The sequence below is a fragment of the Saccopteryx bilineata genome, chromosome 1 (assembly GCF_036850765.1).
Source record: "Saccopteryx bilineata isolate mSacBil1 chromosome 1, mSacBil1_pri_phased_curated, whole genome shotgun sequence".
In the NCBI taxonomy this organism is placed as follows: Eukaryota; Metazoa; Chordata; class Mammalia; order Chiroptera; family Emballonuridae; genus Saccopteryx; species Saccopteryx bilineata.
The window spans coordinates 312,445,505-312,507,333 of NC_089490.1; the positions used below are offsets into that span (position 1 = coordinate 312,445,505).

Below are 61,829 nucleotides of genomic sequence, written 5' to 3' on the forward strand. Positions count from 1 at the left end.
GGCAGAACCAGGGGCTCAGTTTAGATCTTTGGCACTGGCCACTGTGTCAACATTTTTGGTTCCCAGTCAATTTACTATGTGCTCTGTGACTTGTGGCTCTTTTAAAGCCTGTTCAACTTACTGTGTCTTATTATAGTGCTTTGGATTTTGTAATTTCTAGTTAACTTTTCTTGGTGTAAACTGGACTGACTGCTGAGTGACCCTGAGTTACCAGGGCTTGGTAACATCTGCTTAATAATTCTTAACCCTTGATTGTAGTTTATAGACTCCAATTGGACTCTGAACGGGAGAAGCCCGGGAGAGCTTCAGTGATGGGGAACTCCCTTAAAGGCTGTCAATCACCAGATGCCTTTGGTGATTCCAGAGCTTTTGAGGCAGGATTCTGATTTCCTAGTACTGTATTGGTATTTGCCCAGGATACCTTTTTCTGGAAGTTGCTGCTTCCACTGCTGCCATCTCCTGGCAGAGCTGCCTGCTACACTGAAAGGAATGTGGCTATGAGTTTACAGTATTTCTTTAGGCCCTCAACCTCCATTTCTCTAACATTTTATCCCTAACAACTTTTGTTTTCTAAATTCTCAGGCAAGGCTTGTTAACTGCCCCTCCCCACCCCTGTCTCCGTGGGTTAGATTAGAACTAATAAATACAAAGACACTGTCACAATAACATTTATATTCATTGGACTGAAAGAGCATTTAAAACTATGGAGGAACTTGTAATAAAGGGGATGCCTTAGGAATCGGTCAGAGACTCAAACCCCAAACAATTATTTTGATAGACATGGAAAATATTTTTTAACTTGAGATCATGGTCTACCTGTATCACCACCTCAATAATTTAACTTCACTGAGTTTCTTGTTTCAAATGATTTTTTAAAGCTATCTATTTTCATTATGGTGTGTTAAATTTCATGTAGAGTTCCATAATCAATGCTAATTAATTATTAATTCTTCATCTTGAGAATGTCAATAGGCTTCCTAGAGATGTTGAAAAGTAAATTCTAAGTCCCCTGAGCCATGATTTCAAATAGGTGGGAAAATGATAATAGCCAATTTCATTTCCAACACTGAAAGCTGGAACAACAGAAGAAAACAGGACAATTAATGCTGCTTGTCTTTTTAAAAGTTAATGCTATACCATCTATACTTTCAATTAAGATCTGAACACACTATCTTTATTGAAGGTTTAAAACTTATATTATGTAAATTTAAAACATTTTTGTTTTATTCAGTGACGGGAAGGAAGGCAGAGACAGACTCCTGCATGTGCCCTGACCGGGATCCACCTGGCAAGCCCACTAGGGGGTGATGCTTTGCCCATCTGAGGTGTTGCTCCATTGTTTAACAACTGAGCTCTTCTTAGAGCCTGAGGCAGAGACCATGGAGCCATCCTTAGTGCCCAGGGCCAACTCGCTCCAATTGAGCCATGGCTGCAGGAGATGGGGAGAGAGCAAGGGAGAGAAAGAGAGAAGCAAGAGGAGGATGGGTGGAGAAAGAGATGGGTGCTTCTCCTGTGTGCCCTGGCTGGGAATCAAACCCGGGACTTCCACACGCTGGAATGCTCTACCACTGAGCCAACCGGCCAGGGCCACATAAAACATTTTTCATGTTTGCCATGTCCATATTTGTCTTATAATGCTTGAAGAGACTTCAACAAAAAATTGACAATTTCTTTGCAGTGGTGTCCCTCAGCATAATGCATGCAATTGGAAAAGAGTAGGAACCTCAGGTTGGACTCCTGCCTCTGTCACTGTGTGTGTGATCTTGGAAAAGTTGCTTAACCTCTCAGAGCCTCAGATTCCATATTTGTAAAATTGAGAGCATAAAACTTAATCCTAGAGTTGTTTTTGTTAGGATTAATTAATAATGTATGTTAAATGTTTAGTACTTTAATACCTCACTAAAGAGTAGTTGTAGATATGTATATATGACTTGTAAATGGAGCCCTTTTAATCGTGTGAGAACACAGACATGAATGTGTATCACTCAAAAATATCTGCTACTGAAACAGCTTATATGCTTTGTCTTTCAGTCACAGTAGCTGTATCTATAAAATGGAATATGGACATGCCAATAATTTAGAATGCTTTTGAACATAATTTTATGCATTCTTTAATAATTTGATAATCTGAGCTCTGTATCACCTGGCTTCTTGGTCCTTTGTAGCTTATAAAATTAAAATGTTTTACCTAAAATAAAACCCCCAAATATATTAGAAATATAGCAGCTTGTTACTCTGGGCAAATTCGCAGAGTTCTATGTTGGTGAATAACACAGAGTATTTTTCTACAATGGTTGAACACTTGCAAAAGCAGGGCTGCTCCGGCCCCAGAGATTTTGAAACACACATTGTAATTTATCGGGGTTCAGAGGAACTATTACAATTTATAATTGCTTTTGGTTGGCTCATGCCCGCTGGGCTCTGGAACTTCATATTTTTAACAAGTTCTCCAGTGACTCTAATGCAGCATGTCTGAGGATCATCCTCTGAGAAACAGGCCGTAGTGCAGTGGCCTCTCATGGGCAGTCTGCACAACTTGGGTGTCTGGAAGAATATGATGGAAGTTCTATTTATAGTTTTATTTAAAGCATACTAATCTCTACTCACATTTAGTATACAGGAGGCTTCATCATGTCTGCATGTCTGATTGTCACATGTCACAGACTTCAGAGGAGCTCTAAAAGAAGAGTGGAGTGGGCATGGGCTGCCACGGGCAGCCTCCCTCCTTGGTTTCCAGCAAGCCATGTTTTTTGTGCCTGGTAATGCTTATATAACCAAAAAACTATTTTTGCAAAATGGATAAGTGGGTTAAAAAATTCTAAATTCTCTACAGTGAAGATGAATATAGAGAGCAATTAAAGTACAAGTAACAAATAGAAAATGACAAAATTGATGGTCCTAGTATCCTAATAGGAAGTCTTAGTTAGCCATAATGTAAGTAAAAGCTAAGGCCATATAATCAGATCTAACAAAAAAGTCTCCCCAAATTAAGGATGATCATGAAGATATAATGTAGATATTGGCATACAATACAGTTAGTGATGAAGCTTGCCTTCTTTGGACAAGTATTATATCTTTGTATTTTTGGATCTTTGAGAGATAAATGACAGTGTGAAGCCATCGAAGTAGACATTTTATTTTATTTAGCAAGTGAGAGACAGAAAGTAGACATTTTAAAATAAATTGTTTATAAATTTTAACAGATATTTTTCTTGTAGAGTTAAACAAGTTTTTAAAAATTGTTCCATTTTATCATAACCTTAAAAGGCCACAAATCCCACTCCTCTGGACATCTCAAAGATTTTCCTGCACCCTGAGTTGTTTATCTCTTTGTTCTCTTCTACTTCAAAGTATGTTGCAGGAAAAAAAATTATTGTGAAGTAGCATGCCTTCAACCTCAAGAATAAATAAACCATTTGGGGGGAGGGGCAGTTAATGCTTTACAGCTAAATCTTGTTTGGGAGCTGACCAAAACACAATCTTCAAAGCAGAAGTTTTTATATTTTGTGTTACAGAATTTAAGACTGGCCCCTTTTCTTTTTTATATATATAACCAAAGTTTTTTGGTTACTTTGTTCTAATTACTGCATGGGACTACTTTCACCATACAATTTGTAAAATTGCAACTTTTTCGTTGAATTTTTACCATTATAGCCTGAACAATGCACTGTGCCTTGAAACGTCACAGTGAACATCAAATGGTTTTACATAATACATTATTGCTGGTATTTCAAGAAGCCAGCAATCCAGGAAAGCAGCAGAGAAGACAAAAGTTTGAAAAAGATATTTGATACAAATTGATCATTTATCCAGGAGGGATGAAATACGTAGCAAAAAAAGTGGAAAGACTGAAATGAAAGTGTGTGTGTGTGTGTGTGTGTGTGTGTGTGTGTTGTAACCATAAACATGAAAAAAAGCAAAACTAATACACTTACTGCTGAGGAGAAGTGGGGAAAAAATAAGAAGGTAGCCAAAAACAAACATGATCTGAGGTGAGGAGAAGAGGAAGGGAAACTAGAAACCTCAGGAGTATAGGAATTGAATTTGAAACTGCAGTAAAACAGTATCACATTTTAGAACCATAGTAAAAATATAACAGTTTTCAAGGATTTTTGGGAACATTTCTGATCTTTTCTGATTGATGAATCTTGAAGTAAAAATGTAATAGCTATTAGAATCTACCTTTGAATGCTTTATTAGTTAGGAGAGTGCTTATAGCATCCCTTTCTCTCAGGTTTTGAGATAGATCATATTATGATAATTCAGCCAGATGGTGTTCAACCCCCTTATGAAACATTCTGTTAATTGTATACCCAATAACTATTCTAACTTTTTTTTGCTAATATAATCTTAATTTTATTTTTCTCTAGCTACAGTGTAGTCTATCAAAGTGTCTTGATCTCAGAGATAGGCCTCATCCCAGCCCTATGGTATTAATCATGACTGTCCTAAAGCAGTCACAGTAATTCTATTTCCTTTAGCTAGTGATTGCCCTGGAGTAAGCCTAGTGATTGCCCTGGAGTAAGCCTGTACAATAGTTTTCTATTGCTGCTGTAACAAATTAGCACAAGCTTATTATTTTACAGTTCTGTTCGTCAGTAGTTTGGGTTGGCTTGCTTGGTTTTTCAGCTTTGAGTTTCACCAGGATAGAATCTAGGTGTTGGCTGGCCAGGCTTTTATCAAGATGCTCTGGGAAGGATCTACTTCCAAGCTTATTCAGGTTGTTGGCAGTACACCCGTTCTTTGTGGCTCTAGGACTGAAGTTCCCATTTCCTTGTTGGCTATCAGCTGGAGCTGCCCCTAGCTCATAGCAGCATCTATCCAGTTCTTGCATATGGACTTTGAATAATGGTGTGTTGGATTCTTCACACTTGGAATCTTTCTGACTTTTCCTTGATCCCCTGTGTCTCTGGAAAACTTATTTTAAGGTCTGCAGACTAAATTGTATCTGCATATTCACAGGTTCCACAGATTAGAGTGTGGATATCTTTGGGGGTCAACTATTCTGCCTATGATGGTACACAATCCATGCGTAATCAAAGTAACAAGGGTGATGGGGTGACGGAGGGGAGGCATTGGGAGTTTCAGTTCTTGGATGAAAAGATGAAAACTCTGCTGCTTTTATCCAACTAGAGAAGCTAGTATGGGTACAAGATGTCTGGGATGGCAACAGACACTTTATAACCAGGAGACATCGAGAATGAAGATAATGTACCAGGGATGATGGAGCAGGAGATTGGAAAGCACCTGGGTTCTTGATGACTCATTTGAACAGCAGAACCAAGGCCAGTGATTACTTTTGCCTGATATTCTGTCTTTTATTTTTTAAGTTTTTTAAAAATTCATTTTAGAGAGGAGGGAAAGAGGGAGAGAGAGAGAGAGAGAGAGAGAGAGAGAGGAGAAGAAGCAGGAAGCATCAACTCCCATATGTGCCTTGACCAGACAAGTGCAGGGTTTTGAACCTCAGTGTTCCCAGGCTGACGCTTTATCCACTGCGCCACCAGAGGTCAGGCTGATATTCTGTCTTTTGAGGAAAAAAAATAACGATTAATTTATTTAAGCAATCAAATCAGTTTTCGTCACTGGCAACTGAAATCAATTGTAAATGATATGTCGCTCCTAGACTTAATTTCTGGAACTGTACTGTAGGACAGACCTCAACTTTTCCATGCTTTAAAATGTAGTGTTAGCTTATCTGATTAAATTCACTTATACTGTAATTCATAATAAATGTCTTCACTGGTGGTGCCAATCTCAGCTTCATCTTGAGAGTGTGCCCTGGACTGAGCTCACGAAGAGGGTCCGGGGGTCAACAAGCTATAGCCCATGAGTCAAATCATGCTGGCATAAGCCAAGGGAGCTAAGACAGCTTTGTACATTTTAAAAGGTTAGAAAACAAAACAAACAAATAAACAAAAACAGTACATGTGACCAGAGACCATGATTGGCCACAAAATGGAAAAAAATGTATTACAGTGGTCCCTTGTCTATAGCGGGGTTAGGTTCCAGAACCCCGCCCCCCGCGGTGGTGAAAATCTGCCAAGTAGCGACCTTATATTTATTTTATTATTTATATATATTTTAAGGCTTTATAAACTCTCCCCATATTCTAATAAATCTTTCCCACACTATTAACCTTTCCCACACTTATTTTAACGCAAAATTAAAATAATAAATATATAAAAATACCTATATACGTTTTAAAAGAATTGCTAAATCCTTTTAAATTCCACGATATAGCAAAAAATCTGAGATATAAAATTAGATATATACAATTTAAAAATCCGCGATACAATTAGACTGTGAAAAGTGAACCGCGATATGGCGAGGGATGACTGTATCTGGTTGTAATGCCAGTGGTCAAGGCCAGGCAGGTTTACATTGGATTTGGGCGGACCGCAGAGGAACTGCGAAGTTGGAAAGTGAAAAGCATTGGGCCATTCCTATTTATTAGATTCTTAATGGTGTGTGAGCAAACAGGCTGCAGAAAACCTCTTATCTCAGGGGCAGGAAAGCAAACAGGAAAACAGCCCCTCACAGAGACAGGCAAGCAATCTGCGCTGAGGGAAAGTACCTGTAGCCTTATGTAGGTTACACAGTTTGGCTCTGCCATGTGCTCACACACTAATCATGCAAAGTGCAGGCGAGCAAACCTAACACGGCTGTTCTCTCCACACTGTTTCTTCACTAGTGCCAACCCCTGCACTAGTCATATATAGGACTGAAGCTGAGACGAGGGTTTTACTAAGGAAAGGGTCACTAGGGCAGCATGTAATACCTTTGAAAAATTATTATAGATCACCATGTAAAGCTTTTAGCACAGATGAAGATAAATTCCATCTTCAAATTGTTTCTTTTCAGTTCAACATTTATTGAATTCCTATTACGAGACTATGGATGATACTGGAGTTACATAATGAATAAAAGAAGGTTTTAGCATAACTTACAATTGCTTAAGGAAATCCTCTTCTCTGAGAGAAAAGATAAAGGCCTGTATAAAATGGATTGCATGCAAAATTTCACCCGTATCTACCTTTTTCTAAGGACATGGAGGCAAGGATAGACAGTAGATTGTTGGAAATTTGGGCCCGTAACTCAGGAGCAGCAGACCAGAAAGGGAATAAACAACCATTTAACAGCTACTTTGTGCACAGTAGTTATTACATTAATTCCAAAAGGTAAATGCTGTTTTGCAGTCTCAACTTCAGGTCTTACTCTAATGCCCATACTGCTCTCACCATTAAGGGAGAAGGATTTCCCCGGCCAGAGCTCTGGGAGACGAAGGGGATTGTGGGATCTGCGTCGTCGCCCCGCAGGCTCATGGGAAATGTAGTTCCGCTTTTTCCCAACATGGCAGCTCCCAGGTGAGGTAATGTGCGAGTATCCGCTGCAGTTTTCTGGGGTAAATTGGAGAAGCTGTCAAAGGAGAGACCACACCCGTGGCGAGAAGCCTCACTGAGCCGAGGTAGAGGTTGGTGGCACTTCTTACGACTGCAAGTCGTCCCGCTTCACCGCGTTGAGCTCAGAGCCTAGGGAGAGGAGGGATGTCCCCAGCTCTCCTCTGGTGCGGTCCTTGGGCACTAGGTTGTCTTTCCGTCGGGTGGTCTTGTCAGTGCCTGTGTTTGGTGCGGGTGCTCACGTGGTGTCTGTGTCGATCTTACCCTTCCTTTGGGAACTAGCGGTTGCAACCTGGGGTTTTCTGACCCGTGCCAATCCTGTGAATAAAAACCCTTGCTAGAGGCCTGGTGACTCACACAGCTGAGTCTTCCTCTGTTCTTATTTAACCAGAGACCCTTGGGCCACCACCAGTCTTTGGTTTTGATTTCAGTTAACAAATATTTATTGAACACTTGCCGTATGCCAGCCACTCAAGTCCGTGCCCTCAAGTAGATGACATTAATTTAGTAATAGATGTATTTCATCCCTTTAACAAAGTTCTGAGATAGTGTCAAAGATGAATACAGCCAGATAGTAGTTAAAGCAGTGAAAACATTTTATTTAGTAACTCCTGACAGTGGAGCAAAGAGCTGCACAAATCCATTTTGATTTGTGCTGAATTGATTTGGGTGTTTTAAAGGGAGAATGGGTAGAATGGAATGCTCAGGTGCATCAGAGAAGAGAAGTACAAAGGTCGGTTAGTGCAAATGCAACTAGGACAGCTGTGTTTGCAGCTGTCAGTTATCAATGTTTGGATTCTGTCCTGCCACAGAGACTGGGAGACAGGCCCTGTCCTTCCTGATTACATTTCACAGGAATGGCTTTCAGAGACACTTTTGAGTTGCAAGAGATACATATTCACAATTGTAAGCCCTTTTTCATAATTCCTCTGAGAAAGGGAATCAGGGTCTATTTTCAGACGTTGCTAGAGTATATAGTAAAATTTCCTGGCAGCATTTTGAGTTTTCTCAGGCAGGCATTTTAATGGGTAGCTGGGTTCATCTTAGCGACATGGTTTTATAATGCTGGAAGCCATGCTAGAGTTTGGTCAAATTTTTAGTCCAGGGTTTGGATGACATTATATGCCAAGCATAGGTACTATTATTCCTATTTTATAGGTGAAGAAACCTAAGCACCAGATCAGTGTAAGTGGTAGAGCTGAGATTTAAACCTAGAGCCTGGACCCCTAAACACTCATAGCACTGCAAGAGGCTCTGGGGAAACCATACCTGTTTTCAAAGAGCTCAGTCCAGTGGAAGGGGGGAAGCTTAAAATAAACTATTATAATTAATGCAATGTTAAAAATATCCATTTAGCTATCCCTTTCTTATGATGACTCCTAAAACTTTCTAACCTCATTCCATCTGCTTTTAACATTATCTAGTTTAAGAAATACCAGGTGGTGGCGCAGTGGATAGAGCATCAGACTGGGATGCGGAAGACCCAGGTTCAAGACCCCAGGGTCGCCAGCTTGAGCGTGGGCTCATCTGGTTTGAGCAAAAATTCACCAGCTTGGACCCAAGGTCGCTGGCTCAAGCAAGGGGTTACTCGGTCTGCTGAAGGCCCACGGTCAAGGCACATATGAGAAAGCAATCAATGAACAGCTAAGGTGTCACAATGCACAACAAAAAACTAATGATTGATGCTTCTCATCTCTCCATTCCTGTCTGTCTGTCCCTGTCTATCCCTCACTCTGACTCTCTCTCTGTCTCTGAAAAAAAAAGAAATACCTTTGATGACTGTGTCCCTTTTATATTACGTTCTTCTCTTCCCTCCAATAAAAAACTTCTCGTCTGATCTTTGCGTTTATCATTTCCTTTTCTTTGCATTTTGCTATATATATATATATATATATGCAATATATGGCTTGCTTTTAAGTTTTAAACTTTATGTAAATGGAATCATAGTGTATATTCTTCGGTGAAATATTTGGGGTTTTTTTTCTTTCTTTTGTAACATTATATTTGTGAAATTTGTGTGTGGCACATTTTGCCTCGAACTTTGTAAGTAAAGGAATGCATCACCTATGGTGAAATAGCTCACTAAATTGAGCTAGAGCATTGGAATGTTTTGTAGAACCCCAAGAAATGCTATTAAATGTTTTTGCTTTTTTGTTACCTTCTTGAGTGTTTATTATCCATGCATTTTTTGTTGTTCTCTTCTCTTGGTTGGTAAAAGGTAAAGTAAGCATTTAAAAGAATTTTCACACAGAAATATTTATAAACTGTAGAGTATATAAATAGCATCATTATAATTGTCCCTTCAGGACTCTTAAGGTTGACATTTTGTACTTTCTTTTTCAGCCTTGCCATGGATAGCAACCATCAAAGTAACTGCAAACTCAGTAAAGCTGAGAAGAAGTTCTTAAGGAAACAGATGAAAGCCAGGCACACTTTGCTGAGGCACGAAGGCATTGAAGCAGTATCCTATGCCACTCAGGTGACCTGAAACTATTATTGTCATTTGAATGTAAATGCATTGCCATGTTAATGTGTTTATTATTTTTAATAGTTGTTATTTGATTTGTTAATAAAATGATTAATGTTTGTTAATGGCTCAGAGAAGAAGGCTATGGTTCAGTCATGTTTTACATCTATATTAAATATATACATTAAGACTTGCTAACTTTCTATTTTGTTTGAATTTCCATTAAGTGTGTTGGTTGAATAAGAGGAGGTTGTTGGTATGTATTAACTATACAACTGTTTACAGTTTATGAAGCATAATTATAATCATTATTATATTTAATTCCCTAAAAGTCCTTATGAGATGATGAGAAAACTAAGGTTTTGAGAAGTTATGATATGTCCACTGATACTGGGTGGCTACAAACCTAGAGCTGGATCTTTTGTAGTCTTCCTTTTCTTCCTAACTTCATCTCTATTATAAAGTATTTTGATTTTATGTTATAAAACATTTTTTATTTATTAGGTTTTACTTACAAAGTCTTTTCATTATCTTAGGGGAATAATTAAATTATATATATACATGACTGTGAGACTGCCTGGGCTATGAATTAGAAAAACTTCCTTTGACTCTTAGATTCTCCACTTATTTGGACATGAGCAGCATCCTTTGACCTCAGCTTTTGTCATTTGTGAAGACATGGTATTGCATACTTTTTAATCCCATTAGATTGTTAGATTCTAAAGAGAACACGTATATGACAGTATTTATTAATCATTAAAGTGCATATAAATATAAAGTGTTGTTATGATACAGGAGAAGAGTAGGTAGGAAGCTTAGCCATCATCTGAATGGAGCCAAAGACAAACGGCTGAGAAGGTGAAGCTGGGATTAAAATTGAGGTCTCTTGACTCTCAGACCAATATGCTTCCCTTATCTCATGTGTAGTTTATCTTCTGTGCTGCATCATAGTTCAGGAATTGAGTGCTCTGTTGAGATTAAAATTTAACAGGTAAAAGGCCCTTATTTAGATTTTTTTACATATTAATGACTTCAGAGAATTTAAACCAAATACCTTTAAAAAGTTTGGGATAGATAACAGATTAGGGTTAATGTACCTGCATACTTTCTGCCAAGAGCCACTGAGGTTGTACAGCTTTCAGAGGATTGTACGGACATACCCTGTCCTCATTTCTGCCCAAGTGTAACTTGCTTTCTTTGCTTTACATGGGTCGTGGAGAGACGTGATAAGAAAGGAAATGGGTTCACTTTCTTTGCTGCCTCTGTAGCTTGTTTTCTGGATGGGTCTGTCTTTTCTTTATGATTATCTAGAAGCTTTACTCTTAACTTTGTGGATCTCAAAGTATAATCTTGTTTAGGCTTGCTATATTTCTCCATAATATTTTGAAGGGAAAAGAATAAAATTATAGATGGACCTCTAGCTGCTATATATATTACCTATTCAGGTGAGAACAAATGCTCTTTTCACCATGTGTTATAAAATATAGGTGCCTTTATAAAAATGTATAGCCATTGCAAGATTTTTGTAGAGCAGTGATCTTTAAATTGTCAAGACTGAAGATAACTTTAAAATTTTTCTGAATTCCCTACTTCATATTATTGGGAAAATTGCGTGGCTGAAAATGATAAATAAAACAATTATTGCATTTAATTATATTGTATAACTCACATGTAAGAGGAAATAAATTCCTCCCTTCCATCCCCAACTGAACTTTTTTTTTTTTGTGTGGTTTGCCTGTAGAATTACCTGCAAATCACTTAGACAGCATCTTTGAGGACCATTAGTGTTATTCAAGTCACACCTCACCATCTTCCTCCATTCCTCAGTGGACCCTTGCCATTTACAAATCCTTTGCAGTTCCTTAGATTTGGGGATATAGAAATGTTTTTGAAACTATGGCTATATATAACCAAATTATTTTGGTACTTTAATTTATAAATGAGGTCCAGAACAAGCCAGGTGAGGTCAAATTTTACACCGTATTTTATAGTATTTTATTAGTGTGTTTACTAACGTGTATGTGTCTACTTGCATAAAAGTATTGGCTGACCCATGAAAGAAGCAAGCGTTACTTTTCTTATTATCCAATTTAAAAACAATTCTATTACATATATTTAAAACGACGTTCTAGATATTCCCATTTTGTGTACATGTATTGTGTTCTAATCTCCAGTTTAGTATAAATTAGGCGTCACATCTGGCTTGTGAAGTAAGAGTGAGTTTTACATTTTTAAAGGTTGTTAAGTAAAAACAAGACTATGCCACAGATTTAGCATGACCTGTGGAGTCTAATAAAATATTTGCTATCTGACCCTTTTCAGTAGTTTGCCAATATCAAGTATAAATGATGAAACTGTTCAGAGTAGGACATCAGTGGTTTATTTTTGTTATTGCTATAAAGTTTTTAGGAATCATGAATCATAAATTAAAGATCTTAATACCATGTAGAATTTTTTTTAAGTACAAAGACTAGAAGGGCAGTAAGCTATAATTATCAAAATCCCTTGAATTAAATATAGGTGCAGGACACAAATTACAGGAAGTAAAGATGAAACATGAAAAGGAAAACGTTTTAATTACAAATGAAGGAATTACTCAGGCACGGAGGAGACTTTTTCTATTTTATATTCAGTAGAACCTGTAGTAGTTTTTTGGGGTTTTTTTGAGCCAGTACCATTACTTTTCATTTTTAGTAAACACTGTATAATAGTGATACCAAAACTTGGAATTCTGGAAACTGACAGAAATAAATTTGAAACCCAGCTGCTCCTAATCACTACCATAATCCAGTTTTTCTGATCTTCAGTTTCTTCCTTGATGAAGTGGGGCTTATATTACCCACTTTGTAGAATTGCTGTGAAGATTATGTTAATGAGGGTTAAGTAGATAATCTTTATTATTATATGCGGCTTAAGTGTCTGTCACCGATAGCTTATTGGTTGCTTGCTGTAACTGTACTGGCCAATGGGGTGAAGTTGCCATGGCTGAATGCAAATTGAGCGGGTCAGGGGGAAGGTGAACATTTGTTTGCATTGGCAATCATCTGTTTTAGATAAAAACTACGTCTTAACGTAATTTCTTTTAAGAATGCCTCCTGCCCTGGCCGGTTGGCTCAGCGGTAGAGCGTCGGCCTAGCGTGCGGAGGACCCGGGTTCGATTCCCGGCCAGGGCACACAGGAGAAGCGCCCATTTGCTTCTCCACCCCTCCGCTGCGCTTTCCTCTCTGTCTCTCTCTTCCCCTCCCGCAGCCAAGGCTCCATTGGAGCAGAGATGGCCCGGGCGCTGGGCATGGCTCTGTGGCCTCTGCCTCAGGCGCTAGAGTGGCTCTGGTCGCAATATGGCGACGCCCAGGATGGGCAGAGCATCGCCCCCTGAGGGGCAGAGCACCGCCCCTGGTGGGCGTGCCGGGTGGATCCCGGTCGGGCGCATGCGGGAGTCTGTCTGACTGTCTCTCCCTGTTTCCAGCTTCAGAAAAATGAAAAAATGAAAAAAAAAAGAAAGAGTACTTTTTAATCCCCAAATAATTAGTAAATTAATTTACATACTTTATATGAAATTGGAAAACCAAATAACTACTATAAGGAAACCCCTTTTTCTTTCATAACACACCTTTGTAGAAATCTTATTTAAAAATAATCTTATTTTATCTTATTTAAAAATATTTTAAAAAAATAAACAGGTTGATATCAATTATTTATATTAACTTTCTTTTTCTTTTTTTTTTTTAAAGATCCTGGTTGTTGCCAATGGTGGATTGGGTAACAGTGTGAGTAGGAACCAGCTGTTCCCAGTGTTAGAGAAAGTCGGACAGGTGGATTCTCTGTTAATGCCACCTAATAAGCCCTACTCATTTGTAAGATACAAAACGATAGAAGAATCCAAGAAAGCCTATGTTACCCTCAATGGAAAAGAAATAGTAGATGATTTAGGACAGAAGATCATTCTGTACTTGAATTTTGTGGAAAAAGGTATTTTCATACAGGTATTTTAAAATTATTTCTTGCTTTACTTTGAGTTTACTTTTCATACCTAAGTTGAGAGTTGCAGGATATACAGGCACTTTGACTCATTTATAGAGGGGAATACTGTAGATATTATGAAAAACCTTTTTTCTTTTTTTTTTGACGTTAATAAAGTTTTCTTTTTGAATTACAGTTGACGTACAATATTATATTAGTTTCAGGTGTACCTCCAGTGATTAGACAGTCTATAACTTATTAAGTGATCACCCTGATAAATATAGTACCCATCAGTCACCAGACATGGGTATTAAAATATTATTAATATATTTTTTTTATTTAGAAATTAAATTCAATGAGGTGACATTGGCCCTCAGGAAAACATAGGTTCCAGGTGAACATTTCTATAGCATGCAAACTATTCATTGCGTTCTGTGCCCATCACCCAAAGTCAAACCACTTTCTGTCACTGTATGTTTGGCTTACGTTACTCCCCTCACAGTCATCCCGCTCCCTCTTGTAACCACTTTTGTTTATGTCTATGAGTCTCAGTTTTATGTCCCACCTATGTGTGAAATCATATAGTTCTTAGCTTTTTCTGGTTTACTTATTTCACTTAGCATAATATTCTCAAGTCCATCCATGTTGTCTCAAATGGCAATATTTTATTATTTCTTATCGCCGAGTAGTATTCTATTGTATATATGTACCACATCTTCTTTATCCAATCTTCTATCAAGGGACACTTTGGTTGTTTCCATGTCTTGGCCACTGTGAATAATGCTGTGATGAACATGGGGGTGCATGTGTCCTTGCATACCAGTGCAACTCAAGTTTGGGGGTAGATACCCAGTAGAGGGATTGATGGGTCATATTGTAACTCTATTCTTAATTTTTTGAGGAACCATCATACTGTTTTCCATAGTGGCTTTACCAATTTACATTCCCACCAGCAGTGAATGAGGGTTCCTTTTTCTCCACAGCCTCTCCAACAATTATTATTACCTGTCTTGTTGGTAGTAGGCAATCTAATAACTGTGAGGTAGTATCTCATTTTACTTTTGATTTGCATTTTTTCAAATAGCTAGCAAAGATGAGTATCTTTTCGTATTATCTGTTGTTTGTATGTCTTTATGAGAGAAATGTCTGTTCAAGTCTTCTCCCCATTTTTTAATTGGACTGTTTGTTTTTGAGCTTTGTGAGGTCCTTATATATCTTGGCTATTGTAAATAATGCTGCACTGAACATATGGATGTACATATCTTTTCAATTTAGTGTTTTTGGTTTCTTTGGATAAATACCCAGAAGTGGAATTCCTGGGTTCTTCTCTGTCTCTTGTTAATAGCCTTTGTTTTAAAATCTGTTTTGTCTGGTATAAGTATTGCTACCCAAGGTACTATTTTTATTTTTATTTTTTTGTATTTTTCCGAAGTTAAAAGTGGAGAGGCAGACAGATTCCCACATGCGCCTGACTGGGATCCACCTGGCATGCCCACCAGGGGACGATGCTCTGTGTCGGAGACGTTGCTGCATTACAACCAGAGCCATTCTAGCGCCTGAGGCGGAGGCCATGGAGCCGTCCTCAGCACCTAGGCCAACTTTGCTCCATTGGAGCCTTGGCTCTGGGAGGGGAAGAAAGAGATTGAGGGAAAGGAGAGGGGAAAGGGTGGCGTAGCAGATGGTATCCCCTCCTGTGTGCCCTGACCTAGAATTGAACCCGGGACTTCCACACGCTGGGCCGATGCTCTACTGCTGAGCCAACTGGCCAGGGCCAACCAACCTACTATTTTGTTTGCTCATTCCCTTTTTTTTTTCTTTTCTTTTTCTTTTCTTTTTTTTTCCTCTTCTATTTCCAAGTAAGAGAAGGGGAGATAGAGAGGCAAACTCCTGCATGTGCTCTGACTGGGATCCACACAGTAATCTCTGTCTGGGGTGGATGCTCTGCCCATCTGGAGCCATGCTCACAACCAAGTGATTTTCTTTAGTTGCTGAAGCAGAGGCTCCATGGAGCCATCCTCAGCACCTGGGGCCGATGCACTCAAACCTATCCAATTGAGCCATGGCTGTGGGAGGAGAAGAGAGAGAGAGAGAGAAAGAGAAGGGGCAGGGATGGAGAAGCAGATGGTCACTTCTCCTGTGTGCCTTGACCAGGAATTGAACCTGGGACATCCACATGCCAGGCCGATGCCCAACCAGTGAGCCAACCACCGAGGACCTGCTTGTTCTGTTGTCATGAATTATCTTTTTCCATACCTTTGCTTTCAGTCTGTGTGTGTCTTTTGATCCTTAAACTATCTTCATTTTAAACTATCTTCTAGACAGAATATGCAATGGTCTTGTTTTGTTACCCATTACGGCTCCGTATGTCTTTTTGATTGGAGCATTTAATCCACTTGCATTTAAAGTAATTGTTGATAGGTATGTATTTATTGTCATTTTATTATTGATACTTTTGAGCCCTTCTCCTCCTCCTTCAAGAAGACCCTTTAACATTTCTTTTAATAGTAGTTTGGTGGTGATGAACACCTTTAGCTTTTTTTGTTGTTATTGGGAAGCTCTTTATTTGTTTGTTTGTTTGTTTATTTATTTACTTGTGTGTGTGTGTGTCCTTTGATTTTAAATGATAGCTTTGCTGTATAATCTTGGTTGTAGAATCTTGCTTTAAATCACTTCGAATATTTCTTGTCAACCTGTTCTGTCCGGCAAAGTTTCTGTTGAGAAATCAACTGACAGTTTGATGGGAGCTACTTTGTAAATAACTGACTATTTTTCTCTTGCTGTTTTAAGATTTTCTCTTTATCTTTAATCTTTGGCATTGTAATTATGATGTGTCTTGGTGTGGGCCTCTTTGGGTTTATCTTGTTTGGAACTCTTCTTCTCCTGGACTTGTGTGTCTATTCATCAGGTTAGGGAAGTTTTCCATCATTTTTTCACATAGGTTTTTAATTCCTAGCTCTCTTTCTACTTCTTCTGGCACCATCATGATGTGAAGATTGAAATGCTTGAAGTTGTCCTTGAGACTCCTTAAACTATCTTCATTTAAAAATTTTTTTGATTCATTTTTTTTCTGCTGTTCTGATTGGATGTTTTCTGCTTCCATATTTTCCAAATATCTAACTTGATTCTCTGCTTCATCTACTCCACTGTTGATTCCCTATAAGCATTCTGCATTTCAGTTAATGTATCTTCTTTTCTGACTAGTTCCTTTTTCATATTTTCTATCTTTGTTTTTATGTCTATTATCTGTATGTCAAAGTAATCACTAAGTTCATCTACTCTTCCCCTGAGTTCACTGAACATACTTATAACCAGTGTTTTGAACTCTGTACCTGATGGATTACTTGTCTCCTTTTTTCTGGAGTTTTGTTCTTTTCTTTCATTTGGGACATGTTATTTTGTCTCCTCATTTTGGTAGCCACCCTGTGTTTGTTTGTACATACTAAGTAGAGCTGCTGTATCTCCTGGGCTTGGTAGAATGACTTTACAGAGTAGATGTCCTGTAGGGTCTAGTCAGTGGCACAGCCTCCTTGGTCACCTGAGCTGGACATTCCAGGTGCACTGCCTGTGTGGGCTGTGTGCACCCTCCTGTTGTAGTTGAGTCTTGATTGCTATTGGCACCTCAGTTGCAGGAATTTAACCCTAGGCAGACCAGCTGCAAGGACTAACTTCAGCCACCATGGATGATCAGCTGTGCAGGGGCCCACCCCATAGAGCAGGACCTACTTCATCAGGGTTCTGGTGCCCACTGAGCCTGCCACTTGTGTGTATTATTTTTGGAGGTGATTGGATGGTGGTTTGACTTGATCTGAAGCTATCCTTTGGATGTGCTGGTTCTGGGGCCTCCTTGGAGGTGTAGTCCAATATTAGCTGCCACCTGGGCCCTGCCTGGGGCCACCTGGCATGAGCTACAAAGCAATCTGCAGATGACTGTTACTTGTCCTGGGCTTAGAAGTTCCCAGGGGAGGCCAGGATGCAAACCCAGGCTGGCTGCTGCTTGTCCCAGGCCTGGGGCCACTTAGTGAGAGGTATGGAACAAGCTGAGGCCAGATGCTGCCTGTTTGAGAGACTTTAGAAGAATCTGAAACATGAGTCCAGACAGGGCATTTGTATGGAAAAGCCACTGAAACGGGCTTGGGTGGGCCTGCCAGTAGGGTGGGGTGAGGTCTCAGAATCACCAGGGCAGGGCCAACAGTTATAGTCAGGTAGATGGGGGCCCAGATATGGTGCCCATCAGCTGGCTCTGTTGGGGAGGGCTGAGAAAAGGAACAATGGCCTTTGTCAGCAACTTCTATCTTGGCCAAAGCTGCCTTCCAGCTCTCATTCTGATGCTGGACAATTCAGTTCCTCCCCATGTCCTCGCTTCCTTTGAGCTGCTGTCTCAGTGCTGGGGCTCAAACAGAATGAGTCCCTGTAACTCTGTGTAGGCCCTTTAAGAGTAACTCCTGGGACTCCAGCATTCCTCCATCTCACATAGTCACGACCTCCACTGGTTTTTTTGCAGCTGGAAATTATGGGGCACTGGAACCTTTTCCTGGCACTGGAACCCTGGGATGGGGGGCCTGGTGTGGGACTGTAACCTCTCTCACTCCTCAAGGGGACCTCCACAGCTGCAATATCCCTCCCAGTTTTTAACTACCACACTTGGTTGTGGGATCACCCCGTTCCATGTCTCTGTTCTTCCTACCAGTATCAGTGTTATATCTTTATGTATCCTTAGTGGTAGGACTGCTATTCAGCCAGATTTCAGGCAGTTCTGAGTGATGGTTGTTTTGTACATAGTTTAGTTGTGGTTTTGATGTGGTTGTAGGATTAGTTAGAGTACTGTGTTTATCTACACTTCCATTTTAACCAGACCAGAAAACTTTGTTTCTTAGTGAGAAAGTAGTGGAAGAAATTATTTCTTCTGAGAATGAGTAACTGCTTTTGGAAAGTGTTAATTGGATATGTTTAAACAGAATATTTAAGTAGATACAGTCATCCCTCGCCATATCGCGGTTCACTTTAGCAGTCTTACTGTATCATGATTTTTAAATTGTATATATCCAATTTTGTATTGTGGATTTTTGCTACATTGTGGGATTTTGCAGTATATAGATGTTTTTATATATTATTTTAATTATTTTTGCAGTTAAATAAGCATTTTCTAGAGTGTAGAAAGTGTGCAAGATATTGGAAGTATTTATAAGAGGGTAGGAAAGGTTAATAACAGTGTGAGAAAGGTTTATAAGAGTGTGGGGAAGGTTTATAAAGCCTTAAAATATATACAAATAATAAAATAAATATAAGGCCGCTGGTTTGTGAATTTCCGCCTTTCATGGGGGGTTCTGGAACCTATCCCCTGTGATAGACAAGGGACCACTATTATTCTGCGTGCTGTTAAATTGCAGTGGATAAAATGAACCACAATTTTTGTCTTGGTCTTTGTTTTACACTTTTATTTTATTTATTTATTTATGTTTTTATTTATTAAGTGAGGGGAGGGGAGATAGAGAGACAGATTCCCTCATGTGCCCTGGCTGGGATCCATCTGCCAACCCCTGTCTGGGGCCAGTGCTCAAATCAACCAAGTTATCCTCAGAGTCTGAGTCTGATGCTCAGAGCAACCAAGCAGACCTCAGTGCCTGGGGCCAATGCTTGAACCACTCAGGCCACTGGCTGCCAGAGGGGAAGCGGAAGAGAAGGGTTGGAGGGAGGGGAAGAGAAGCAGATGGTTGCTAGTCATGTGTGCTCTGACTGGGGATCGAACCCGGGATGTCTGCACACTATGCCTATGCTCTACCCACTGAGCAAACCAGCCAGGGCCTCTTAGCACTTTTAATGTGTTCTGCGTGTTAGCATTCTTACTTCATAAAATGAGGATTGTGAGTTTAATGAACTGATAAATGATGGTGGGCAGAGTTATTTGTATATATGATCTTTAAGTTTTGTATTATCATTATTTTAATTTGGTTTCCCACAGCACAATGGGAAGGGTTGGGGCTGCAAGCCTTACCTCCAGGCCTCAAAATAGTGGAAGAAATTATTTCTTCTGAGGATGAGAAACTGCTTTTGGAAAGTGTTAATTGGACAGAAGATACAGACAATCAAAATTGTGAGTAAAACAATTCTTTTTTTTTTTTTAATAATTTTATTTTTAATGGGGCGACATCAATAAATCAGGATACATATATTCAATGATAACAATTCCAGGTTATCTTGTCGTTCACTTCTGTTGCATACCCATCACCCAAAGTCAGATTGTCCTCTGTCACCTTCTATCTAGTTTTCTTTGTGCGCCTCCCCCGCTCCCTCTCCCTCTCCCTCTCCCTCTCCCTCTCCCTCTCCCTCTCCCTCTCCCTCTCCCTCTCCCTCTCCCTCTCCCTCTCCCTCTCCCTCTCCCTCTCCCTCTCCCTCTCCCTCTCCCTCTCCCTCTCCCTCTCCCTCTCCCTCTCCCTCTCCCTCTCCCTCTCCCTCTCCCTCTCCCTCTCCCTCTCCCTCTCCCTCTCCCTCTCCCTCTCCCTCTCCCTCTCCCTCTCCCTCTCCCTCTCCCTCTCCCTCTCCCTCTCCCTCTCCCTCTCCCTCTCCCTCTCCCTCTCCCTCTCCCTCTCCCTCTCCCTCTCCCTCTCCCTCTCCCTCTCCCTCTCCCTCTCCCTCTCCCTCTCCCTCTCCCTCTCCCTCTCCCTCCCGTAACCACCACACTCTTATCAATGTCTTTTAGTTTCACTTTTATGTCCCACCTACGTATGGAATAATGCAGTTCCTGGTTTTTTCTGATTTACTTATTTCACTTCGTATCATGTTATCAAGATCCCACCATTTTGCTGTAAATGATCCGATGTCATCATTTCTTATGGCTGAGTAGTATTCCATACTGTATATGTGCCACATCTTCTTTATCCAGTCATCTATTGACGGGCTTTTTGGTTGTTTCCATGTCCTGGCCACTGTGAACAATGCTGCAATGAACATGGGGCTGCGTGTGTCTTTACGTATCAATGAGTAAAACAATTCTAATGTGATTTTTAAAAGTGTATAAAATGTCATATTACTGATTTTTATTTTCTTCTCCTTTAAGGGTTTAGTAAAACTCTGATATTTCCTCAAAATTACTTAAAATAGTCTAGATTCAATGTTAGACAAGTCACACCAACAAATCTTAGTAGCATTAATAATAAATAGCATTTATATAGCTGTTAATTTTAAACTTCAAAGTGATTGATATTAGCCATCATTTGTAGACCTACCATTTTAATCTAGATTATTTTACTTGCTCCTCTCCTCCTTAAGGCAGATTTCCTGTGAGGAGTCAGCAGTTCATTGCCATATATACCGTTACCATGCAGGAAGAGCCGCCTGGAGATATTCCCACATTGGTTACTCTGGCTCTTTCCAGATCACCAAGTCCTGTGACTGGCAGTGAACGTGTTGAGCTCTTTCAGATTGATTAGGTGAAACCGGTGGTGGGATTCAAATAATTCAACAACCGGTTCTCTGCCCTCATGATTGTTTTAAGTATAAAAAAAATGATATATCGAAAGGTAGTTTATTATTTCATGTACTTAATACTTAAATAAGAACAATAAAAAAGGTACACAAAACTAGATTGTTATGAGAAAGAGTTTTAAAATATTAATGAAAAATTAAATAACACCTGACAAAAGAAATAAAACTGTTATTTAAGATATTTCCATATTGCTTTTTGATTGGCGTCCTCACTTGCAATTTTTTTCACCGATGGATGGAATGAACATTACTACGGGCACTTAGAATACGCTGTTCAGCAGATGAACGTTAAAAAAGAGTGAGGAATGTAAATGTGTGATTTCCACATTGGGCGGCTGCCCAAGCGCCCACCTTAGAGAGAACCCTGATTACAAGTGCCATTCTAACAACCAGTTCGCCAAAATCAACAAAAAATGAAGTATCGGTTCTGCCAAACTGGTGCGAGCTGGCTGAGTCCTTCCACTAGGTGAAACTCTTAAATGCTTGTTATAATTTTAGGTTTAAAAGAACAGCTGATATGAGGTGGAATGGTTAATTTTATTAAAGACAGTATTTAGCAGTTAACAAAAGTCACCATTGAAGGAATGAGATTCTTTTTTACCCAAATAGTTTACTTTCTTCTCTTTATACAGTTCAAAAATCCTTAAAACACAGAAGAGTGAAGCATTTTGGTTATGAATTTCACTATGAGAATAACAATGTAGATAAAGATAAGCCATTACATGGGGGTAAGTAATTGTTAATAAATGCTGGCTCAGAGAAAGAGATTTAATATATTAGAAATATATCATAGTTGAGGGTGTTTCATTTGTCACATTTAGGTAAACTTCAAACAGTTGATTAAACTTAAAACATTTTAATTAGCTAAATAGTGCAGTTTTGTGTTAAAAAACTTCATACATGCAGATAAAAGCTAAAGTGTCCTGAACACTATCCGTACTTCTGTACTTCTTAGAAGTACCACTCACAGTTTAGTAGATACATTCCAAACCCTTACAAAATGATTTTATGTCCAAAGATAAGAGTGTATAGTTGTTAGTATGTAGTAGTATATTGTATAAATTATATATTCATATACTGTATATGTTATTCCAAATTTTTTATGTCCCTTTATGATATAGCTTGGCTTATTCAGTTAATTCCCTTTGATAGACATTTATTTCTAGTTTTTAGCTTTTATAAGAAGCGCTTCAGTGAATATCTTTGTACATAGGATGTACCAAGGAAGAGTTCCTAAAGGGAAATGAGTAAATTAGATTTGTGTCAAAGTTATATTTGTTTAAAAATGTTAATAGGTACTGACAAATTGCCCCCTAAAGCAAATATACCCCAATATTCTTACCAAATGTGTACCTTTTTCCCCAGCACTGACGTACATGTGATGATTGAAACATTTTAAACTTTATAATTACCTGTTTAGTAGTGACGTTGGCCATTGATATTCTTTTCCCGTGTATTCTTTTTTATATACTTTACCTTTTTTTCTAATGACTGTCTAATTTATTAATAAGAATTTATAACATAATATGTATATAATATTGGTAGAATATTGTATATAATTTGGTAGAATTCTTTGTTGAGTTTATTTCCAGTACAGAATATAGTAAATTTTATTGCTGTTTTACAAAATACCAAACTTATAGTCAGCAAAATTGATATTTTTGAATGTTTAATTTGATAAAATCAGTATAATATTTTTTTTTTTATTTTTTTTTTTCATTTTTCTGAAGCTGGAAACAGGGAGAGACAGTCAGACAGACTCCCGCATGCGCCCGACCGGGATACACCCGGCACGCCCACCAGGGGCGACGCTCTGCCCACCAGGGGGCGATGCTCTGCCCATCCTGGGCGTCGCCATGTTGCGACCAGAGCCACTCTAGCTGCCTGAGGCAGAGGCCACAGAGCCATCCCCAGCGCCCGGGCCATCTTTGCTCCAATGGAGCCTTGGCTGCGGGAGGGGAAGAGAGAGACAGGGAGGAAAGCGCGGCGGAGGGGTGGAGAAGCAAATGGGCGCTTCTCCTGTGTGCCCTGGCCGGGAATCGAACCCGGGTCCTCCGCACGCTAGGCCGACGCTCTACCGCTGAGCCAACCGGCCAGGGCATCAGTATAATATTTTAAGAGATTCTTAGGAAGGTTTTCTTTTTATTTTGCTTTGTTTGGATCTGATTAGTAAATTAAAACTGTATTATTTTTTTATCACAGTGACTACTTTTTATTCTTGGGTATAACATGCCAAGTAAATATTGTAATATGTTTATCTTTATGACAAATGACTTCAGGTCTTCCTGACGTTTGTGATAGTATTTTGGAGAAATGGTTGAAGGAAGGTTTCATTAAACATAAACCTGACCAGTTGACTGTGAACCAATATGAACCTGGGCATGGTGAGTATTTCTTCTTTTAAAATTACAGTCAAGTTCCATAGCTAAGAAGATTATGTAACTTTCTAAGATCAAAGATACTATTTTTAGCTCAGATTCTTAGAGTAACTGCTTATTTTGCTGTGTTGACTTTAATCCTTTGTAAATCTACATCAATCTCTTGAGAAACTTGCATCTCAAAGTGTAAACAAATTGACAGAATTGCTATTTGTGACTTTTTGGTTTCACTCTCAATATTTTATTTAGAGAGAGAGAGAGAGAGGATTGCTTTAAAAACAGAGGTAACAGGTATAATGGAAGAAACTAATTAATTTACAGATACAGGCATACATTGTTTTATTGCACGTTGCTTCATCACGCGTTACAGGTGTTGCACTTTTTACAAATCGAAGGCAAGACTTTCCACTAGCAAAAAGACTATGACTCACTTTATTGTGCTACCCGCTTTATTGTGATAGTCTGAATTAGTATGTCTGTGCAGAGAAGAAGGCTAATTGGTTGGATGATCTAGTCCTGTTTTTTCTCTGTTGAGAATGTGGAAGACAGTTCTAGGATGACATCTTAGTGAAAAATCTTTAGGTTATTGATTTTTTTTTACAATTGTTAGCAACATCTTCATCTGCTATTTTAGTAATTGAATTATCTTAAAAGTTTTTATTAGTGGCAGGAGTTTTGGGTTATCTCTTTTCAGTCTGCATTCATCACCATGTACTATGATTGCCTATTTACCCCTCAGCCTTCACCTGTTGAGTAGTGCGTTTTTTTCATTCTCGCCAATCCTCAGGAGTGAATTTTTTAATCAAAAAATGAAATTACAGTTACAGTTTTATTAATTTAAAATCATGTTTGTTTGATAGCCAATTTCTGGAAACAAGAACATACATTCACCTTTTTTTAATGTTGCCTTACACTTTTAAAGTAAAATTTTTTGTACGATCATACAATGGATGGTCAGGAAGCACGAGGACATGCATGAATGTTTGTACTAAAAGGGTTAAAACTGGTCTGTAAACTCCTTGAGAACAGGGACTGTTTTATTTACTTTATATACTCTCACCATGTAGCAGACTTCCCTCACTTAAGAGATGCTCATTTAACATAGATTGAGAGTGGTGGAGGAAACCATATCTTAATTATTTGTATGCTGAACCTTAACACCTGAGCTATTACTTTTATTCTTGGGAATCCAGTGTTCAAGTGAAAAAATGACTATTATTTATCTTTATATCTTCCTTTTGGACTGGGGTTGAATAAATGTCCTGGTTAAACAGTGACTTTCAAGTCTTGACTTTATAATCAAGTCTCAGTGGCACCTGAATATGAAGTTAATACATTTCTAGTGTATATTTAGTTTACTTTATTTAGTCACATTGACCCTAAAAGTTTCCTTTAAAATTATAGAATATTTCTGATTATCAAACAGTGTTTTCACCATAATATTGTGAGGCTGCATTTAGAGTGGTCTTGAATCTATTAAAAGCAAAAATGAAGTAACATGTCATTTTACCTTTCATCTCAGGAATTCCTGCTCATATTGACACACATTCTGCTTTTGAGGATGAGATCATTTCTCTCAGTTTGGGGTCAGAGGTAAATATTTAGACATTTTCATTAGCTATCAACAAATGTCTTACCTTATACAATCCCTTTTTCATAGGATTTCCCATATGTCTTAATTCAGATGAATTGAGATTTTAAAAATGAAAAGTAAAGGCCCCATTATCACTTATTTTTTACAGAATGTGAAATTATCACTTCTTTTAGGTGTCAAAGCTTTATCTGTAAGCTCATCAGATACCAGGAAAAGCCCTGTAGTTTAATTTTTTACACATTTTCCTTTTATTTATTTTTTTTGTTTTTTATTAAAAAAAATTTTTGGCCCTGGCCAGTTTCCTGAGTGGTCAGCTTGGCTCCATGGCCTTGCCTTAGGAGCTGAAATAGCTCGGTTGCTGAGCAATAGAGCAGTGGCCCCAGATGGGCAAAGCATCGCCCTGTAGGGGGCTTGCTGGGTGGATCCTGGTTGAGGTATATGTGGAAGTCTTTCACTGCCTCCCTGCCTCTCACTTAACAACAACAACAAAAAAAATTAATTTATTGATTTTAGAGAGAGGGAGAGAGAGAAACATTGATTTGTTGCTCCACTTATTTGTACATTCATTGGTTGACTCTTGCATGTGCCCTGACTGGGGATCAAACCTGCAACCTTGGCGTATTGGGACAATGCTCCAACCAACAGTGCTACCCAGCCAGAGTGATTTGTTACTTTTTAAATTGAAGTTATTGGGGTGACACACAGGTGTCAGTCAAGTGTACAACTCAATAAAATATCATCTGCACACTGCATATTGCACTCAATGCCCAAAGAAAAGTCTCTTTCCATCCCTGTTTATCTCTCCTTTGCCCACTTCCACCTACCTGAAACCCTAACATTTTACTTTTAAATATTAACTAAAATCCAGACTTCCCTTAGTGGAGTAATTTACTGAAGCAGCATTGCCATCTAGTGGCAAAAGGTAGTAGCTGCAGGCTACAACCAAAGGAAACAAAAATGTGTCTGGAATTTTGATAAACTTTTTCACATATATTACCTGATTCATTCCTTTCAAAAACTTTGAGTAGTACAGGGTAATTTATTTATTTTTACATATGAAGAGTAAGAGATTCATGTTTATCCATTGACTTATTTCTATAGCTGCATTTTACTTAAATTGCTAAAGAAACTATCAAAAAAGCAAAAATAAACAAAGAAATAAAAATAAAAACTCATAGACAGACAACAGTATGGTGTTTACCAAAGGGAAGAAGTGGGGAGGTAGGAGATGGGATAGGGGGAATAAATGGTGATGGAGAGAGACCTGACTTCGGGTGGTGAACACACAGCACAGAGTACAGATGATGTATACAGAATTGTGCATCTGGGACTTTTATAATTTTATTAACCAGTGTCACCCCTATACTTTCACTGCTATGGAAATTTTCTCCCCTTATAGGGAAATATGAGGAAAGGGAACTATGGGTTCCTTCAATACCCTACAAGGTCATTATGCAGTTGTTTAGTAAAAGTTGTAAAGAGAGGACAACTTGCCCTTTAGTTGCACTGAAAATCTGTTGTTATCATTGTCGCCATATATTGTCTCCAGGAGCATGTAGTTTTCAGCTGCCAACTTGAATGATGGAATTTGTTGATTAAAGCCATCTTTATAATAGCAGGAAAGCATGCATATTATAAGTATGTCAAGAACAGTAGATTTTCAGAGGCACAAAGAAAACCAGATAGAAGGTGACAGAAGACAATTTGACTTTGGGTGAGGGGTATGCAACATAATCAAATGTCAAAATAACCTGGAGATGTTTTCTCTCAACATATGTACCCTGATTTATCAAATGTCACTGCATTAAAATTAATAAATTAAAATTTAAAAAAAGAATAGATTTTCTTATAAAAGATAGCTTTTAAGGGAAAGTAAATCTTCAATTTTGAAAAAAAATGTTTACTAAACATTTAAATTTATTATATTATTTAAAACAGCCTGTTGTATTTGGGGTCCTTTATCCCATCTATAAAATGAGATTAATAATACCTCGTGTCTGGCTGAAGGATTGTGATGGGAATTAAGTGAGTTTTAATAAATGCTGTTTCCTGGGTTCCTTACTTGAAAGTTTTACTTCTGTGACAAAGGAAAGTACATGTTCTCATGACCTTGAAATTGGATTTTAGATAGTCACCAGAAGGATGACTTTCATCTTTTCTCGCGTTTGCACACTGTTGCATCCTGTGCTATTCTGTGTGTTTTTGATGCTGTATAATGACTTTAATTCTCTCCTAGCTTCTTGCCCCAAACCTAGAATCAGGGGCCCATACTTTTGTCCTTTTCTCTTTGTTTTCTCATCCTTGAAAGCCTTAATTGTTTTAAGAAATTTACTGTAGTGTCTACTGCAGCTTTCATTTCAGTGTAATAATTTGTCAGTGGCATCGTTATTTTGTTTTGTTATTAGTGTTTGTTTCTCCTTGGCTAAAATCCTTGAGGTTATGTTTAACTCTTTACTTTCTTCCGTCACACAATTTCTAATATCTCCTAACTGTTACTCTAATACAAGGTGTTTCCATGTGTTATTCTTAACTTTTATTTAAATATTACTTGAATGCCTTATCTTTATGACTACTTGAACGTGCTCTTAAAAACACTTATAGAGGAATGTATCAGTCAGTGGCCGGTGCTATGCAGCCACCACCGTTACAGCGTGCACCACCCCCAATGAGAAGCAAAAATCCGGGACCTTCCCAAGGGAAATCAATGTGATTTTGCACTAAAAGCTTAAAGGATTGTTAAAATCATAGAAAGAACTTTTATTTTTTTAGGAATCAATGACTTAACAGAACTCAACTGTATAAATAGTTTGGTCCCCTTAAATGCCACTCTTCCATATTAGTTTAAAATTTTTTTAAAAATAGGGCATACCGTTTCTTCCTGACATTTGTCAGTGATGTTGCCTAGAATCTTCTTACACACATTGAGTACAGAAGATATTTCAAATTGTTTTCAGTGAAAACAAGTCGTTCCATAACAGTAACAACTCCACAGATTTCCTCTCTAAAATTTTTATGCCTGCTTTTAGCGACCATAAAATTGTCATAAAATTAATAAATTTAGGAAAGAATACAGATTTATATATTCATTCTTTACATATAAAAACACACAGCTGAGTTCTTAGAGTTGATTCCTCGATACTTTTGTACTTAATCCATTTCTTGATTCAAGTGATTGAAATGGTTTTAATGTTCTTTTGACTGAAGTCTGAAACTGGGCTCCCGCTATATCTTGTCTGTGGCTGAAAGTTAGAAACTAAGGGTTGTCTTTGACACAGAATTGTGTGCAATATTCTTAAATACTACTGCTCTAAAACTTGGAGGAGTCTTGCAGTTATCTTAGCATTGTATAAATAGCCTTAAGTACAAAAAAAAAAAAAAAAAAAAAAAAAAAAAACACTTATAGTTCATCTAAAAAATGCTGTATATTTCATAGTGACCAGAAATTTTCAAATTCATTAATTTTCCCTGTACAATTAGATTGTAATCTTCTATAATGCTTTCATGTCTCCAAAGGTATTATAGCTATATGTATACGTTATATGATGTATAAATGTTAGGACACTTTTAGCTGCAAATTATAGCAGAAAACTCAATTAAAAATGATTATACAACAAAAACAAGTTAACATCTCATATAACAAGTTGTTTTAAATTTTATAGTTTTAATTTGTTGGGTTAGCTCAGTGACTTAATCAAAGAACCAGGTTCTTTCCCTCTCAAATGCTTACTTCTTTCCTACCTAAGGACTAGCGTAGGGAAATATCCAGCAAGGGGTAGGGTACACCACGACCTGTGAGGATAATGTGCACCTGTGAGGTCAGGTAGACTTTTGCTCTTAAGTACTCCTTCTCTGATGGGTTTGTTCGGCTGCCAGATACTGCCTGCCTTTGTTGCACATACATGCTTTGAGATACACCCTTGACCTAAACTTCCTTGTGATAATGAACTAGGAATGTTAATGGACAAATAATTAGTTCAGCAAGTACCATAAGAATGTGTCAGCTAAGGATGAAGATGAATGGGCATCTATTTAAAACTAGAACCAAACTTTCTCATAAATAAGAAAAAAACTTTTTAAGACTTATCTAGAACAAAAAAAGAATTAATTAGAAATCACATCAATAAAAACATATCACAAGCCCTGGCCGGTTGGCTCAGCAGTAGAGCGTCGGCCTAGCGTGCGGAGGACCCGGGTTCGATTCCCGGCCAGGGCACACAGGAGAGGTGCCCATTTGCCTCTCCACCCCTCCGCCGCGCTTTCCTCTCTGTCTCTCTCTTCCCCTCCCGCAGCCAAGGCTCCATTGGAGCAAAGATGGCCCGGGCGCTGGGGATGGCTCTGTGGCCTCTGCCTCAGGCGCTGGAGTGGCTCTGGTCGCAACATGGCGACGCCCAGGATGGGCAGAGCATCGCCCCCTGGTGGGCAGAGCTTCGCCCCTGGTGGGCGTGCCGGGTGGATCCCCGGGCGCATGCGGGAGTTTGTCTGACTGTCTCTCCCTGTTTCCAGCTTCAGAAAAATGAAAAAAAAAAATATATATATATATATATATATTTAAAAAAAAAACATATCACAGAAAAAAATATATCTGGAAAAATGAAACAAAAAATTATGGATAGTTTAAAATATTTTATTTAACAACAGTTAGATTGTAATTCAAATAATCACTAATTTACAGAACAAAGAATGAGTCATATACCTTTGTCTTAGTATTTAAAATATGAGAGCAACTAACTTTTGTGTCTTGATTATAGAGCCTCCCTCCCCCCAAACCTCTTAAAGTCTTAGTTTTTCCAAAGTCTCTCTTTAATCCTTTGATAATCCAAATTATTTAATTTTCAAGCACCAATTGCATACCATTGTTGTTTTATTTTTTTCTTCAGTTATAAAAGTCCTGACTCTGTGTCCCAAGAGACCAAGCTCTATGTCAATCAGGCATCCCTGATTCGACTTCCCTGTGCAGTGGGACACTCCTGCTTATCAGCAGGGCTGACAGCCTCTTCAAGACTACTCTTGAGGCAGTTATGAGGATTCTACTTATCAGTGCCAAGACTAACGCCACCAGAGGAAAGACACAACTGGTACACAAGTTAGTTGCAAGAATCACACAGACAATTTATTACTCACAAATCCTATGGCGTGCCTGGTACAGCTTAAGGGGCCAGTTGGTGTGCTCCACTCGGTTGTCTTTGGTCAGAGCAGTGTGGAGACAGACCACATTCATGTTGGAGTCTGGGATACTACCGCAGCAGGGGGTGCCCTTAGCTTTAGTACCTTTTCTGGCCAATGCCTTCTAACATTGGTCAATCTACAGGATTATCACCTCAAACCACCTTCTAACAGGTGTCAGTCTACAGGATTATCACCTCAAACCACCTTCTAACAGGTGTCAATCTACAGGATTATCACCTCAAACCACCTTTTTGGGATTTCCTCGCAGGGAGCCCTTTTTATGTTAATCTACTGAAATGTTACATCAAGCCACTTTTAAGGTGTTCCTAGGGAAGCTTTTTGTTTATGTTAATTTACAGAGTTATGACATCAAGCCACTTCTTATCTATATATCATATAACTTCATACACACACTAACTGGGCCCTGCTCGAAAGTCAGTCTGTTTATCATATTTGTCCCAGGTCCTATGGCTAGTAAATGGAGGACCAGGATATAAATGTTTCAGCTCCAAAGTCCTTGAATGTGACCGCTACCTTACTATCATAATTTCCTGGGGTGCTTGCTAGAGGTGCAGATTCCCAAGCTTCTCACCCTGTACCTGCTTCGTCTCTCTATGGATGAAGTATGTTTATTCATCATTCAGTTAATTTTTCTGTCCACAAAAGTTTGAGAACCACTGTGCTATGCCATTCTGCAAACATTATCATACTGTAATCTCTGTTAGCCTAGAAAGGCAGCCAGAATCATTGACTCAGTCTTTTCCTTGGAGTGCATATCACTTCGCATTAATCTTTATGCTTTTGCCTTTACTTCAAGATTGTCATGGATTTTAAGCACCCAGATGGTGTCACAGTGCCAGTTATGTTACCTCGTCGGAGTTTGCTGGTGATGACAGGAGAATCTAGATACCTTTGGACTCATGGGTATGTACTGAAATGACCTTGGTGACAGGACACCCTTTGCTCTGTGAGAGTTCTCATTCTTTCCTCTGTGAGTCACCAGAACAGTGCCCGTGGCTGCACATCGAATCCTCTGGGATTAAAACCCCAGGGACATCTCTAGCTTTTTTTTTTTTTCCTAGCTTTTTTTTAATGTTAACCTTTACTTTTGAAAAAATTCAAATTTAAAGAAAAGTTACAAGCATAATAGTGTGAACTATCTTCACCTTTCTCCCATATTTACCAGTTGTGAACATTTGCCATGTGTTTTGTCTTTTACATGTTATCGTTACAGGGGGTCCTTGGGTTACAACACAGTTCCCTTCCTATGACAGTGATGTAACCCAAATTTTGATGTAAGTAGAAACACACCCGGTGTAAGTCACTTACCTATCCTAACACAGTTGTAAAATCATAATCTAGAACATAAAAACACAACTAAGCCGAAGGAAAAGGACACAAATATATGGTACTGTACCTTTACTGTAGTAACAGAAAAGTGACCAAAAAATGAGTGTAAAAAAAGTACGACGCTAACAGCATAAGCTGAAACACTCATGTCTCAATTTTTTTTAATTTTTATGAGAGTGAGCATTATAAACTAATGAAACATTGTTATGTCGAGACTGTTGTAACCCAAGGATCCTCTGTATTATATTTGCTGAATCTTACCAGGGTAAGTTGCTTCATTATATGTTTCCTAAGAGCAGGACATTTTCTATACCAGAGGTTGAAAGACTATGGCTTATGGGCCAAATTCAACCCTTGTCTGTTTTTTTGTTTGTTTGTTTTTTGTTTTGACAGAGATAGGGACAAACAGGAAGGGAAAAAGATGAGAAGCATCAGTTCTTCATTTGCGGCACCTTAGTTCATTGATTGCTTTCTCATATGTGCCTTGACCAGGGGACTACAACAGTGAGTGATCCCTTGCTAAAGCCAGCAACCTTGGGCTCAAGCCAGCAACCATGGGGTCATGTCTGTGATCCCGTGCTCAAGCCAGTGGCCCCACGCTCAAGCTGGTGAGCCCGCACTCATCCAGCAACCTCAGGGTTTCGAACCTGGGTTTTCTGCGTCCCAGTCTGATGCTCTGCCCACTGTGCCACTGCCCGGTCAGGCCCTGTCTGTTTTATACAGCTCTTTAGCTAAAAATGGCTTTTACATTTTTAAAGGGTTGTGAAGAGCAAAAACAAAAACAAAGAATATACAACAGAGGCTGTATGTGGTGGCCTCTAACACCTAAACTATTTAGTATCTGGCCCTGTTATAGGAAAAATTTGCCAACCTCTGTTCTATAAAACTGCAGTGCAGTCCTCAAATTCGGGAAATTCAGTATTGATAAAATACTCTTAACATACTCTTACACAATTTTTAACTTTTGCTAGTTGTACTTTATAGTACTGTCATAGAAAAACCAGAACCTATTGGAAAACCAGACTTCACTCAGGAACTGTTGCATTAGGGGAAAGAGATCTCAAAATAGAACTGGGCCCAATTTTAAAGACAACAAAGAAAGGTGAGGATTTGTAGCCCAGGAGCCCAGGGTTGGGGATGGTGCTTGGTGGATGACAAATTACTAAGGAAGCCTCAGTAGTAAGGGGGTTTCTGGCTAAATAAACACACGATTCTTGTTGAAGGCAGGCCAGGGTGATGAGATGGGGAACAGGGGGGACGAAGGGTTTGGTCAGCTCTCAATGATGGGCTATCAAGGATGGGAATTCTGGCTACACTGACTCAGCAGATATCTTGTTAAATTGGGCTCTCGGAGGACATGCCCAAATATGGAGCCTAATTAGGCTCAGAGGCGACTGTGGTCAAGTAGAGAATCTTTGTTGGTAGTTCAGGATTTGTTTTCCCTCTAATCTAGGATTTTGTTCATGATCCTGAATTACCTCTAGTTGTCAGTTAATTCTTTTTAGTCATCTTTAATTTGAAACAGTTCCTCAACTTTTCTCTGTCTCCTGACATTGACACTTTTAAGGAGGCCAGTTGTTTTTTATACTGTCCTTCAATTTGAGTTTGTTTGAATCTAATCTGAAAGAAATGGGTTATACTTTTCTGGCAGGAATACATCTCTAGTTTTTTGAGAGGGAAGCATTACTCTGCTATAATTTACATATATTGTATTTAAAATACCTGCTGAGCTGCTATAATTTATATATATTGTATTTAAAATTTATTGTATTTAAAATAATAATAATTATTATTATTTGTATTTTTCTGAAGTGAGAAGGAGGGGGGCAGAGAGACTCCTGCATGCACCTGACTGGGACCCACCTGGCAAGCCCACTAGGAGGTGATGCTCTGACCATCTGGGGCATGACTCAGATGCAACTGGAGCCATTCTAGTTCCTGAGGTGGAGGCCATGGAGCCATCCTCAGTGCCTGGCCAGCTTTGCTCCAATGGAGCCTTGGCTTTGGGAGGGAAGAGAGAGACAGAGAGAAAGGAGAGGGGGAAGAGTGGAGAAGCAGATGGGAGCTTCTCCTGTGTACCCTGGCTGGAAATCGAACCCGGTACTTCTACACACCAGGCCGATGCTCTACCACTGAGCCAACCGGCCAGGGCGTGAATTGTATACTTATTAATACTGGCCTGCTTGCAGATTTTAGCTGATGTATTTATGAGAATTCAAGGAAATGAACATGTGAATGAATTTTTTAACCTGTCCTAAATGTGAACCATAAAAACAGAGGTTGTCGGTTTAATCCTCGGTTAGGGCATACACAGGAACAGATTGATATTTTTGTCGAACTCTCTCTCACCCTTCCATTCTTGCTAAAATCAATAAATAAAACTTTGAAAAATTCTTTAAAAAAACATTAGAAAATTCAGTCTTGTGATGTACAGAAAATATATCAAGAACAAGTGGAGGTTATCCCAGGATTGCAAGATTGGTTGAACATCCGGGAACAAAACATTGTAATTCACCACATAGAATGGACAAAGAAGAAAAAATATATAATCATCTTGATTGATGTAGAAAGTGTTTTGGACAGAACTCATCATCCATTCATAATAGAAACTTGGCAGAGTAGGACAAGAAGGAAACTTCTTCAGTCTGATAAAGGACACCTATGAAAGCCCCACAGTGAACATCATATTTCATAGTGCGATACTGAATGCTTTTTCCTGAGACAGTGAAGTGGGCAGGGATGTCTGCTTTTACCACTTCTAGTAAATATAATATTAGATGTCTTGTCCATTGTACAAGTCAAGAAGAAGAAATAAAAATACAGATTTGAAAGAAAGAAGTAAAACTCTTTATGATTGTAGATATAGAAAATCCTAAGAAATTTACAAAACAAGTGCTAGAACTAATTCGTGAATAAAGCAGGGTTGTAGCATACAAGGTCAATATTCAAAACTTAATTTTTGGAAAATGAAATAAAATGCTTTTAAATATAGCATCAAGACCTGTAAAATACTTCTTTTCAGTACTCTGAACTAATTAGTTAATTAATTATGGTACAGTTTATAAAACTATCAACCTGGGAATTTTGATTCTTTTTCTTAAATTGAGACTTAATTCTCACACAAACACACACACAAAGTATTGCATTAATTTCAGATGCACAACATAATGATTCTCAATATATAATTTGTGAAGTGATCGTTCTCAGTAAGTCTAGTCAACACCCATCACCACACAACTACATTTTTTTTTTTAAGATTTATTTGGCTCTGGCCAGTTTGCTCAGTGGATAGAGCATTGGCCCAGCCTGCAGACATCCTGGGTTCAGTCCCCGGTCAGGCACACAAGAGAAGTGACCATCTGCTTCTCTTCTTTCTCTCCTCCTTCACTCTCTCAATTTCCTTCTCACAGCCAGTGGTTTGATGGTTTTGGGCATGGCCCCAGGCCCTGAGGATAGCTTGGTTGGTCTAAGCATCGGCCCAAAATGGGGGTTGCCAGGTGGATGCCTGGTCAGGACACATGCAGGAGTCTGTCTCATCTCCCCTTTTACTTAAAAAGAAAAAAAGATTTATTCTTTAAGTAACATTTAAATAAACATTACAGTATCATTTAAATAGTCACCATACTGTACATTACATCTCTAGGATTTATTTTATAACTTGAAGTTTGTATCTTGACTATTTTCATTCATTTCACAACCTTCCGTCCACTCTACCCCTGCCACTCTACAACCACTAAGCTGTTCTCTGCATCTATAATTTGTTTTTATTTTACTTTCCACATATAAGTGAGAAGAGTGGTATTTGTCTTTCTGTGATTTCATTAGCATAATGCTCTCAAGGCACATCCATGTTGTCACAAACGGCAAGATTTCCTTCTTTTTACCGCTAAATAATATTTCTCTGTGTGTGTGTGTGTGTTTATCACATTTTCTTTATCCATTCATTCACTGATGGACACTTAGATCTTCTCCATATTTCAGCTATTGTAGATAATGTTACAATGAATATGGGGGTGCATGTAACTTTTTTGAGTTAGTGCTTTCATTTCCTTTGACCAGGTACTTAGAAGTGGAACTACTGGATCATATAGCAGTTCTGTTTTTAAATTTTTGAGGCACCTCCATACTATTTTTCTTTTCTGCCAATTTTACATTTCCACCAACAGTGCACAAGGGTTTCATTTTCTCCACATCTTTGCCAACCAACACTTGGTATTTCTTGTGTTTTTGATAATAGCCATTCTAACTGGTATAAGGTGATAATCTCATTGTGCTTTGATTTGCATTTCTCTGATGATTAGTTGAACTTCACTAATCATCTGAACTAACAAGAAACTGAACATAAAAAAGTTCAGTTTCTCTGTATTATTCCATACGTAGGTGGGACATAATAGTGAAACTAAGAGACATTGATAAGAGTGTGGTGGTTACGGGGGGGAGGGGGGAATGGGAGAGGGATAGGGGGTGGGAGGGGCACAAAGAAAACAAGATAGAAGGTGACAGAGGACAATCTGACTTTGGGTGGTGGGTATGCAACATAATTGAACGACAAGATAACCTGGACTTGTTATCTTTGAATATATGTATCCTGATTTATTGATGTCACCCCATTAAAAAAATAAAATTATAAAAAAAAAAAAAAAAAAAAAAGTTCAGTTTCTTTTTATGTACTCGTTGGCCATGTGTATGTCTTTTTTGGGACAATGTCTATTTAGAGCCTCTATTTTTAAATCAGACTGTGTTGACTTTTTTTTTAAATCATTGAGTTGTATAAATTTTTTATATATTTTGAATATTAACTCCTTAATACCCATATATAATTGGCACATATTTTTACCCATTCCATATGCTGACTTTTTATTTTGTTGATGGTTTTCTTGGCTATGCAGAAGCATTTTAGTTTGATGTAGTCCCACTTGTTTAATTTTGCTTTTGTTGCCTTTGGAAGTTCTGATTCTAACAACAGATTGAATGAAACAGTGTAACAGTGATGTAATGAAAATTGAGAATTGAAATATACTACATTATTTTATTATAGGACTACATTTAATTATATGGTTGAAATTTCTTCTAAATGGTAGAAAAAACGAATCTAGCTCTTAATAAAGAAGTATCAACAACTTAAGAATGTAAAATTATACTTTTTTTCTAATTTGCTGAGATTTTTCAGGCTTAACACATTTTCTGTGAATATGAAACCTACTTCTGTAGAGTAAATAAAAAAACACTTGGCCTCAGAAGATTTAAATCTTAGGAATAAATTTAACAAAAGATAAGCAATGCATATACACTGAAAATTATGAAATATCACCTAGAGAAATTAAAGAACCAAAATAAATGAAAGAGATAGAGATGCCATAATCATGGATAGGAAACTAATTATTAAGATACTAGTTGACCCCAGATTGAGCTAATGATTCAATATAATTCCAATTGGAATCTTAAAAGTCTTTTTTGTAGGTTCTGAAATTCATAAGGAAATGTGAAGGTTCTAGAATAATCAAAATAATCTTGAAGCAGAGGAACAATGTTGAGGATTTATTCTACTTGATTTTTAAGATGTACTAAAAGCTGTGTCATCAAAGGAGTATAAGCAAATAGACCAGTGTGACACAATATATATCTACACATATAATATGAATTGATTTTTGACAAAGATCCCAATGCAAGTCAGTGTGAGAAGGAAATTTTTTTTGAATTTTTCTGAAGCTGGAAACGGGGGGAGACAGTCAGACAGACTCCCGCATGCGCCCGACCGGGATCCACCCTGCATGCCCACCAGGGGCGAGGCTCTGCCCACCAGGGGACGGTGCTCTGCCCTTCCGGGGGCGTCGCTCTGCCGGGACCAGAGCCACTTCAGCGCCTGGGGCGGAGGCCAAGGAGCCATCCCCAGCGCCCGGGCCATCTTTGCTCCAATGGAGCCTTGGCTGCGGGAGGGGAAGAGAGAGAGACAGAGAGGAAGGGGTGGGGGTGGAGAAGCAAATGGGCGCCTCTCCTATGTGCCCTGGCCGGGAATCGAACCCGGGTCCCCCACACGCCAGGCCGACGCTCTACCGCTGAGCCAACCGGCCAGGGCCAGAAGGAAATTTTTCAACAGATGATGCTGGAACAATTGGATATTCATGTGGAAATAAAATGAACCATGATCAACTTTATATCATTCACAAAAATTAATATGAGGCCATCATAAATTTAAATGTAAAAGCAAGAACTATAAGACATTTAGAAGAAAATACAAGAGAATATTTTTGTAACCTTGGAATAGACAAAGTATTTTTTTAGAAAGATAGTAAACCACACTTTCTGCAAAAGAAAAAAAGACAAAGTAACTGCATCAGAATTAAAAACTTCTGTCATCAAAAGATGCCATTAAGAAAATGAAAAGGCAGGCTCCACATGGGGAGGGGATATCCTCAAACAAATATCCAACAAAGGATTGGGCATAGGTTTGAATAGATTCTGCACACAGAAAAGGATCTATGAATAACTAATAAGGTCATGAAAAGATACATTGTATCATTAGTCATCAGAGACATGCAAATTAAAATCACAACTTTATATCACTTGCCACAATTTTTAAAATAGTTAAAATTAAAAACTCAGACAATACTAAGTGTTGATGAGAATATCAAGTATCCCAGAACTCATTATGTTGCTGGTAATAGTGTAAAATTATGTATAACCACCTTGGAAAACTATGAGTTTCTCTCCCTATGACTCACCAATTTCACTCTTAGATATTTACCCAATGTAATAAAAATATACACCTAAAAAAGATATGAATATATAATAAAACTATATATCTAAAAAAGAATATATATGTATATGTGTATATATCTGAATGTTCACAGAAGCTTTATTTGTAAAGTCCCACACTGAGGATACCAAAATGTCTATCAATAGGAGATTCTGGATTAATAAATTGTGGTTTTTTCAGATACTGAAATATTACTCAGTGATGAAAAGGCAGTGAACTACTGATACACACAACCATATGGATGAATCCTAGAATTATTATGTTGAGTTGACAAAGCCAGATACAAAATAGTGCTAAGTGTATATGAAACTCAAGAACAGGTATCTCAGAACAGTGGTTGCGTCGAGGTGGGGAATGATTGGCTGGATGGGGGCACCGGAGAATTTTCTTGGGTGATGGGAATGTTCTGTGTTTTCATTGAGGTGGTGGTTACATGGTTGTATACATTTGTCAGAACTTACTGAACCATACACATAAGATTATTAATTTTATTCTCTGTAAATTTAACTTTAAAAGGGTCATATTTCCTTCCAGATGATTCTTTTTTTCCATTGAAAATTTGTTCTTACTCCAAAGACTCCCTTTAAATTTTCTTACAATCCACAATGGCTTGTACTTGTCTCTTTTTATTTTTCAATCTTTTTTTTTTTTACTTACTGTATTTATATTACAAAATTTAATTGTGCTCTTTGTTGCATTATCTGTTATTTTCTGATGTTGATTACCTTGACCCTTAACTAGTCTTCACCTATTAAGAAAGTTGTATTTGAAACTCCAGGAATGGTTATGGATTTGTCTCTTTCTTTTAAATTTTTTCAATTTCTTCATTTTGAGGCTGTATTGCTAGTTAGGTGTATACAAATATATTGGGCTTTTATATCTTTCTATTGGATTAACCCTTTAATCATTATGCAATGTCCTCTTTGATCTCTAATATTTCCTATTACTACTTAAAGCCTTCTCTGTCTGAACTATGCCACTTTTAATTTTGCTTGATATATGTAAAATATTTGTTCATTGTATATTCCTTTATCTTTTTATTTTCAACCGTTCTCTATTCTTATATTTAAGGTGTATCTTTTTTTTTTTTTTTTTTTTTTACCCAATTTTTTTTTTCTTTTTTTCTTTTTAAAGACTGGAAACGGGGAGAGACAGTCAGACAGACTCCCGCATGCGCCCGACCGGGATCCACCCGGCACGCCCACCAGGGGGCGACGCTCTGCCCACCAGGGGGCGATGCTCTGCCCCTCCGGGGTGGGGGGGTCGCTCTGCTGGGACCAGAGCCACTCCAGCGCCTGGGGCAGAGGCCAAGGAGCCATCTCCAGCGCCCGGGCCATCTTTGCTCCAATGGAGCCTTGGCTGCGGGAGGGGAAGAGTGAGACAGAGAGAAAGGGGGGGGGGGAGAAGCAAATGGGCGTTTCTCCTGTGTGCCCTGGCCGGGAATCGAACCTGGTCCCCCGCACGCCAGGCCGACGCTCTACCGCTGAGCCAATTAGCCAGGGCCTAAGGTGTATCTTTTGTAAGGAGTATATAGTTGGATTTTATTTTTTTTAATTCAGTCTGAAAACCTTTATTCTTCAATTGGACATTTTAGTCTTTGTACATTTATTGTAATTACTGATACTGAATTTAAATTTGCCATCTACTTGTTTCTTCTTTGCCCCATCTATTCCTTGTTTTTCTCCTTGGAATTGATATTAGTTAAATATTTGTTATTCCATACCTAATTCATTAATTGTACATTTATTAATTTATTTATTATTTTTTAGAGAGAGAGAGAGAGAGAGGAAAGGAGATGAGAAGCATCAACTTGTAGTTGCGACATCTTAGTTCAGGGGTCGGGAACCTATGGCTCGTGAGCCAGATGTGGTTCTTTTGATGGCTGTATCTGGCTCACAGACAAATCTTTAATAAAAAAAATGTTAAAAATATAAAACATTCTCATGTATTACAATCCATTCATTTCCTACCGCTCTTGTTCATGGTTGCGGGTGACTGGAGCCAATCACAGCTGTCCTCTGAGATGACACCAAATTTTTATTGGATAATGTGTAATGTATACAGGTCGATGTATGGCTCTGGTGGAATTACATTTTTTTTTTTTTGCTATCAATTTACTACATTGTTTATTTTCTTGAGTCATTTGTTGAAATTACCATCATAAGTCTGACTATATTTAAATTTTAAGTATTTTATTTACTGATTTTATTTATTTTTTATAATTTTATTTTTTTAATGGGGCGACATCAATAAATCAGGATACATATATTCAAAGATAACAAGTCCAGGTTATCTTGTCGTTCAGTTATGTTGCATACCCATCACCCAAAGTCAGATTGTCCTCTGTCACCTTCTATCTAGTTTTCTTTGTGCCCCTCCCCCTCCCCCTTTCCCTCTCCCTCTCCCCCCTCCCCCCATAACCACCACACTCTTATCAATGTCTCTTAGTCTCACTTTTATGTCCCACCTACATATGGAATAATGCAGTTCCTGTTTTTTTCTGATTTACTTTTTTCACTTCATATAATGTTATCAAGATACCACCATTTTTAGGGTTAGGGTTAGGGTTAGGGTTAGGGTTAGGGTTAGGGTTAGGGTAAAAAAAAAAAAAAGAAAAAAGATCCCACCATTTTGCTGTAAATGATCCGATGTCATCATTTCTTATGGCTGAGTAGTGGAATTACATTTTAAAATATGTGGCATTCATGGTTCTCTCAGCCAAAAAGGTTCCTGACCCTGCCTTAGTTGTTCATTGATTGCTTCTCATATGTGCCTGACCCGGGGGCTCCAGCTGAGCCATTGACCACTTATTCAAGCCAGCAACCTATAGGCTCAAGCCAGTGACCATGGGATCATGTTGATAATCCCACACTTAAGCTGGTGACCTCATGCTCAGGCTGATGAGCCCGTGGTCAAGCCAAATGAGCTCGTGCTCAAGCCGGCCATCTTGGGATTTTGAACCTGGGTCCTCAGTGTTCCAGGATGACACTGTATCTAGTGTGCCACCACTGGTCAGGATAGTGTACATTCTTTTAATATGATTACCCTGGAGATAAATTCTTAAAGATGAAACTTCTCATTCTTTTTTTTTTTCTGCAGTGCTTAACAATTCAGGGAATTCAAAAGATATTTACAATACATTCTTCTAGATTACTATTTCCTTAATGTTTTTAAAGGATCTGAAATATTTTTATAAATTCAGTGTTAAGTAAATTATTTTGACTTTTGTTTTTAGAATAACACCCAGAAAATATGATACCGTTCAAGCTTCCAAGGGTCATAGAAGTGGAATTATCTCTGGTGATGTTGGAAACTTAACTTTATGCAAGAGGGGAATACGGACATCGTTTACATTTAGGAAAGTGAGGCAGACACCTTGTAACTGTGGTAAGTATATCATTTTGGTTTTATGAAAATCTATTAATATCTCAGAACGAAGGAATGATTTATTTTAACTTCTCTAATGTCATTTTCAACATTTTACCTGGTATTAGACTTACATACACTTTTTATAACCATCATCACTAGAGTTTATATTATTCGAAGGTAGGGACAACATCTTATTCATGTTTATATTGTACAAATGGTTGGATGCCAAATAAATTTTTTTTCAAATAAATATTTTTTTATTGAAGTCACAGTTAAGAGTGCTACAATTGTAGGACATTAAAATACCACAAAAGTAGGTTTTATTAGAAACAGCTTGTCAAGTTTTTAAATGACTTCTCATTCACCCAAAGGGGATGTTGGAAATTATAGGTTGTTCTATAGTAAGCAAGTAACTCTAGGGTACAAACAGTGGCTTATGTCCTTTAGGAAACCTATAAGGGAATAAAAGGAGGACTCAAAAACTTGTCAAGAGGATGCTATTTTGGGGTTGTCTACACAAGTACATCATGACCTATATTTCTTAGACTCAATAAGTAAAACTTTCATTTTTAAATAATATTTTTTAATGACAGTGATGGAAGATTTTTTTTATATCCTGAGGGATTTAATTATGGGAGATATCTAGTATTTGCTTTTGGATTTAGTCATAATCTTAAAAACATTTAAACTTAAAAATTCTTATTATATCTACAAGATGTTATCCTATTAGAAAACTTGAAATCTCTATTGCATTTATTTTCAAGGAACTTGGGGTCTAGTTGGACAGACAAGCTGGTTTTCTTATGCAAATGTTTCTTTGTTATCAGTATTAATTAAATGTAGGGGATCCTATAAAAAGCTCTGATCATAATAGTTTACAGATTTCTTTTTTAAAGTTCAAGGGCATCTTTTGGATATTTTTGGTCAAAATTTGTGGATTTTTAAATGTTAAGGATTGCTACTCTCTTTAGATAACTTAGATATTCATAATTTCCAAGAGAATAAAATTTTATTAAGACCAGCTTAGGATAACTGTAATGTATATCGTAGTATAATTGTAATTCTGATTTAAGCAACATAGTGCAACTTCTCTTTCCACATGTATGTTTAGAGTCAAACTTTCTGGGGCTACCCTTTTCTTACATGTGCATTTAAATGGTTAGAGCTTCACTTCACATGTCAGTAGAGCCTAGGTGCTCCCACCTCATTGGAGGCTTTCTCAAGGTTCAGCACTCTAGCTATATATGGGGAACATTTCGAAGCCATCAGTGCTGTCCCCAAATCTGTTTCCAGTTATTGGCTGAGTCTTGTCTGTGGTGTCTGGGAAGCACTATTCCTTTTATTCTCTAGAATACTACTCATAAGAGGATGTTGTGTGTCACAACTTTTGGCTGAAGACAAATTGGAAACTTAACTTTAAGCAAGAGGGGAAAATTATAGCATTTTACAGTAAAATTCAAATTATAGCATAGTATAGAACAGGCAAGAATTTATAATGAGCATTAGACATTATTGCAGAGAGCAAGGAACAACTTCAAAATCAATTTGAGACTTGGTACCTAAGTTTCCTCTGCCGTGTCCTCTCCTTGGTGGTGGTCTTCTTAGGGTTTGCTCATCCTGCTGTAGTCACTGAGAATGTGGACTCAGTCTCCACTGCCTGGAGGCAAGTCCTGGCTCAAAGACTTACTGTCTTTGTGACTTTGAAATTATTATTTAACTTTCTGTGCTTCAGCTTCTCCTCTGAAATGGCTGTAATAGTACCTATCTCATAGTGTTACTGTGAAAATTGAGATGATACCTACAGACTGCTTCAAATAGTGTTTATTAAATGCTTGTGATTCTTACCAGATAACATTTTGCTTACCGGTTTTGTTTTTCTAAGAGTCCTAGTGTCCCCAGAACTACTATCTCTATCACCTACCAAGAGTAAAAGCCCAAATCATATTAATTTAGCTAAATTTCTTCTGCTTAGGCTTGTCCCATCAAGATGCCTTTTTTTTTTTTTTTTTTTTGGCAGAGACAGAGAGAGTGAGAGAGAGGGACAGACAGACAGGAAGGGAAAAAGATGAGAAACATCAATTCTTAGTTGTTCATTGATTGATTTCTCATATGTGCCTTGACTGGGGCGCTACAGCAGACTGAGTGACTCTTTGCTCGAGCCAGCAACCTTGGGCTTAAGCAGCTGGTGAGCCTTGCTCAAAGCAGGTGAGCCCGCGCTCAAGCTGGCAACCTTGGGGTTTTGAACCTGGGTCCTCCGTATCCCAGTCCGACACTCTATCCACTGCGCCACCGCCTGGTCAGGCAAGATGCTTTCTTTTTTTTTAATTTTTATTAATTTTAATGGGTGACAACAATAAATCAGGGTACATATATTCAAAGAAAACATGTCCAGGTTATCTTGTCATTCAATTATGTTGCATACCCATCACCCAAAGTCAGATTGTCCTCTGTCACCTTCTATCTAGTTTTCTTTGTGCCCCTCCCCCTCCCCCTCTCCCCCCCCCCATTACCACCACACTCTTGTCCATGTCTCTTGGTCTCGTTTTTATGTCCCACCAATGTATGGAATCATGCAGTTCTTGGTTTTTTTTCTGATTTACTTATTTCACACCATATAATGTTATCAAGATCCCACCATTTTGTTGTAAATGATCTGATGTCATCATTTCTTATGGCTGAGTAGTATACCATAGTGCATATGTGCCACATCTTCTTTATCCAGTCTTCTATTTTTTTTTTACAGTGATTAAGGCCTTTAAGCAAACTCTTGGCCAATACATCAAGAATCCATAAAAGAGTAGTGTCCTTAACATGTTCACCAAGTCCAAGTTGGCACCCACACCATTCCAAATCTCTGCAAATGCAACCCAACCCCAGTTTAGTCCGTTAGGAGCTGTCACAGGGAGCAGGAGTCCAGGAAAAGTCCACATCCAGGAAAAGTCCGCATGGCACTGGAATTGTTGTCACAATTCTATACTTTGCAGCTCACGTCCAAGTCCCAATGACTGCTGCTCCTAGCTGGTAATGATTCAGGTAGACTGGAAAAGCCATCTACAGCATGTGTGGAGATGGAGCTTCTGATCTCCTCTGCCTGGAGAGATGAGACCAGGGTGCTTTTCCCTGGAGCTCTGCAACTGTGGTGTGGTAAAGAGAACCTTGGGATACACTAAGCTGGGTGACAAAGGTAGATTCATAAGAGAAGTTGGCAAAGGGGGGAAAGAGAGCTCTAAATTAGGTGTAGGTCCCAGCCTGAAATATGAGTGGGGCATTGAGGTAGGAGGAATAAAGGAAACACTATATATAATATTAAACAAAGCAGCAGAAAATAGGACTATCAACACCCACAACAGAGATCTTCGAGGGAAGAATAAAAAACCTGACTATTCAGGCAAGACATAGTTAAGTGGCCCTTGTGCAAATGAGATCAGTTTACCTGCTTCTTGGAAGAAATACCCTAGGCTCGTCCACAGTGTTCGTAGATGGGGCCGACGGCCCTAGGCACCTTCAGCCTTCCGTGGCAAACCCCTGCATTCTGGGCAAGTTTAGGTCATAGGTGGCTGGAGCAGGGCTGGAAGAGACTGAACCCTCCCTTAGAGGAGCGAGGGGGAAGCCTACCTTCCAGTGTCCCTTTTTCCTCACAGCAGAGGCATGTAAGCCTGGCAGGCTTTAGCTCAATGACCTTCCTATTCACTATTGAAGTAGGACCCAGATGGATTCTTATGAGACCCCTTTGGGGCGTTGGAGCCTTTAAGGGTGTATCCTAAAAGCTGGTAGTTCACCTGATCTCTATTGGGCTTTTTCTGCCTCTTGGTACCTTAAAAGCCATGCTCAGAAGATCTTGCTGAGGGGTTTGAGGATCCCCATCTGCCTATATAAACCTTTTCCATATATCTGGAGCTATTTGGAAAAAGACAAAACAGTGTTATTAGCTGGATCAAATAAAAGAAGGTAGAAGTTTGCCGGAGACAAGATGACAAGATGCTTTCTTGAATAAGAGGTCTTTAATCCCAAGATGAAATAGGCATCTTCATTATAAGGCATGCTGAATTGCAGTCATATTTTGTTACAAATGGGCTTTCCCCATTCTTTTTCTATTAGATCCATCACACATATAATTTGACTTGCTAGGGAAGAGCTATTTTTTAACTGATAATTCAACAGCCTTCTTATCCCTCTACACCATAATTGAGTTGATTCGCTTTTCCTTTTAAGAATGCATGAGACCTTATGAATCATTTGGATGAAGATAAAAGGCTTGTCTTATTTTTTCATTAGGTTACCCTTTGGTCTGTGACAGCCAGATGAAGGAGCCTCCTCCATTATTTCCAGGGAGTGACAAGGAAGCCTCACAGCTGGAGCAAGAATATGTCCATCGGGTGTATGAAGAGATCGCTGGGCACTTCAGCAGCACAAGACACACTCCCTGGCCACACATCGTGGAGTTTTTGAAAGCTTTGCCAAGTGGTTCAGTAGTGGCTGATATTGGATGTGGAAATGGAAAATATCTTGGCATAAATAAGGAATTATTTATGGCAAGTAATTTTTGCTTCTGGGTTTCTTTCTACTTTATTTGTCAGGGTATTATCACCTTCTTCCTCATGATATAATGATGTCTTTTTAGGTTGCAGAAAAATTATAACCAACAAATTGAGAATTATGAACACTCCCATTCATTTTTGTTCCTGTAGAAATTTAAGAGCAACCCATTGTTTTTATTTTTTTTCTTCCTTTGGATTTTACTTGCAAAGAAGATTATTTTATCATAAAATTGTGTTTGTAAAAGCTCTTTACACAGTAAAGTTTTTATAGAAACTGTTTTCTTTGCTTAGATCCTCCTAGGTATGAGAAAGATAAAGCAAATATTTTCACCTGTCTTTTGTAAATAAAGAAACTGAGGCTCACAGAGATTATATTATTTCCCTGCTATCATATAATTAGGTAGCATAGGTTGAACTTGAACCCATGCCTCTGACTCCAAATCTAGTGTCCCTTTTACTCATAGTAAAACAAAAAGTGTTTAATATTTTTTGGTGTCTTATGTTGAAAAGACTGAGGATCAAGCAGATTAAAAAATTTGACTAAGGTAAAGGGTGTTAGACTCAAGATAACCCACTTCTTGTCTAATGTCAGAGTGTCCATTTTAGTTACTATATTTCCTTTTCTGTGGACCACTCTTTTGTTTCTGCTGTGTAGGATGTAGGAAGTTCTCCCTGCACTAATACATTACTATTATATAAATACTCATGTCAGCACTGCTCTGGACTTGGTGGTAAACACACAGTGCAATATACAGATGAGTTATTGTAGAATTGTGCACCTGAAACCCATATAACTTTATTAACCAATGTCACCCTGATTAATTCAGTAAAAACAAACAAACAAGCAAACTCAGTGTAATCTTAAAAAATGATATTGCTCCGTGAGGACTGAAGCTTCCCTTTCTCAAGATTAGGGGAGAAAGGTCTAGAGAAGAGCAGGTAAGGGGAATGAGAGCAGTCTATGTTCGAGGGCTATGGTAGTGTGACAATGCTTTCAAATCGATTTTTACTTCATCCCAGACATTGTGATATTGTGCACCTACATGAAGGAAGTTACTAGTGCTGTTGAGGAAAGGTATAGTTTGTGCATTCAGATAAAAGAATAACTTTTCATCAAGATCAGACATTAGTATTGGTATATTGTTATCATGCTTACAATTAAATTTTAGTTATAAAGAATAAGGTCTAGTAAGTTAAGTTTGTTCCTATTGAAAAGGAAATGGGTTTTTGATATGTCACTTAAAATCACGACTCTAAGCACGGTTCAAAACAAGGTGATACCTTCTGTGTTTTGAGGTACTACTGTACGAAACTGTTTCTCAGTAAGTTCTGCTTCTGCTCTTTCCTGATGATATTCCTGGCTTTATGTATTTTGGTATCATTTGTGGCAGTGAAATGAGGTGGAAGTCAACCTCACTTTTAGTCATAATGATAAAATTGTCCTGTTACAATTGAGAAAAATGATTACTTGGTAAACAGATAATTGAACCGAAGTCTGAAGGAAGCTGATTCCAGAAGGAAGAAGGAATGTATTTAAAAGAATTGGAAAGTCACAAATATCGTCACTCTCTTCTGTCTGCAATCATTTTGTCAGTGGCAGTCTGCATGCGTTCCTCCCCGTGTTATTCCTGAGCCTACCACCTTGTCTCATCTCTAAGGAAGGCTCAGTAGGGGTTGTTTCAGTGAACGAATGAAAACTGCTTTTGTGACTGTAGCTCTGGTTTTCAGTTGACCAGAAATTAGATTATTTATGATAAAAGGAAAATCTGCTTTATTAAGTTTGGAGGCTTCACCTTGGATGGGGCCATGACCCTTGATTGTATTTTGAGCAGGCATCCTTGAACATGAAAATATGTACAGTTTTCACATTCATGAGAGGATGTGACTGAGACATTCATTCTAGGTATTCAATTGTAGGATAGTCTCAGAATCTAAAAAATTCACTTTATTTATAATTTCTTTAACAAAATACATTTTAAAAATACCAGCTTGGGTTCTCTTGGAAATAGTTTTATGAACTGCCTTTCATTTCTCTAAGAAGAACACAGCATTGTCAGAACTAACCACAAAGCTGTGTACAAATCAACAGTAACAAAACCAGAGAGAAAACAGGTAGCCCCTAAGCACTCGCACAGACCCGGACGTGCACCGAACGTGCTGGCCTCACCTGCTTGGGAAGATGAGGGATGCTGTCCGCTGCCTTCAGTGTTGTCACCCCCGGGATGGTTTGGTTATACTAAAAGGTTTAGTTTAATATCATTTTGAAAATTTTTAATTCAGCAGTTTATTCCTGATGTATATATATTAGTAGTTTAGCAAAACAAAAATCATTAACTTTAAAAAATGAAATAAATTATTTTACTTGTTTGTTTTGGGATTTTATTTTCTGATTGCAGAAGTAATAGGTATTGAAAAGTAGAAGCAGGGAAAAACAACCAGCTGTTTTTCTGCTATCTGGGCCATCAGAATATAGTGTATATAGTGATGAGAGGTACCTTAGATCCTCTTTTTTGTAGATCCCCTCCAAAAACTAAATGTCTGTGTTCATGGGATAGTTTTTATTTTTAACTGTGTGATATTACAAAGAGATCTATTTATTTATTTATTTATTCATTTTTTTTTTTAGAGAGGAGAGGGAGAGACAGAGAGAGAGATAGAGGAGAGACAGAGAGAGAGAAGGGGGGAGGAGCTGGAAGTATCAACTCCCATATGTGCCTTGACCAGGCAAGCCCAGGGTTTCGAACCGGCGACCTCAGCATTTCCAGGTCGACACTTTATCCACTGCGCCGCCACAGGTCACAAAGAGATCTAGATTCTGAATGGTGATCAATTAGATGCCAATTAGGACCTCCCATTACCACCACTGTCATTTATATTCTAGTCGTTTGTTTCTATTCACTAATTTGAGTTCTGTTTGATACCTGTTAAAATAATAAATGCTGCCTTGTGAATTCTATATGCTGACTTTGTACTGGTTGTAAAAACCGAAAATATCCTGGTCTTAGACCATTTCACAATTAATATGAAATCTCTCTCATAACTTTAAGGTAAGGAATAAATCCATTGCTCTTAATTTCTCATGACATTTAAATATGATATGATGACTTCCTGTCTCTATTATAGATTGGTTGTGATCGTAGCCAGAAGCTTGTGGACATTTGCAGAGAGAGGCAGCTTCAGGCCTTTGTCTGTGACGCACTGGCTGTACCGATCCGCAGCGGGGCTTGTGACGCCTGCATCTCCATTGCTGTTATTCACCACATGGCAACCACAGTGAGTACTGTCTTTCTCTTCCCAAGAACTTGTAACTAACGTGGCAGGACATGTTCATGGAGTTTGCTGGTTTGGACCCTGTATTAGCTTTATTTTCTTTCCATTCTCCTATCACATTTTATACTGTTTGTTAAGAAAGCATGTGGAATGGGGATGAGTTCCATGGGAGTGGAACTTAGTTAAATAGAAGCCTCATGGAACTCTGTTTTTATTGCTATATGTTTGTCTTTTTCCTACCTTGAGTCTTACTCATCTTTAAATTTTTTCACTATATAGTTATTTTTAATGTCCAGAGTATATAAAATGAGAGCCAGAGATTTCTTTTCTCCCAGACTGAACTTTGTAAATTCTCAGTTGGCTTGTGAGGCCAATAGGAATACTACTTCTTATCCAGTCTGCTCTCTGGGAGGACTTCATTCAGATCCTCAGTGGTCATCTGAAGTTACGTTCTTCAACTTCACCAACACTTCTTTCTCGTGTTGCTCAATCCTGGCGTTGGAGAAACAAAACCTGAACAGAACTTTGCACATCTTCCCTTTCTTCAGCATCCACCAGGGCACTATACTGATTTTCCAGCTCAGGAGCCTTCAGGGCTTTAAACTTCTTCTCAGAGTCATCGACCGCTGGCCTTCGCTATGTTGTAGTAAGCCCGTCGATAGCAGGTGCATTTTTAGGAGAGCAGCCAACCTGGAGGGAGGGTCTCATCACGGGGTCAGGAATTAGCATCGGCCTTCGGTTTTGGAGTATGATTTCCCCAGAAGCTCCCCAGTCACTGTCTTTTAGAGCAAGTTTTTGCCCAGCCATCTTGAGACCCTTCAGACCCTGGCGGCCCTCGGTTCACAGCAGCCTGTGCCTCTAAATTATAGCTGTGAGCTGCAAGAGAATACCAGCTCTGCCTGCGTCCGCTCTCCCTCAGCCTCTGGGCTGCCTCGCTAGTCTGTTTCCCGTCTTTCTTCCCCATCTCCCATTCTCATCCCTGACATCACCATTCTGTTTTTCTCTTTTCCTGACTTTTTTCAAAAGTCAGGTTCTTAACTGGTAGTCAGTCATATGTCACTGATGCCTTTAATTAGTTACATGTGTTCTTAATTTTAAAATAAGCAAATTTATGTATACATATTAATTTTTTTCCCTTTTTATTGAATTTATTGGGGTGACACTGGTTAACAACATTGTATATTTCAGGTGCACAATTCTACAACACATTTCTGTGCTCTGTATTGTGTGCTCACCCCCAAGTCAAGTCTTCGTGCATCACCGTTAGGTCCCCCTATGCCCTCCTTCATTTCCCCAGCCTGCCCCCCTTGGCAACCACGGACAATTTTATATATTTTTTATAGGAAAAGAATCTTTTTTCCTGGGTGTCAGTGATTTCTCCCCCAATTTAAGCAATAACTTTCTAGGTCACCCTGTGATGGATTAACCAGCAGTTTTAGTATATCTGTGACTTTATGATCTTAGCTGAACTCAAAACAAAACAAAATGGAAAACCCTTTATGCTTCTATTTTATTAACAGAAATAAAAATTTCCATTTCCTTATTTCTTTTTTTTTTTTACAGAGAGAGAGTCAGAGAGAGAGAGAGAGATAGGGACAGACAGGAACAGAGAGAGATGAGAAGCATCAATCATTAGTTTTTCGTTGTGACACCTTAGTTGTTCATTGATTGCTTTCTCATATGTGCCTTGACCGTGGGGCTACAGGAGAGCGAGTGACCCCTTGCTTGAGCCAGCGACCTTGGGTCCAAGCTGGTGAGCTTTGCTTAAACTAGATGAGCCCATGCTCAAGCTGGCGACCTCGGGGTCTCGAACCTGAGTCCTCTGCATCCCAGTCCGACGCTCTATCCACTGTGCCACCGCCTGATCAGGCCATTTCCTTATTTCTTCAACACTATTTTTTTTTTTTTGACAGAGACAGATAGTCAGAGAGAGGGACAGATGGGGACAGACAGACAGGAAGGGAGAGAGTGAGAAGCATCAGTTCTTCTTTGTGGCATCTTAGTTGTTCATTGACTGCTTTCTCATATGTGCCTTGACTGGGTGATTACAGCAGACTGAATGACCCCTTGTTCAAGTGAGCCACCTTGGGCTCAAGCCAGCGACCCCGCGATCAAGCTGGTGAGCCTGCGCTCAAGCCAGATGAGCCCACACTCAAGCTGGCGACCTCAGTGTTTCGAACCTGGGTCCTCTGTGTCCCAGTCTATTGCTCTATCCACTGTGCCACCACCTGGTCAGGCTTCAGCACTATTTTTTAACTCCTCAATTACAGAACAAAATTTCCCTTACCTTTTTTTCCCTTTCTTGTTTTATATATAAGGTCTACCGGAAAGTTCTGTCCATTTTTATCACAAGTTTCGACACGTAAGCACATGTTTATTTGGTGCATGTGTGCCTCTCTATTTTTATCACTTAATGTATACATACTGACGTAGCAAATTAACTAAAAGTTGATTCACGTTAGTCTTACGTGTGAAGCGATAGTGTACCCATGGCTACTGATAAAATTCATTTACACCACTGTAATTTTTACGAATTTCAACAAGGAAGAAATGCTACAGAAGCATGTAGAAATTTATTGAAAGTGTTTGGTGAAGGAATAATACCGACTATCACTTGTTTTTGTCCTTCCAAAATTTTTGAAGGGCAAAAAATTCAAAAATGAAGAAGATATCAAACAAGTACTGGTTCAATTTTTTTGCATCAAAAGATAAAACATTTTTCGAAAATGGGATATACAAATTGCCCTCACGCTGGCAAGAAACCATTAATAATAATGGCAATTATATTATTTAATAAAGTTTATTAATGGTAAGAAAAATTTGTATTTTGTTTTATTCCAAAAACGGACAGAACTTTCCGGTAGACCTATATATAAGATACTTTGGGCTCTGGCCTATTAGCTCAGCGGTAGAGCATAGGCCTGGTGTGTGGAAGTCCTGGGTTTGATTCCTGGTCAGGACACACAGGAGAAACGACCATCTGCTTCTCCATCTCTCCCCCATTCTCTCTCTCTCTCTCTTCTTCTGCAGCCATGGCTTGGTTGGAGCAGCTTGGCCCCAGGCACTGAGGATGGCACCAAGTTCTCACCTTGGGCTCTAAAATAGCTCAGTTGCTGAGCAATGGCCCCAGATGGGCAGAGCATCACCTCATAGAGTGTTTGCTGGGGGGATCCCAGTCAGGGCTCATGCAGGGAGTCTTTCTCTCTACCTCCCTTCCTCTTACTTAACTAAAAAGAAAAGAAAAAGTATTTTATTAGATTTCTCTGGGCTGTTTATCCTCATTGAAAGCAGTCATATAGTCAGTTATATTCTTCTGTTTTCTCTCTGTGTCCTCCTCGTTGACAAGCGGCAATGTGTTTTCTGTTAGGAGCGCAGAATGGCAGCCCTTCAGGAACTTGTCCGACTCCTGAGACCTGGTGGGAAGGCACTCGTTTATGTTTGGGCAATGGAACAAGAGTATAATAATAAGAAGTCCAAGTATCTCAGAGAAAACAGGACTAGCCAAGGAAAAAAAGAGGAGACCGACAATGGTACATCAGTGGGACAGTTGTCTGTGCAGCAGATGCCTGACGCGGGCAATCAAGACTCCACATGTTCTGTCCCCTCCATGAATGACTTTCAGAAGGGAAGGCGCAATTCAGGGAACGTTGCCAAGTCCAAGCTGCCTATTCACACTAACAGGACTGCTTTTCATTCTCAAGACCTACTGGTTCCCTGGCACCTTAAGGGAAACCCTGGTAAAGAAAACCCTGTTGAGCCATCTGGCCCAGTAGAAACCCATGACCTGAGTCCTGTGTTTCATCGTTACTACCACGTGTTCTGTGAGGGAGAATTGGAAGCTGCCTGCCGGACTTTGAGTAATGTCAGTGTTCTGCAGAGCTACTATGATCAGGGGAACTGGTGTGTGATTCTTCAAAAAGTCTGATTATCTCTTTGAACATAAACAGGAAAGAAATGCTCAGCATTTTGTTTTGTTTTGTTTTAAATCAGACTGAATTCACTACCTTTTTAGTTAAAGAGAAAACTTTGTGGTAAAGTACCAAAGGAGTATGCCTGAGAGAAATTCAGAAGCACAGATTAGTTAGGAAACACTTTATCCATAAATGTAGGCTTCTGCTATAGGGTGGTGCGGCACGGTCTGTTAAAGTAATTGAAGTTGTTGGTCAAGTATTTAGGATCTGGGGTAAGTGTACAGCATTTTGAAGATAAGCTTTTGTTATAAATGAATTGTTATAAATTTGTTATAAATTACTAAATGAATTAAATTATGTGGAATGAATTCATTATGAAGTGAAGAAATCATACAATGCTTTAATAAAGAAAATTCCTGTTTAGTAGAACATTGTCTGAAATTTTATTTGTGATTGTTAGCTCCATAAAATCATAATAACAACCACCCTGTTACCATATCTGAGTAGCGTAGGGTATGACACATGGTAGGTGCTCAGTAAAATTTTAGCGAGTCAGATAACACCCATACATTAGTAGGACCTTTATCTAACAAATACCGAACCCCTGCTATGTACCAGCTACCTTTTTAAGTACGGAGAGGGGAGCAGTGGACAGCAGAGAACAAAGTCCTTGTGCTCATGGAGCTTAAGTTCTAGAAGGGAACATAGACAGTAAGCAAATAAATAAATGATGTGACGTGCCAGATAGTGATAAATGCCATGGGGAGAAAAAACGAGTGGGGTTTTACCTGGCAACAAATGATGATTTTGCTTTATTTTTTATTAAAAAAACAAAACATTTTATTGAATTTATTGGGGTGACGTTAGTTAATAAAATTATGTAGGTTTCAGGAGTACAACTTTATAATACATCATCTGAATATTGCATTGTCGCCCCAAATCAGGTCCCCTCCCTCACCATTTACCCGCCTCCCGCCTCCCCACCCCGCTTTCCTTCCTGCAGTCCCTGCTCTGTTGTCTGTGTCTATAACTTTTCCTGCTACACTTAATCCCTTCACCCTTGTCCCCCAGCCCCCAAACCCCACCCCTCTGACAGCTAAATGATTATTTTTAAAGGGCTGAAATAACTACTAACCCTGAGTTAATTGGTATTCCTAATTCATTGATCTAGGTGCTAAAGGCAACCCAAATATGCTTTTTTGTTTACTTAAAAATAAAGTAAACAATAAAAAGTTAGAGCCTGACCTGTGGTGGCGCAGTGGATAAAGCGTCGACCTGGAAATGCTGAGGTCGCCGGTTCAAAACCCTGGGCTTGCCTGGTCAAAGCACATATGGGAGTTGATGCTTCCAGCTCCTCCCCCTTTCTCTCTCTTTGTCTCTCCTTCTCCCTCTCTGTCTCTCTCCTCTCTAAAAATGAATAAATAGCCTGACCTGTGGTGGCCAGTGGATAAAGCGTCGACCTGAAAATGCTGAGGTCGCCGGTTCGAAACCCTGAGCTTGCCTGGTCAAGGCACATATGGGAGTTGATGCTTCCAGCTCCTCCCCACCTTCTCTCTCTGTCTCTCTCTCTTCTCTCTCTCCCTCTCTGTCTCTCTCTCTCCCCCTTTCTCTCTGCTCTCTAAATGAAAAAAAAAAAAAAGAAATATTAAAAAAAAAAAGAAAAAATAAAAAATTAAAAAAAAAAAGAAAAAGAATTGCCAGTCAGACTTCATTATCCCATTACAGCCATTGTTGGGTATTCCTTGTTTATTCATATTTTATTCCAGTCCAGGTGCAATCAGGGTTTATTTCACAAACATATTTCGTAGTTACCAAGTCAACTTACCACTTATGTTAAGTTTCCAGGAGGAACAAAAGTAGAAAGTTAACTGTAGGTCAAATTATTGTGCAGGAGGGAAAGTCATTTTTTTGTTGTTGTTAACAGAGACAACAGGACAGAGAGAGGGACAAACAGGAAGTGAGAGAGATGAGGATCATCAATTCCTTGTTGTGGCACCTTAGTTGTTCATTGATTGCTTTCTCATATGTGCCTTGACCGGGGACCTATAGCAGGGCAAATGACCCCTTGCTCAAGCCAGCGACCTTGGGCTTCAAGCCAGTGACCTTTGGGCTCAAGTTGGCGACCATGGGGTCATGTCTATGATTCCACGCTCAAGCCAGCAACCCCACACTCAAGCTGGTGAGCCTGTGCTCAAGCCGGATGAGCCCATGCTCAAGCCAACAACCTCGGGGTTTCTAACCTAGGTCCTCTGTGTCCAAGTCTGATGCTCTATCCCCTGCACTACCACTGGTCAGGCAAAGTCATTTTTAAAAAAAATACTTTACTCTTATATGACTGGTGGTAGTGCAGTAGATAGAGCATCGACCTGGGACTCAGGTCTAAGGTTCAAAACCCCAATGTTGGCAGCTTGAGTGCAAGATCGCTGGCATGAGCATGAGATCACTGACATGTTTATAACCTTGTCCGGGGAATTAGACATATACTCTGTGACCGCACTGGGAAAGGAGCATTGAAAGCTTGTGCCGGTCTCCTGTGGCCTTCATCTGACGCATCCCTTTGCTGATTGTGCTATCCATCTGTTAAAATAAATCATAGCATTGAGTACAACTATATTCTATGAGTTGTGAATCCTCCTAATGTACCATGGAACCTGGGGCTAGGCTTGGGGACTCCCAGCACATTGCTAAAGTAGTGTATACTTAGGGAGAAATGGATAGCACTAAATACCCATGGTTAGAAAAGAGATCTCAAATCCAAGGAGCTCAACTTTCTTCTTAAGAAGCTAGTAAAATAGAGCAAATGCAATGCAGAGTAGGCAGAAGAAAGGAAACAAGAATTATCAGAGCAGAAATCAAAGAAATAGAAAACAGAAAAACAATAGAGAAAAATCAGTGAAAACAAAAGCATGATCTTGGAGAAGACTAATAAAATTGATAAACTTCTAGCCAGGCTGAGCTGACCAGGAACAGAATTATATGATTTTTATTATTTCAAAATACAATCAATAAACAAATTTAAGATAGATTCTCATGTACTGACTTTTTAAGACTTACAATTGTTTGAAAAAAGGTTCTTTAATTAATTTTTTATAAATATTTGCAGTAAGATAACTTCAAATGGCAATGCAATTTAATTACACAATTTCCTATAGTAAATATATTGAGGAAAGTAAGATACCACTTATGTATTAAAACATTATGATTATAGCCCATTCCTAGATAGAAGTGTGAATATTGTGCTTGAGAATTGAGATTCCAGGTAAACCTAATAAGCTGTATTGACTGACTACAAAGATAAAAATTCTTTTTCCCCCTTTTTTTATTTCTCAAGTGAGAAAAGGGTAGATAGAGAGACAGACTCTTGCATGCGCCCCAACCAGGATCCACCTGGCAACCTCCATCTGGGGACAATGCTCTGCCCATTTGGGGTTATGCTCGCAACTGAGCTATTTTTAGCTCCTGAGGTAGAGGCTCCACAGAGCCATCCTCAGCACCCGGGGCCAATGTGCTCAAATCAATCAAGTCATGGCTGTGGGAGAGGAAGAGAGAGAGACAGACAGAGACAGAGTAGCGAGAGAGGGAAGGGTGGAGAAGCAGATGTTCCTTTCTTCTGTGTGCCCTGGCCAGGAATTGAACCTAGGACATCTACATGCCATAAAAATTCTTTTTTTTTTTTTTTTTTATTTTATAATTTTATTTTTTTAATGGGGTGACATCAATAAATCAGGATACATATATTCAAAGATAACAAGTCCAGGTTATCTTGTCGTTCAATTATGTTGCATACCCACCACCCAAAGTCAGACTGTCCTCTGTCACCCTCTATCTTGTTTTCTTTGTGCCCCTCCCACCCCCTATCCCTCTCCCATTCCCCCCTCCCCCCCGTAACCACCACACTCTTATCAATGTCTCTTAGTTTCACTATTATGTCCCACCTACGTATGGAATAATACAGTTCCTGTTTTTTTCTGATTTACTTATTTCGCTTCGTATCATGTTATCAAGATCCCACCATTTTGCTGTAAATGTTCCGATGTCATCATTTCTTATGGCTGAGTAGTATTCCATAGTGTATATGTGCCACATCTTCTTTATCCAGTCATCTATTGATGGGCTTTTTGGTTGTTTCCATGTCCTGGCCACTGTGAACAATGCTGCAATAAACATGGGGCTGCATGTGTCTTTACGTATCAATGTTTCTGAGTTTTGGGGATATATACCCAGTAGAGGGATTGCTGGGTCATAAGGTAGTTCTATTTGCAGTTTTTTGAGGAACCACCATACTTTCTTCCATAATGGTTGTACTACTTTACATTCCCACCAACAGTGTATGAGGGTTCCTTTTTCTCCACAGCCTCTCCAACATTTGCTATTACCTGACTTGCTAATAACAGCTAATCGAACAGGTGTGAGGTGGTATCTCATTGCCGTTTTGATTTGCATTTCTCTAATAGCTAAAGAAGATGAGCATCTTTTCATATATCTGTTGGCCATTTGTATTTCTTCCTGGGAGAAGTGTCTATTCATATCCTCTTCCCATTTTTTTATTGGATTGTTTGTTTGTTTGTTGTTGAGTTTTATGAGTTCTTTGTATATTTTGGATATTAGGCCCTTATCTGAGCTGTTGTTTGAAAATATCATTTCCCATTTAGTTGGCTTTCTGTTTATTTTGTTATCAGTTTCCCTTGCTGAGCAAAAACTTCTTAGTCTGATGTAGTCCCATTCATTAATTTTTGCCTTCACTTCTCTTGCCATTGGAGTCAAATTCATAAAATGCTCTTTAAAACCCAGGTCCATGAGTTGAGTACCTATGTCTTCTTCTATGTACTTAATTGTTTCAGGTCTTATGTTTAGATCTTTGATCCATTTTGAGTTAATTTTTGTACAGGGGGAGAGACTGTAGTCCAGTTTCATTCTTTTGCATGTGGCTTTCCAGTTTTCCCAGCACCATTTATTGAAGAGGCTTTCTTTTCTCCATTGTGTGTTGTTGGCCCCTTTATCAAAAATTATTTGACTATATATATGTGGTTTTATTTCTGGACTTTCTATTCTGTTCCATTGGTCTGAGTGTCTATTTTTCTGCCAATACCATGCTGTTTAGATTGTCGTGGCCCTATAATAGAGTTTGAAGTCAGGTATTGTTATGCCCCCAGCTTCATTCTTTTTCTTTAGGATTGCTTTGGCTATTCGGGGTTTTTTATAGTTCCATATAAATCTGATGATTTTTTGCTCTATTTCTTTAAAAAATGTCATTGGAATTTTGATGGGAATTGCATTAAATTTGTATATTGCTTTGGGTAATATAGCCATCTTGATTATATTTATTCTTCCTAGCCAAGAACAAGGTATATTCTTCCATCTCATTATATCTTTTTCGATTTCCCTTAACAATGGTTTATAGTTTTCATTATATAAGTCCTTTCCATTCTTTGTTATGTTTATTCCTAAGTATTTTATTTTTTTTGTTGCAATCGTGAAGGGGATTATTCTTTTGAGTTCCTTCTCAGTTGTTTCATTGTTGGCATATAGAAAGGCTATTGACTTCTGTATGTTAATTTTGTATCCTGCGACCTTACTGTATTGGCTTATTGTTTCTAGTAGTCTTTTTGTGGATTCTTTGGGGTTTTCGATGTATAGGATCATATCATCTGCAAAAAGTGATACCTTTACTTCTTCTTTTCCGATATGGATGCCTTTTATTTCTTTGTCTTGTCTGATTGCTCTGGCTAGAACCTCTAGTACCACATTAAATAAGAGTGGAGAGAGTGGACAACCCTGTCTTGTTCCTGATTTAAGGGGGAAAGCCTTCAGTTTAGTGCCATTTAATATGATGTTAGCCGATGGTTTATCATATATGGCCTTTATCATGTTGAGATATTTTCCTTCTATACCCATTTTGTTGAGAGTCTTTTTTTTTTTTTTTTTTTTTTTTTTTTTTTTTTTTTTTTTTTTTTTTTTTTTGCATTTTTCTGAAGCTGGAAACAGGGAGAGACAGTCAGACAGACTCCCGCATGCGCCCGACCGGGATCCACCCGGCACGCCCACCAGGGGCGACGCTCTGCCCACCAGGGGGCGATGCTCTGCCCATCCTGGGCGTCGCCATGTTGCGACCCTCCTGGGTGTCGCCATGTTGCGACCAGAGCCACTCTAGCGCCTGGGGCAGAGGCCACAGAGCCATCCCCAGCGCCCGGGCCATCTTTGCTCCAATGGAGCCTTGGCTGCGGGAGGGGAAGAGAGAGACAGAGAGGAAGGCGTGGCGGAGGGGTGGAGAAGCAAATGGGCGCTTCTCCTGTGTGCCCTGGCCGGGAATCGAACCCGGGTCCTCCGCACGCTAGGCCGACGCTCTACCGCTGAGCCAACCGGCCAGGGCTTGTTGAGAGTCTTAAACATAAAATTGTGTTGTATTTTATCGAAAGCCTTTTCTGCGTCTATTGATAAGATCATGTGGTTTTTGTTCTTTGTTTTGTTGATATGGTGTATTACATTAACCGTTTTACGTATGTTGAACCATCCTTGAGATTCTGGGATGAATCCTACTTGATCATGATGTATTATTTTTTTAATATGTTGTTGTATTCGATTTGCTAGTATTTTGTTTAGTATTTTAGCATCTGTATTCATTAGAGATATTGGTCTGTAGTTTTCTTTTTTTGTGCCATCCTTGCCTGGTTTTGGTATGAGGGTTATGTTGGCCTCATAAAATGTGTTTGGAAGTATTGCTTCTTCTTCAATTTTTTGGAAGACTTTGAGTAGAATAGGAACCAAGTCTTCTTTGAATGTTTGATAAAATTCGCTGGTATAGCCGTCAGGGCCTGGACTTTTATTTTTGGGGAGGTTTTTAATGGTTTTTTCTATTTCTTCTCTACTGATAGGTCTGTTTAGGCTTTCTGCTTCTTCTTGACTCAGTCTAGGAAGGTTGTATTTTTCTAGGAATTTATCCATTTCTTCTAGGTTGTTGATTTAGTGGCATAAAGTTTTTCATAGTATTCTACAATAATTCTTTGTATATCTACGGTGTCCGTGGTGATTTCTCCTCTTTCATTTTGGATTTTGTTTATATGAGTTCTTTCTCTTTTTTCCTTGGTAAGTCTTGCCAAGGGTTTGTCAATTTTGTTGATCTTTTCAAAGAACCAGCTCCTTGTTCTATTAATTTTTTCTATAGTTTTTCTGTTCTCTAATTCATTTATTTCTGCTCTGATTTTTATTATCTCCTTTCTTCGGCTGCTTTTGGGTTGTCTTTGTTCTTCTTTTTCTAGTTCCTTAAGGTGGGAAGTTAAGTGGTTCACTTGGGCTCTCTCTTGTTTGTTCATATATGCCTGAAGCGATATGAACTTCCCTCTTATCACTGCTTTTGCTGCATCCCATAGATTCTGATATGTCGTATTGTCATTTTCATTAGTCTGTATATATCTTTTGATCTCTGCACTTATTTCTTCTTTGACCCATTCATTTTTTAAAAGTATGTTGTTTAGTTTCCACATTTTTGTGGGATTTTTTTCCTCTTTTTTGCAGTTGAATTCTAGTTTCAAGGCTTTATGATCAGAAAATATGCTTGGTACAACTTCTATTTTTCTGAATTTTCTGATATTGTTTTTGTGGCCCAACATATGGTCAATTCTTGAGAATGATCCATGTACACTGGAGAAAAATGTATACTCAGTCACTTTGGGATGAAATGTCCTGTAGATGTCTATCATATCCAGGTGCTCTAGTGTTTTGTTTAAGGCCATTATGTCTTTGTTGATTCTCTGTTTGGATGACCGATCTAGAGCCGTCAGCGGTGTATTGAGGTCTCCAAGTATGATTGTATTTTTGTCAGTTTTTGTTTTAAGATCAATAAGTAGCTGTCTTATATATTTTGGTGCTCCTTGGTTTGGTGCATATATATTAAGAATTGTTATGTCTTCTTGATTCAGTGTCCCCTTAGCCATTATGAAATGGCCATTTTTGTCTCTAAGTACTTTTCCTGTCTTGTAGTCAGCATTATCCGATATGAGTATTGCTACACCTGCTTTTTTTTGGATGTTATTTGCTTGGAGTATTGTTTCCCAGCCTTTCACTTTGAATTTGTTTTTATCCTTGTTACTTAGATGAGTTTCCTGTAGGCAGCATACAGTTGGATTTTCTTTTTTAATCCATTCTGCTACTCTGTGCCTTTTTATTGGTGAGTTTAATCCATTTACATTTAGT

The 61,829-nt window shown here is 38.7% G+C and overlaps 1 protein-coding gene across 1 annotated transcript; it reads left to right on the forward strand.

The window, feature by feature from the left end:
- The first annotated feature begins 7,350 nt into the window (after positions 1–7,350).
- ALKBH8 (alkB homolog 8, tRNA methyltransferase) lies at positions 7,351–54,051 on the forward strand. Its single transcript, XM_066253653.1, has 12 exons — positions 7,351–7,471; positions 9,741–9,876; positions 13,596–13,833; positions 19,784–19,915; positions 21,939–22,034; positions 23,586–23,690; positions 25,207–25,277; positions 31,262–31,368; positions 41,787–41,938; positions 46,196–46,452; positions 49,582–49,731; positions 53,096–54,051. Exons 2-12 carry the CDS (start codon positions 9,748–9,750, stop codon positions 53,651–53,653), a joined length of 1,995 nt encoding a protein of 664 aa, XP_066109750.1. The 5' UTR covers positions 7,351–7,471; positions 9,741–9,747; the 3' UTR covers positions 53,654–54,051.
- Positions 54,052–61,829: the final 7,778 nt, after the last annotated feature.

Coding starts and splice junctions, on each gene's coding strand:
- ALKBH8 (XM_066253653.1), top strand. CDS start 9,748: ATGGATAGCAACCATCAAAGTAACTGCAAACTCAGTAAAGCTGAGAAG. Junction 23,691..25,206: donor CCAATATGAACCTGGGCATG/GTGAGTATTTCT, acceptor CTTTCATCTCAG/GAATTCCTGCTCATATTGAC. Junction 31,369..41,786: donor AGATACCTTTGGACTCATGG/GTATGTACTGAA, acceptor TTTTGTTTTTAG/AATAACACCCAGAAAATATG.